This window comes from Lotus japonicus, chromosome 1, assembly GCF_012489685.1.
Source record: "Lotus japonicus ecotype B-129 chromosome 1, LjGifu_v1.2".
Classification (NCBI taxonomy): domain Eukaryota; kingdom Viridiplantae; phylum Streptophyta; class Magnoliopsida; order Fabales; family Fabaceae; genus Lotus; species Lotus japonicus.
In genome coordinates, this window is record NC_080041.1 from 56,204,269 (window position 1) to 56,276,357 (window position 72,089).

At 40.4% G+C, this 72,089-nt stretch overlaps 3 protein-coding genes, 1 long non-coding RNA gene, 1 other non-coding gene and 1 pseudogene across 7 annotated transcripts; 1 reads left to right on the forward strand and 5 right to left on the reverse strand.

Moving 5' to 3' along the window:
• Nucleotides 1–6,477: 6,477 nt before the first annotated feature.
• Nucleotides 6,478–6,584, reverse strand: LOC130734771 (small nucleolar RNA R71). Its single transcript, XR_009018116.1, has one exon. It is a non-coding gene; the product is annotated as a small nucleolar RNA R71 (small nucleolar RNA).
• An 11,896-nt stretch (nucleotides 6,585–18,480) lies between these two features.
• LOC130739434 (glucan endo-1,3-beta-glucosidase-like) lies at nucleotides 18,481–20,029 on the forward strand. The gene is made up of 2 exons (XM_057591725.1): nucleotides 18,481–18,535; nucleotides 19,072–20,029. Exons 1-2 carry the CDS (start codon nucleotides 18,481–18,483, stop codon nucleotides 20,013–20,015), a joined length of 999 nt encoding a protein of 332 aa, XP_057447708.1. The 3' UTR covers nucleotides 20,016–20,029.
• Nucleotides 20,030–21,337: 1,308 nt separating this feature from the next.
• Nucleotides 21,338–31,900, reverse strand: LOC130730519 (4-coumarate--CoA ligase-like 9). Of its 3 annotated transcripts, XM_057582559.1 has the most exons (7): nucleotides 30,783–30,917; nucleotides 24,679–25,325; nucleotides 23,591–23,780; nucleotides 22,983–23,128; nucleotides 22,839–22,906; nucleotides 22,375–22,477; nucleotides 21,338–21,791 (listed from the first exon to the last, which is right to left on the reverse strand). In XM_057582559.1, exons 2-7 carry the CDS (start codon nucleotides 25,174–25,176, stop codon nucleotides 21,666–21,668), a joined length of 1,131 nt encoding a protein of 376 aa, XP_057438542.1. In that variant the 5' UTR covers nucleotides 25,177–25,325; nucleotides 30,783–30,917; the 3' UTR covers nucleotides 21,338–21,665. The 3 variants fall into 3 exon arrangements, with proteins under 3 accessions (XP_057438542.1, XP_057438534.1, XP_057438550.1); XM_057582551.1 differs by lacking the exon at nucleotides 24,679–25,325 and having other exon boundaries at nucleotides 30,783–31,900; XM_057582567.1 differs by lacking the exon at nucleotides 30,783–30,917 and having other exon boundaries at nucleotides 24,679–25,338.
• A 14,784-nt stretch (nucleotides 31,901–46,684) lies between these two features.
• LOC130739459 (uncharacterized) lies at nucleotides 46,685–49,327 on the reverse strand. The gene has a single exon (XM_057591752.1). It carries the CDS (start codon nucleotides 49,325–49,327, stop codon nucleotides 46,685–46,687), a length of 2,643 nt encoding a protein of 880 aa, XP_057447735.1.
• Nucleotides 49,289–49,843, reverse strand: LOC130731923 (uncharacterized; annotated as a pseudogene).
• A 378-nt stretch (nucleotides 49,844–50,221) lies between these two features.
• Nucleotides 50,222–53,707, reverse strand: LOC130731924 (uncharacterized). The gene is made up of 5 exons (XR_009016890.1): nucleotides 53,348–53,707; nucleotides 52,175–52,256; nucleotides 51,940–51,972; nucleotides 51,286–51,353; nucleotides 50,222–50,387 (listed from the first exon to the last, which is right to left on the reverse strand). It is a non-coding gene; the product is annotated as an uncharacterized LOC130731924 (long non-coding RNA).
• Nucleotides 53,708–72,089: the final 18,382 nt, after the last annotated feature.

Here is a 72,089-nt window from a genome sequence, read left to right on the forward strand (position 1 = left end):
CAACTCTTCAACTATCTCTTTACCTTTGCCTTTGTCCCCTTGAGTGATCTTAGCTACCTCCGGCGTTGCTGTGTCTTTAACAAAGTTTGCCAAATGGCCAGCTTTAATCAAACGATCAATTTCCCGTCTTAAATTCCAACAATTATCTGTCGTATGCCCCAACGCCCTGTGGTACTCGCACCACCTATTGGTGTCCACGTTAGCTGGCGGCCGCCGTGGGGGTGGTGGGTACTGCACAACGTTGGTCTGCCCAACTGCCCTTAAAATGGTACTTAAGGGTGCATTCAACTTAGTAAGTGGGACTGGCGTTGGCGAAGCACCAGGCTGACCAGCTGTGGCAGCAGTGGGACCTTGTGAAGTTCTGTGCCATGTATTTTGAAAGCCAAGTTTAGAGTTTTGGTAGGGTCCCGGTCTTGGTACACGGGGGGTTTGCGCTACCCTGGTTTCCTTCCCCGCCTTGGATTTGTCCTGTGAAACACCGCTAGATTGAGACTGCTTGCGTCCTTCCTCTCTTTCTTGTTTCTTCTGATCATCTTGCTCGATCAATATGAACTCTTGAACACGAGCGCGAAGATCCATCATATCCTTCGCCGGTCGCCTTGTTAAGTCTCTATTCAAATCTCCCGCCCGAAGGCCATTTTTGAATGACGCCAAACAGACATCTGGATTTTCCTCCTCCAACTGCACCGCCATCTTGCTGAAGCGTGCCATGTAGGTTTTTAATTTCTCGCCTGGCTGCTGATGTATGCTGATAAGATCAAACATTGTTGCTTTTGTGGTTTTATTGGCGGAAAATTGAGTCAGAAACTTAGTGGACAGATCAGTGAAATTATCAATGGAGAAGGGCGGTTGTCGAATGAACCACTGCATCGCCATGCCTTTGAACGTGGAAGGCAATAATCGACATTTTACAGCATCCGTCGCCCCGCCGATCACCATTTTGGTATTGAAATATCTAAGGTGCTCCATAGGATCAGATTCGCCCGAAAAGGCGTCTAATGCCATGGTTTGCAGGTGCTTTGGAATGTCCACCCTAGTGATGGCTGGAACAAAAGGTTGAAATTCAACTACATCCTCCGCCTCCAGGCGTTGTTCTTGCTTAAAATCCTGCCGCTGAGTGAGATACTCAACTTGGGCTTGCAACTGCTCGTTTTGGGACTGCACCTTCTGTAAGGTATCTAACATTTGTTGCAAAGCCGCAGGCGTGATACCTGTCACTGCCTCTTGCGCTCTCCGTGGAGCAGTGGTTTTAAGATCTTCCAAGTTCACATATTCAGGCGGCGTTGAACGCCGCCGAACACCTGGATCTGATTTAGCGATCAGATCTGAAGGTCTTCCCGGAGCTGCATTCACCAATGACGCTGGCGACGACGCCACTGAGTGGACCCCCTCCGAGGAAGCTTCCTGCTCTTGCTCGTCCAGTACGGGACGGTTGTTGTTTCGTCCGCCACCGCGACCGCCGTGTCGACCACCACCGCGCCGGCGATGATCGCGTCGACCCACGCCGCATGAACGAGTCTCCATGGCTCGCAATTCCTCCTTCTGTCACCGGAAGAGCTAAGTCAGAGCCACAGACGGCGCCAATGTTCTGTACTAGGGCAAGCTTACGTAAGAGAAAGACAAAAAGTAAACCCTAGCAGAGCACTAAAATAGCAAAACTACCATAAAAGGAATATTCTCATTAATGCTGAAAAAGTTGTTTTCGTACAAGTGGATGACCTCCCCTTTTATAGAGGGGGTGGTCATGATATGGATCTTTCCTATATTTGGGCCTGACAATCAGGGCCCAAATCCCTGTACATATAAGACAAATCCAAAGGAATCTTCCAGCTGGCTTGTGGGTCCATCATCTAAGGGAGGGCAATGAAGCTCGTTGTGTCGCACTTCCCGCCGTGGCTATCTTCAATGGTTTATTGTTCATTTTGGGCGGGACAAGTATCATATGAGAAAACCTTTTGAGAAAGATAGGAATAATTTGCAGCCATTACATTAAAATAAGTGGCTAGGATTAAAACACTCAATTAAAATATCACGTGTCACACTTACACTCTTCTTCCCCCACTAAGTTTTCTCTCTGCCGCTATCCATTGTCTATGACTCATTCCTCAATCCCCCAATCAATATCCCAACTGCAGCACAATGCAATATTTCAAAAGCCAATTCCCAATTGTAGCGGCACACAAATTTTTATTGTTTTATTCCCTCTTGTATTGTATTAATCATATTCATATACCCTTGAAGTTTTGATCTTTCTTCTTTGGCGATGGTGCTTCTGCGTTAATTAAGTAATAGACTAATAGAATAGATTTAATTGGAGAAACCCATAAAAATGTAAAGATTGGGACATCTAATTTCGAACCCCACAATTGAAAAGGAAAACCCAATGGGGCAAATGTCAAGTCTTCATCTCAACAAATGGACAATGACAAAAAATAGAGAAACCCACCTGGGTCATGCCATTAGCAGCGACAATATGAACAACAAAGTGATGGTCATAAACAATGGTTCGATACATGAGACCTGGGTTCGAAGCAGCAGCGTCGACGAGGATGATTTCAGCGACAACACGACACAACTCCTTGAACAAGGGAAAAATTATAGTGACGTGGTTAGTAAAGTTGATCAGAGTAGCACAAGAAAAGGGGTTTGAATTGTGTCATCCAAAAACTTGGATTTCCAAACGATTGAAAGAGATATCATCTTTGTTGAAATCGTTTGAAGCAGACCAGCAATTTTATCCTGGTTCACCCCCAGAATGATAGGCCTACATTTTGTCCTCGGCATTGTCAAGATTTCACTAACAAGTATCAAGGGCTTCTCCATACAAGTATTATTTGGACCCTGCCTCCTCAGGAAACTTGAGTATTCTTTGTCCCTGCCTCTTCATGCAGTTGAGTATTCTTTGGTCACTGCCTCTCCAGACATTGCTGAGTATTCTTTTGCCTCTGCCTCTCCAGGCACAAGTATTTGAAGGACTCCTCCTTACAAGTATTATTAGGACTCCTCCTTTACAACAAGTATTATACAAGACTTTTCCCAAAACAATCTTTCTCAAGATTTCTTTCTTCTATAGAGATCTCTTCTTCTAAGAGTGATTGTAGATCAATTAAACTTAGGAACTATAATGTATTGTTTGCCAGATTTGACTCTTATGCATATACTTTATGTTCAATTACATGATAGAGGTAGAGAGGATTTGACTCTAAAAAATAACTACTTTACATGTAGAAGTAGACGATATTGATGATCATCTTTGAGTGATGAACACTAAGACTTCTTTTCACGCTGAATTGATTTGAGCATAGAAGCTCAATCATTGTGAGCATAAGCGCTTCATTTTCAAGTCTTTACTTCTTCCCTTTATACTTATGAATTTTTTGTGAGATAGATTAGAGCCGTTGGAGCTTGGTCTTCATGAAGATTCTAGCCGTTGGATCAAACGGTACAAAATGTTCTTGCGTCAAAGCATGGTACTGTTTGATGGAGACCATTTGCCGTAAAGATGTAATCTGTCATCTAGCAGGTAGCATAGGTCTTAACTTTTAACAGTTGGTGTACAAATATGACAATGTGATAGTGACATCACAACTACTTTATCTTCATCATAGCATTGTGTCAGTTCTTGGGATTTCATCTTGAAACTTCTACACAAAGCTTTCTTGGATTTTTCTTCAACGGGAAGTGTACTTGATTTGACTTTGTATCTTGCGTGAGTGAGAGCTTGGTTCTTCAGATGATCTTTTGCTTCTGTCGTCTTCACATTTATTTAGACGATCTTTATTCATCGTTCTTCAATTTTTTAGATGATGAATCAGGCTACAATCATTCTAGTTTCTTTCAGATGATTTGACTGTTAAGCTTGTTCTTCTTCAAGTTCTTCCGAAGCTGCAGACTTCTTCTCATGGTAGACGTTGTCCTTCTCATAAGTTCTACTTTCATTTTTCTACTAAGCTTTGCAAATGATGCTCCTTGCTTTGGCCGCTTTTCTCTTTAGATGATCTATCAATTCAGCACAGCTTCATTCTTTTCTTCCATTGGTCATTTAGAATGTACTTAATGGTGTTTGACAAAATCTTCTTCTTCTTCAGAAATGGATTGTCTTGTGTTGCGTAAATAAGATTGATGCTTGTAGGCGTAGACAATAAGATTTTCTCCATTTCTTCATTTCTTGGTGGAGAGAGAGGGAGGAAACTTTTGATGTTGACATGTTGTACTAGTTTACTTGGTAAAAGTGCATTGTAGAGTATCACTTGAATTCCTAGCACTTGACTTTGTCCTCAACAATGTTTGAGATATTTCCATTTGAATATGATGCTCTTTTCTCTAGACATTGCTTTCCTTTTGATCATCCTTGAGACAGACGAAGAATTTAGACGTTGAGTGCAGTCTTCTCAAACGATCAGATAGCTTAAACTGTTCTTGCATAGTTTGTCCTTGAAGCTTTGATTCTTGTTGTGTAGATGCTTGATGGTTGTGTTGTTCTTCTCATGAGGACGATCTTGATAATTTGACACTTCTTGTCTCTTGATCTTCTTAAGCTTGAGTGTACTAGCAAATTTGACATTTCCTTGCTAGTGTTGTGATGACCCCAGTTTAGTAGTGTTTTTATAGAGTCTCATGTAGTGTTTCATGCATTCTCATGCATTTTTATCTTTATTAGTCCTTTTGCATTGCTTTGGTAATTTCATAGTTTTATAAGGTCTTTAATGGTATTTTAGTAGAGTTTAGGGGTCTAGTTTAATTCATAGTTCATTTTATACTTTTGTGCAATTTAACCTTTGAGTTTCTTGGTTTTGTTCCTAGTCTTTCTATGCAAGCAATCAGGTTGTAACAGCTGAAGGAAGAAGGCCAAGGGGTTTAAAGGCTTGATGGAGGCATTAAAGTGTGTTAAATTTGAAGTTTAAGAGGTTTTCAGGCGAGCTGGGGTGCTCAAGCGCTCCACATGGGCGCCTGAGCGCCAGGATGGCAGATACTTTTTGTGCCAGGATTTGGTGCTGGCGCTTGAGCGCCCGGCACACAGAAAACTCGCCCATTTTGCCTATAAATAGGATTTTTGTCATTTCTCTTGGAATCTTTTGTCATTTTCTCATATTTCAATAAGTTAGAAGAGAGGATTTGGGTTCTAGAGCTTGAGGAGCTTCCTCCAAGTCCTATGATCCAGGTTTTATCTTTCTTTTCTTGTATGGATTTCATAGCCATGTTTGGCTAAATCCCTTTTGCTTTGGGTTCTTTGTAAGACTTATGATGTTTTAATCTTAATTCCTATTTCTATTCATGAATCCTCTGAGTAAACCCTTGAATCCCATATCCATGCTTTATGTTTCAAGTTAGAACATGTGCTAGCTTTATACTTTTCTATAATAGAACGGAAGTTTGTTATAGATTAGGGACTTGTTGTGGGATTACCTCTTCTATGCTTGCTACTAGGAATAGAGGAAGGGTTGGGGTTTGTTGGCCTGAATTGCATGCTTAATGCCTTTAGCAAATGTTTAGATTATCAAGGAATTGTGCTTATCTTTTGGCTTGAGAGGATTGTCTATGCGAGGCATCGATAGATGATTGATTAGGCTAGAACATCAAGGAGAGACTCGGAGTTTTGTTGATAGAATAGGTTGATTAGAACTAAATTAGTCAAGCAAGAACCCAAGGCATTCTCACCATTGATTATCACACACTTATCTTTGCTAGCTTTCTAATTAAGTATCACAACAATCAATCAACCTTTAAAACTGAATTTTACTCGCTTTCCTACCGTGAACTCGAGGCTTAAACTGAATTGCCGCACCAATTTCTTGTGGTTCGATAAATTAAAACCGGGTGAATTCCGTACACTTGCGGATTGACCAACAAGTTTTTGGCGCCGTTGCCGGGGAATTGTTTGTGGTTTTTGGTTTAAGTTTTTAGTTTGTGGTTTTAATTTTTGTTTTTATCTTTGTCTAGAATTGGTGCTACTAATCTTTCTATGTTTGAGTGTCACACTTTCAGGTTGCTCTCGAGAGAGACACCGTCATGGGTGGCCATATGACGGAGGAGGAGATGCAAGCCCATATCGAGGCAAGAATCCAAGAGGGGATCACCCTCCGATTATGTGAACAAGAAGTTGAGAATGTCAACCGGTCTCTTCGGGAACTCACTTCGGCTACCAAGAGTTATGACTATCCCGGGAGCATTGCCTTTCCCGAGGGAGTGGGAAACTTTAAGTTGAGACCGGCATTCATCAACTTGGTTAGCCAAAACCAATATGGTGGAGGTACTTTGGAAGATCCACATGCTCACATGGAGAGGTTCATCCGGAATTGCAACACTTACCGGGTGAACAATGTTCCGGCGGATGCAATTCGGTTGAGCTCGTTTCCATTTTCTTTGAAGGACACCGCTGAGGAATGGCTGAATTCTCAACCTCAAGGAAGCTTCACTACTTGGGAAGACTTAGCGGAAAAGTTCACAACAAGGTTCTTCCCAAGAGCTCTTTTGAGGAAATTGAAAAAAGACATCATGAATTTTGTGCAACCCACTTAAGAAAATCTCTATGAAGCTTGGGAGCGCTTCAAGAAGCTCTTGAGGAAATGTCCTCAACACAATCTCACCCAAGCTGAATTGGTTGCAACATTTTATGATGGTCTACAATACTCTTGGAGGTTTGGCCTAGATGCGGCTTCAAATGGCGAGTTTGATGCTCTTCCCCCACAAGCGGGGTATGACTTAATAGAAAAGATGGCAGCGAGAGCCATGAACTCTGAAAATGATCGCCAAACCCGAAGGAGTAAGCTTGAAGTGGAAGCTTACGACAAGCTTTTGGCCTCCAACAAGCAACTCTCCGAACGAATTGTGGAGATTCAAAATCACATAAAGGCGACCAATTTGGTCGGTGCTACAGCAGCCAAAGTGGAGTGTGTGGCTATTGGAGGGCCCAATGTTAGTGAATTTTGCACCATTACTAGTCAGAGTTTCCGAGGTCAAAGCTCTGGACTTTCTCAACAAGTCCAAGAGCAAGTTCGTGAAAATGATGGTGGCAAGAAGAGCTTAGAGGAGCTAATGGAGAGTTGCATCAACCACATGAACAACAACCATAAGAACCAAGAGGCGGCTATCAAGAACTTGGAGAACCAACTTGGCCAGCTAGCCAAGCAAATGGCCGAGATACCTCAAGGTAAGTCTTCTCCCGATTCTTTAATTTTGTCTAAACAAGAGAATTTTGTTGTTGTTACCACTAGGAGTGGGAGAGTGATACACGAGTCAAAGAAACAAGATGAGGGAGAGAAAAAGGAGAAAGTACAGAAAGAATATGAGGGTGCTACGGAGAAGAGAGTGAGTGAACATGTGAAAGCTAGAGTTGTGAGCACTCCATCTCCTGAACTTAGTAAGATTCCATTCCCCAAGGCTTTGGTTAAGAAAAATCTGGATAAACAGTTTTCTAAGTTTTTGGAAGTTTTTAAGAAACTCCACATCAATATTCCTTTTTCTGAAGCCTTGGAGCAAATGCCTATCTATGCTAAGTTCATGAAGGACATTTTAAATAAGAGAAGGAAGTTGAGTGAGGTTGATGAAACTATCATGATGATCGAGGAGTGTAGTGTCATTTTGCAAAGAAAAATGCCTAAGAAGAGAAGGGATCCTGGGAGTTTTACTATCCCAGTGGAAATTGAGGGGTTGACTGTTGTTGAAGCCTTGTGTGATTTGGGAGCGAGCATCAACTTGATGCCGCTTAGCATGTTTAGAAGGCTGAACTTAGGAGAGGTCACCCCGACCATGCTCTCCTTACAAATGGCGGACCAATCCCTAAAAACACCTTATGGGATCATTGAAGATGTGATGGTTAAGGTTGATAAGTACGTGTTCCCAGTTGATTTTGTGGTGCTGGACATGGAGGAGGATGCGAAGATTCCTCTCATTCTTGGCCGACCCTTCTTAGCCACTGGCAGGGCTAAGATCGATGTTGATAAGGGTCAACTCATTCTCAGAGTAGGTGAGGACAAGGTAAGATTTTCGGTTTTCAATCCTAATTTGCAAACTAACCTTAATGATGGTTCTGTTTGTGATATGATCAAAAGCTTGTCCAGGTCTTCAAAGGAGACCCCCAAGTTAAGTGAAAAAGATGTTGAGCTTAATCAAGCTCTCATCAAGCTTGTTAGTGAAAACAAGTATGGGGGGTCTCAAGAGGAGAATTTCCAAGACCACATGGCCCGATTCACTCAAGCTAGTCACCTTGTAAATATGGAAGGTGTGACTAGTGATGAGTTCATGATTAAGCTCTTCCCTCACTCCTTGAAGGGGGGAGCAAGGATTTGGTACGATGGTTTAGATGATACCCTCTCTTGGGAGGAGTTGTTCCAAAAGTTTTGTGCAAGGTTCCTACCTTGTACATGTGGAGAAAAGATTGATGGTAAGGAATTCCCTTCCTAACACCAAAGGAAGGAGAGTCCACCTAGGACTATAACTTAGGGCTGCTTGGGAGACAACCCAAGTCATTTTTTACTTTGCTTGTTTGTTTGTTGCATTTTGCAGGGAATGAGAGCCTGAATTTTGGAGTAGGAGGTGTATCTAAGGCCTCCATGGTAATTGGTAAAGGAGGTCGACTCTTTCCCTTAGTTTAGCTCATGAATTTTTTGCATATTTTTCCTTTGTAGCCTTCATTTTCTTTTTGGTCATGCATTGTTTAGTTAGAGTCGTTTTTTGGGTCTTTACTTCCCTATACTCACATGTTTTTGCCCTTAGTTATGCTCTCTAGCTTGTGCTGGTTTTGGAAAATGTTTTTGTGAATACTTGGGTTTTCTTTTGGGGATGAGTGATTGCATGCTTTGGGGAAGAGAGGAGGAGATTTCGGTCTTCCGAATGTTTCTTAAGGATAGAGTGGGTGTGAGTCCAATAAGGGTCTGTCTTTGACCCTTCACCATAAAATTTCCCTAGAAGATCCTGACTCACTCGTACTTCTTGGTTCTGTATTGATTTCACTCTTTGTATGCTTTGTGATACTTGCACAATTCTTGAGACCTGTAGGTTTTTGAGCTTCAGAGTTTGTTGGCTTGAACATTTGTCCCTAGTTGTCCCTTTTGAGCCTTTTGAGGATTTATTTGTTAGCTAAATGATTGGGATGGATGATAGGTTGGATTTTGGGGAGTGATGGTCCTTAAATTGTTTTGGAGCTAAATAAAGTTTGAAATTGTCTCTTGTCCCATGTGAAAAAAAAGAAAAAAAAAAGACTCCTAATCAAGTTGGAGTTGCAAAAAGAAAAAAAATAGAAGAAAAGAAAGTTGAAAAAGGGGCCAAGAGACTTGTGCTTAAAAGTTTGTTGTTGAAAGCTCCGGGGTTACTAATAGGACCACACTCAAGATGCATGAAGCTTTAGACTTCCTTAGGGACCAACCACCTTGTACTTCACCAAGCCACACATTTCACCCCTTGTGAAGTCTCTTTGAATTTGTGCATGTTTGATCTTTGTTGCTTTTGAGTGACTGAAATCCAGAACCTATGAACTGCTTGTGTGCTCAGTGCACTAAATGTATATCTCATCCTAGGAATTTTAGATCTATATGTTTCTCGTAACGGACTCTACACTCTTCTTTGTCTGAAAGCGGCATGAAGTGGATTGTTGTGTCTTTCTTTTGGAACCAGTTGTAGTTTCAATATCCCCCGGTTTTTGTGATAAGTATTCTGTTGAGAGCATTTGTTTTGGGAGCATTTCTTGCGCTTGAGGGCAAGCGAGTTGTTCTTTACGCTCGAGGGCGAGCTGTCGTTGAGTATAGTGGTGTGATGACCCCAGTTTAGTAGTGTTTTTAGGGTCATTTCGTTGTGGGTTTTGAGTCTTTTTAGAGTCTCATGTAGTGTTTCATGCATTCTCATGCATTTTTTTCTTTATTAGTCCTTTTGCATTGCTTTGGTAATTTCACAGTTTTATAAGGTCTTTAATGGTATTTTAGTAGAGTTTAGGGGTCTAGTTTAATTCCTAGTTCATTTTATACTTTTGTGCAATTTAACCTTTGAGTTTCTTGGTTTTGTTCCTAGTCTTTCTATGCAAGCAATCAGGTTGTAACAGTTGAAGGAAGAAGGCCAAGGGGTTTAAAGGCTTGATGGAGGCATTAAGGTGTGTTAAAGTTGAAGTTTAAGAGGTTTTCAGGCGAGCTGGGGCGCTCAAGCGCTCCACATGGGCGCCTGAGCGCCAGGATGGCAGATACTTTTTGTGCCAGGATTTGGTGCTGGCGCTTGAGCGCCCGGCACTGGCGTTTGAGCGCCCGGCACACAGAAAACTCGCTCATTTTTCCTATAAATAGGATTTTTGTCATTTTCTCATATTTCAATAAGTTAGAAGAGAGGGTTTGGGTTCTAGAGCTTGAGGAGCTTCCTCCAAGTCCTATGATCCAGGTTTTGTCTTTCTTTTCTTGTATGGATTTCATAGCCATGTTTAGCTAAATCCCTTTTGCTTTGGGTTCTTTGTAAGACTTATGATGTTTTAATCTTAATTCCTATTTCTATTCATGAATCCTCTGAGTAAACCCTTGAATCCCATATCCATGCTTTATGTTTCAAGTTAGAACATGTGCTAGCTTTATACTTTTCTATAATAGAACGGAAGTTTGTTATAGATTAGGGACTTGTTGTGGGATTACCTCTTCTATGCTTGCTACTAGGAATAGAGGAAGGGTTGGGGTTTGTTGGCCTGAATTGCATGCTTAATGCCTTTAGCAAATGTTTAGATTATCAAGGAATTGTGCTTATCTTTTGGCTTGAGAGGATTGTCTATGCGAGGCATCGATAGATGATTGATTAGGCTAGAACATCAAGGAGAGACTCGGAGTTTTGTGGATAGAATAGGTTGATTAGAACTGAATTAGTCAAGCAAGAACCCAAGGCATTCTCACCATTGATTATCACACACTTATCTTTGCTAGCTTTCTAATTAAGTATCACAACAATCAATCAACCTTTAAAACTGAATTTTACTCGCTTTCCTACCTTGAACTCGAGGCTTAAACTGAATTGCCACACCAATTTCCTGTGGTTCGATAAATTAAAACCGGGTGAATTCTGTACACTTGCGGATTGACCAACATGTTGCTACCTTGTTGTTCTGACTCTTCTTTGCTCTTCTTCTTGCTTAGACGAAGTATTATGTTTGAACTTTTGCTTCATTCGTCTTCCTTTGATGCTTTTGACCTTTCTCTTCTTTGCTTAGACGATCTGGTAGAGTTGACATTCTTTTGCTTGTAATTTGTCCTTGTAGCTTTGACAACTTCTTTCTTCATCTAATTCTACCATTTAGCATATTCATCATTCCTTTTCTTGTCCAGCTTGTCTTGCTGCTTTGACCGATTTCTTCCATGTAGAAGTTGTCTTCATGTCATCATCATGTATTGCTTCTTTAGACGTTAGAGCGTGAGGGGTATAAGTGTGATTTCCTGAAATATAATTCACATGATATATTTAATCACAACACTTACACTCTTAAAAATTGTTATCATTCAAAACCTGATAGTCGATATAAATAGAATTTGAACTTAACAGTTAGGTTTGCAGCGAGGGAGAACTTCATTTCACCGTGAGGCACGAGAACGAGGATTCATAACGCACAACGCGATGGAGAACTTGGTTTCACCGTGAAGTAGAACGCACAAGGAGAATAGAATCCCTTTCAGATAGATGAACGCACAAGTGAGTATGGAAAGAGAGCACGTGACTCACTTAAAATATGTTTTAATCTAGTCCGTCTATTTTAATATAATGATTGCAAATTATTCCTATCTTTCTCACATAAGAAAGACTTTCTCATATGCTACTCTCCCTTTTAATATAATCTTAAATTTGTAGTTACTAACTTACTTATTTTTAACATACTTATTTTAAAAATAAGTAAGCCTATATTAGCAATATAATATATAATAATTAAGACATTACTTTCTACTTTTAAAAAAATTGAATTTGAAGTTTTAACTTTAATTTGTTAATATATATAATAAAAATATTTAATTTTATGTGTTTGGGTATGGATGAGTTGAGTATTATAGTACTCATACCTGCACTTATACTCACAATATTTTACAGATATATACTCATATTCAACCTCATATCATCTGGTGGGCTTTTACTGTATTCACAGTGGGTGTTTTGTAGGTATAGTGAGACTCATTATAATCCTTGAATGGTACTACCGTGAAATTCATTTATGTTATCATAAGGTTTATTTTGTTGTAATAATTAGTTCCCACCGCCAGCAGCCATGAGACTAATCCTCTCAAGACTCTTAGATCACATTAAGTTGATAGACTTCTCCCAAGAAATTCTTCTCTATAAACCACCTAGAGATCGATCCATCAACTAAATGGTTAAGGAGCTCAACTACCTACTCTTTCCTTATGAAGAAAAGGAGCAGTGCAGTGCTAATGGTTAAGGAGCTCGACAATATACTATTTTTCACCTGATTTTTGTCTAGATCATTTAGACAAGGCTTAATCCTCAAATTGATCTTGTCTTTGTCTCGCTGTCTGAACTAGATCTCTCCCTGAATTTCTTTTTGCAAATGGTCCTCTCAAATGTAAAACGTCTGGAGCGAGTCCTCCCCGAAGCTCCAGCGAGTGATGGCAAGCTGACTAGGTTAATGAAGCTGACGTGAAATTTAAAAAATAAAAATAAAATTACACATCAGAAAATTAAATTAATTAACAAAAATAATAAAACCAATTAACCCAATTTAATTATTAAAAACAAATTCCCCCCAAAATTAGCCCAAATTCCCAATCAACCCATAACAAAACCTTTCTTAATCATCTTCATCATCCATCATTTTTCAATTATCTTCATCTTCATGAAGATCTTCAAGTTTTTTAACCTAAATCTTTCATCTTCATGTCTGATTCAATTCCTATTTTTTAACCAACCAGTGATTCCAGGATTAAGATGGATGGAGATGAAGAAGATGAGAAGAAAAATACAAAAGCACAAAAGAAAAGAACCCATAAGTGATAAACCCAAATCTGTTCCCTAGAACCACAAACAAACCCAAATCGACACAACCAACACTGTCACCGCTGACATCAAACGCAGCACCAGCTTCAGCTCTGAAACAAAGGACTGAAAAAACCACTCTAACAGGCTCTTCCTCTGTCCACCTCGCTCCACCCGCCTCCAACAAAACCCACCCGCCCTCCTCCGACTTCTGATGGGTCGCCATCCACTAGATCCCGTCGGAGTCCCCCAGTGCCACATCATCCCCTCCGATTTACGATTCTCCCGCCACCTCAACTTCGGCGACATCCACTCTGTCTACCTCGCCGAGCTCAACGAGGGCGTGCTACCTGTGATGTTCGCGGCCAAGGTCATGGACAAGAAGGAGCTCACGAGCCAGAGCAAGGAAAGTAGAGCCAAGACCGAGAGAGAAACCCCTTGTCCAGAGCAGGCAACGAAAGCATATGAAAGGGAGTTTGTTGGTGGTGGTGGCTATTGGGGTTGTCGGGTTGGGGTGGTGAAGAAGAAGAGTGGATGGAGGAAATTGGGGAAGAAAGGTAAAGAGAAGAAAAAGAGAGGTGGGTGGATGGAACCCTATTTTTGGGTTGATTTCAGATTCTGGATTAGTTTTAGGATTTAGGATTTTTTAAAATCAATAATTTTAATTTAATTTTTAATTAATAAGTTTAATTGATTAATTTGGAGGTAATTTAAGTTTTTTATTTAATTTAATTTTTTAATTTAAATTTAATTTTCTAATGTGTAATTTTAATTTTTTAATTCCACATCAGCTTTATTAACCTAGTCAGCGTGTCATTTCATCACTCACCGGAGTTCCGGGCTCTGGCAAGGACTCGCTCCAGACATTTTACATTTGAGAGGACCATTTGCTAAAAAAAAATTAGCGAGGGACCTAGTTCAGATGGTGAGACAAAGACATGGACCAATTTGAGGATTAAACTTTTAGACAACTGTAGTATCTTTTGTTTTTTGTTTTTTAATTCATAATATTTAGAATTAGGTGGATATGATTTTAATTCTTTAGAAAAAAAAAATTGTGTAATAATATAGTTACGCGCGTAGTTAAATAAAACGATTTTCTTGAAATCATTTAAATTAAGTATATAAAGAAATAAGTTTAAAAAAAATATATATGGAAAGCCTTAATTGTGACTAAATCCCGAATCTGGTAGCATTTAAAGGGTGATCGAATACCAGATATTTATACAAACAAATAGCACCACAAATTTTAAATATGTGAAAATAATAAAATAAACAAAACTTTTTAGATTTTTTTTTACAGCATAAAAATCTTATTTATTGAAAATGCTGTTTTTAAAACTTTCTACGCTAGAGATGTTCTCCAGCGAATCTGAGAGATAATACCTAGGTTATTGCGTTTGCAATTCTTACATGTTCAGTGTGAGAGAAATAATACAGCGGATCGTTTGGCGGGTCAGACTAGTTTTTCTGGAGCTCCAAAGAAAATTTGGAGGCGCCCCCGTCGTTCGTTTATGCATCACTATATTTGGATGTTGTTAGCTAGTTTTTATTTTTAGTTTAGATGCCCACTAGGGTGGGCAATTAACATTTTGGACCACCGGTGCACCAAGAGATATTTTAGACTTTTCCCTTTCCTTTCCTTTCCTTTCCTTCTCCTTTCCTTCTCCTTTCCACTCTACCCTGAGTACCCTCCCTCATTGCCTCCCAGAACACCACATACTGTCAGAAAGAGGCATGGCGGGTCCATAAACTTTTCCATGAAGATTGTGTTTCGAATCTGGGTGAAAAACCTTGATTCCCTACTTAATCTGCTAGGAGCTCCGGTGAAACGAATCAGGACGAAATACATTATGATTGGATGTATATCTCCCACTTGAAATACATAATTTAATATCTTAAATACTCATCTTCCGTCTTTCAAACAAGATTTCATCTTTTGCATATATATAATGTAAGACCCCGAAATAAATAGCTAGCTTAATTATTTATTTTTGTTGTATTAACTAATTGAGTGTTTATGTTCTATTATTTTATGTTATTTTTGTGACTCGAATTTAATTGCGAATCATGGAAATGATTTAAATGATAATTAATTTCATAATATGTTTGATTATGACATTATAGTCAATTTGAATGTTAGCACGAATCGTTTTCATACCCGACTATGGTTCGGAGTGTCCGGAAAAGGCTATTTCCGCTCCTACAGCGCTGTTTAAGTTTTAGTTCGATAGTGACAAGAGAATTAGACCCTTGGGGTATTTTTTCCTTGACCTGTGTTCCATTACGAAACTTTGGACTTTACACTCGATAGTTTTCATTTTCCAGAAACTCGATTAAGTTAGACTTTATCTCCGCAGGGGAATCGAGCGAGACTTGATTTGACCCTTGCTATGTTGTATGCTTGTTGGATGTTTGAAGAATATTGTTGGTTTAATATCGATTTGATGAATTCTTAAGCATAACTGATTTCACTTATGCTTGTTGAAATTTGTAATATCTTGACTTGATTATTGAATTTGAAATTGTTGATTGAATGACTAGTAAGGCCATGAAATGTTGTTGAATAACTTGGCATATAAGGCTTCAACCTTAAGCGGCGATCCGGTGGTGTTGTCCACCTGATTGTTGCGTCTTGTGTGACGTTATAAGGGGCGATCAGGTGGTCTTGCCCACCTGATTGTCCCATCTTGTGTGATGCTATAAGCGGCGATCCGGTGGTGTTGTCCACTTGGTTGTCTCGTCTTGTGTGACGCTATAAACGACGATCCGGTGGTGTTGTCCACCTGATTGTCATGTCTTGTGTGACACTATATGTGGTGATGAGGTGGTGTTTTCCACCTTATTGTCTCGTCTTTATCTGATTTAATTATATGTTAACGATTTTGTTGATATCTGATTAACTCTATGTTGCTGATCTTGTTGATATCTGATTTAATTCTATGTCGTCGATTATGTTGATATTTAATTAATTCCATGTTGTTGATTGTGTTAATATCAATTTTGGATTATATTGTTAGTTTATCTATAGGAATGTTTTGACTTTCTTGAAGTGTCAGATCAATGGTTTTTGTTCGACATGACTGTCTCGTCCCTTGAAAAGTCAAAGTGGCAGATCAGTGGTTTTCGTTCCACGTGACTGTCCCGTCTTGCGAGACATTATTGATTGACTCATCTTGGTAGTAGCGCATAGTCACACTACATGGCATTTATATTGGACTTTGTTGATAGTTGATTTGATTTGATGTTGTTGGATATATGTTGTCATTTATCTTAAATTAAATTGGTAGCTTACTTACCAGGGCATGTATTGAATTCCATAACATGTTTTTCTCTTTTATGTGAAGTGATTGAGTGAAGTTAACTATTTTTGTTTGCTAATTGTTGTTTGAGCGCTTAACGCTATTAGACGATGGAGATTCTTCGATGGAGCTTAACCATTGTACGAGTCGAAAATGAGAACTTGAAGATCAGTGGAAGACTCGAAGAGTAGAGTCGGGTGTAAGGCAAAGCCTTGGGTTAGAGAGCTTACCATTATTGGTTTAAGTTTGCATAATGATTTAATGAATTTTCGGGTATGTTTCAGTACATTGCTTTCCTGCGGTTTCTCGATGTGGAAATCGCGAGGAGTATATCGGATTTATGGTGACATTGCGTAATAGATTCTTTGTTGAATCTAACTTCTCTTTGTTAGATTTTGTATGTTGTATTCTTTCGCCCTTACCTTCGAGTGATTGTCTTGTTCAAGGCTGGACTTAAATCTATCTGTAGTTGGGAGTATGAATGAGATGTTTTGAAAATACTTTGAAAAGAAAAAATATATACTCGCTTTTATGAATCATTTTGGAAATCATTGCGTATTTACTTTAGCAGGTTACTAATTGTGACCCCTGAAGTCAGGGCGTTACATATAACACCCCATTTATTGTTGCTGTAAAAATGGATGCAAAACCAGCTAAATTATGGGAAAAGAAATGAAACCCCATAAAGTTGCGGGTGTAGTTACATGAGCCCTGGATGAACCAAATTAACAAATAGATGAAAAGGTGGTTAGGACTGAATGAATGAAGACACAATAAGCTTCACAATCAACAATGAAGAAAAACAGTGAGTGAATCGAGGTCCTCATAATCATTGTACTTTCTTGCCCATGGTGGAGAAAGAGAACGAGGGAAGATAGGCTAGATCTTGTCCATCGTGGAGAAGGAGAAAGAGGGTCTTGAAGATTCAATCTTTCTTCTCTCTTGTTTCTATTTATGGGTTTCTAAATTTCACGTGGTTGAGAGATCGAAGGTGGGAGGGAAGTAGGGGGAATGGAAAAGGGTGGGAAGGTGGAATCGTGGAGGGTTGATAATCGCCGGCGAGCAAGAGACACACCGGGAGCACCGGAGAAGGGAGAAAGAAGAGGGATTGTCAATTTCCATTTTTACCCTTTTAATCATCATTGAATCATAATCGTTCAATTAAAGAATATTCCAAGATTCTTAAATCTAATGGTGATTAAGCCCAGTGCACCGGTGGACCAAAAAGAAAGTTGCCCCCCTTTAGTTTACTACTTTTTCTTTGTAACCAAAAAATTGAGTATGGGAATAGTTTTTTTTTTACGGAATACTTTGAATTCTTTACCTTCTATATTTCACTCCTATTTATACATTAATAATTTAGCATTGAATATTGATTAATTAAAATCAAATTTTTTGAATACAATTAAAATTATCTTAAATCTAACCCAAATTTAGGAATTATGTTTTTTTTTTAAATAGGAAAATTATGTAAATATTAGCAAATTTTACAAAAAAAAGAGAAGATGTTATCAATTAATTTTTACTTCATATTTGAATTTTGAATTAAAAAAATACAGGATTTAAAAAGATTCGAAAGACACTTTCTGTGTATGACACAGGTCAATTACACTAGTAATTAAGGAATATTTGATTTGCTAGATGATACAAATAAATAATGGAAAAGCATCAAACGTGATTTAGTTTTTCTGTAAATAAAAAAACGTGATTTAGTTTTAGTTAAAAAAAACACTACCTTTATTACTTTTTTGGAATCAACAATAAATTTATATATAAAATTACCTTTTTTTTAACAGTATATATAAAATTACCTTAATTGCTTATAATCAATATATTATATTGTACAGTTCTTTAAAAAAAAAAATATATATATATATATATATATTAATATATTGTACAGTGATTCAAATTTTAATTTAGCCGGAAAGTTTTTTTTTTAATAATATTAAGCCGGAAAGATGAATGAGCCTAAATATATATTTATATAATCGATGTGTATATATAATTTTATATCTTTGTGAGATTTCATTGTTAGTAATTAAAATCCGACTTTTACGCTTCCTAGATATAATATATATATATATATATGTCGCGATTTTTTTCTTAATTACTCTCACTAATGCATATATAAGCACGAACAACTCACTTAAGCATATACACCCAAATAGTTGAATTACCTAGGTCATCGTTGAATTCTGTGTGTTTTTCACCCAAAAAGTTCTTCAAAAGTAACACTGCAGTAATGTCTACCATATTGCTGCTTCTGGGAATACTATCCATTGGACTAGGATTTACAGGTTCAATGCTCTCTCCCTATCTTATAGCACCTCTTGTTCTGTTCCTTTTCTTTATTGTTTCCACTTATTGAACTTATATTCAGTTCATTCTTTTTAGCGTGAATGCTCAATTTAATCCCTATAAGTGTAATACGGTAATTTTTGCAATTTTTAATTGTGTTAAAAGTTGGTCAGTTCCTTAATTTGAAAAACGTGACCGACATTCAACATAATCAAAAAATGTAAATATTTTCTTTTTCTATGGACTAATTTTTTATCTGACCTTTACACTTTCAAGAGAAAAATTTAGCTTTCAAGAGTAATTGTTATTGTTAATCTAGGTGCAATGGGCTAAGGGATCCTTTGATTATTATTTTTGGAAAATTTATTTGTCAACATGTTTTACGCTTTTTCATTAAATATTTTATTGTACTCTGTATTTGCATTGCATGCATTTAATACAAATCAAACTGAACAAATCGTAATGTCAATTTCCCATTAAAACAATTTGTGAAATCAAAAATTTACTTATATACATTTGGTTCAATATTATGTAGCTGTACAATCCGTCGGAGTTTGCTATGGAGTGAATGGTGACAATCTACCATCAAAGCAAGAAGTTGTGGATTTATACAAAGCAAATGGCATTGGTGGAATGCGCATATACTCCCCAAATGAAGAAGTCCTCGAAGCCCTTCGAGGTTCCGACATAAACTTGATCCTTGATGTGGCAGGGGAAACACTTGCATCTCTAGCTGATGTAAGTGCGGCCGCAGAATGGGTCAGCAAATTTGTGACGCCGTACTCATCAGATGTCAAGTTCAAGTATATTGCTGTCGGGAACGAAGTTCACCCTAGTGACAATGCTGCTCAGTTCATTCTCCCCGTCATGCAGAACATTCAGAGAGTGATTTGGCAAGTCGGCTTACAGGACCAAATCAAGGTTACGACAGTAATGGACTCGAGTATGATCACAAACTCCTACCCACCGAGTGCAAGTGTTTTCACCGAAGACGCAAAGCCATACATAGAGCCAATTATCAACTTCCTAGTGCAAAATGGGTCACCACTTCTTGCCAATGTGTACCCTTACTTTGCTTATGCTAATGATCAACAAAACATTCCTCTCGCTTATGCACTTTTCACTCAAAATGAAAACAATGACATTGGGTACGGAAATCTCTTTGATGCTATGGTGGATTCTATTTATTCTGCTTTGGAGAAATCAGGAGCACCCAATTTGGCGGTGGTTGTGGCGGAGAGTGGGTGGCCATCAGAAGGTGGAGATGGGGCTACAATGGAGATTGCAGCCACATATTATGCTAATTTGATTGGTCATATCAAGAGTGGGGGAGGGACTCCAAAGAGGCCTAATGGGGCTATTGAGACTTACTTGTTTGCTATGTTTGATGAAAACATGAAGCCTGGTGCAGAATCTGAGCGTCATTTTGGTCTCTTCCATCCTGACAAATCATCTAAATATGAAGTCGGTTTCAATTGAAACTAATAACTAAGATTGATATCATTTGTCCCAAAATGGGTTTAGGGTATTAGATTTGTTATTTTTTTTTTGTTGGTATTTCTTAGTTACATGACTATTGATCTATGTTTCCATTGAGAATGTCTATTTTTCAATTCTTATTTTCATATCAAATAAAGTTTTTTTTTGCTTTTGAAAAAATCCGTTCCGTGTCTCATAATTTTCCCTAATCAATGAAATAATGAAATGTCAATTCAAAAAAGGCATGAATATAATAATTATAATCTTACTAAAGTGATTTTTAAATTTAAGTACATGTACACTTTCATTAGTGACCGAAATGAGACACTAAATACTAAATAGAGACAACTGACTTCAACTAGTGGTAGATTTTTTTTTTGATAGGCTCAACTAGTGGTAGATGTTGTTATTTACATGAATATACATTTGGACTATTTTTATTGAATATACATTCTTGCTACAGTTTTGGTTGGTTATGGCATGAACTGATTTTGGCTGTGAGTGATGGAGTCATGGATTTCTGGGGTTTTGTGTGATTTAGGAGAGGATGGGGTCATGCAGGAATGAGATAACGGTAGGTTGATTTTAGGAAAGAAGATGGAGGAATAGGAAGAAGGAGGGAGAAGAAGTTCAACGTTGACAACAAAGTTTGGAGGTCAGGGAGGAGGGGGAGGGATGATGGTGAGTTAATTTTATGGAAGGAGATGAAGGTGATCTACATTTTTTATTAGGGATTTTTCTATCAGAGAAGAAGAGTGAAGAAGAATATGGAAGAAGAGGATTAGATGGTGATTAAAATAATTTAGAAGGACTTAAAATGATTCTTAAAATTCCACATGTCCACTCTCAGCTGACTAAACACACATGTTATCTATTGACGCTTATAAAAGAATGTAAACTATTGACTGGTCAAAATTTGATGACTTGTAGGCAATTTGATGATTTGAAATTCAGGGTCCAATTTAATTCCTCTTAAAAATTCAAGGACCGAAAACATATTAAAGGAATAAATATACTAACATAAGGTATTGCGCCATTATTGCTATGATATTGCTTAAGACACTCATAGCATTCGGTGTGGCGTTCTTATTGAGGTTTAATTAAGTAACCATTAACTCTTAATGTGGAGCATGTGATAAACTTAAAATATGATGTTCATTAGTTTGAGGTAATCATCATCCTACCCACATATCAGTCTCCACGCATTATTGTTGTCCTTATCCCCAATAATACTTGACTAGAGACATTTTAATAACATGTTTCTGCTACAATCAATAAAACCTCATTTCCAAGCCAAACCTGACGCCTAATGACATCAAATATTTAATTTCAAAGACCTTTATTATATTAATCCAATAAATAAATAATATAATAATGCATACATACACCAACATTAGGTTGCTGGTAAATCTACTCCTGCATTAGCTGGAAAAATGGCTACCCTTGGAGAGGAGGAGGTACATAACTCCAGAGTTTCTCTCTATAAAGGCACCAGTCCTTGGCTGGATGAATTCCATGAGGATAGTTAACTAAGATAGACTAGTATGGGGGTTCTCACTAGCACTGTGCTCATACTGAGTGAAGGCAATAATAGCAATATAATCTCGGTAAAGAAAGAGTTCCAGCTCTATATTAATGCACTGCGATCCTTCACAATTTGGACGCGCCACTCGATAGAGCTTGATCAACTAATTCTCTTCTCAAAATTTTTCCAGCTGGAGATTTTGGTATAGAATTGATAAAAGAAACGCGTCTTATTTTCTTGTACGGTGCAACCTGCAACCATAAGCAATATCCTTAAAGCAACAAGGCAAGAGGAAAAATACAAACTGTGACAGTGACAGTGTGTCTTATACAAAGGTTGACAAGGTCAACATTATACAAAAAAGAGGTGATCACTTTGGTTCTTCAAAGATAAAATTTATTATTTTTATGTTTTAGGAACTAAATTGAATGTTTATGATCTTTTAGGGATAAAAATGATAGTTTTTATCTTCCAGGAACTAAATGACTGCTAACCTATGAGAAACATTTATTAACAAAAAGAAAAAAAAAAGTATACATCATGGTCTCAAGGAGGGTGAATAAGCTTATGGTTGTTATTTTATATCATATTAAAGCATCTGATTGATGCCATTTGATAGTTTAAATGACAAACCACCCTTGCTGCACAATGCAAAAATAAGAGTCCATAATGCATGTTTGGAAATCGCAAATGTATTTTGACGAGGAGCTTATTTGAGCAGCTTTTGGGTATTAGAATTGATTCTAAGGAAAGAGAAGCTGATCTATACATGCTAATAGTTTATTCACCCAATATCTGCATTTTAGAACACATTAAAAGAGTTGAGAAGCAAACCTGCTTTGCAACAAACTCCATGACCTGAGCTGCAGTGATGTTGCTTCCAGGCTTTCTCACAACAAAGGCCAATGGAATCTGCCCTGCATCTTCATCAGGATACCTGTCTCCAAAAGATTGGCAATAGCATACGAATTAAACATTTCAATAATAGGGGATAACAATCCGAAGCACAATATCCCCATAAGCCACACTTCGTGACTTTTCTCTAGAAATGATTATGGATATCTCAACCACAAAACCAGACAGGGTAAGACAAAGTAACATATACTAAATAGATTAAGTAACTTTTTTAGGCCAAGACACAATAAGTCAATAGCTACCAGTTTAACATAAGAAAACTTTGTGACTTCTACTTGTTGGAGTATTAGATAATTCAAAATATTCTAATCATGTTGGAGTCATTAGAAACAACTTCAGATTGACTTTCAACACAAAAGAAGATTAAAGCTCCAGATACGTACGGAATTACTGCAGCATCAGCAATTTCAGGATTGGTGTGAAGTATGTGTTCTAATTCAGCTGGGGGAACCTGGATTTTGTTTCAAAAATAATAAGAAAAATGGAAAATAAGTAAAATGATACCCGCAAAAATGTGTTTTTCATACCTGATAAGCTTTATATTTGATCAATTCCTTCAGCCTATCTACAATGAATAGGTAACCATCAGAGTCAAAATAACAAAGATCACCAGTCTTTAGCCATCCCTCTGGATCCAATGTTTCAGCGGTCGCCTTGTCATCTCCCACATAACCTGCACACACCATCCATAACCATCAAACCATTTATGAAACACAACAGAGATGCAATACATACAGGGATAATTTGGTATTTCTAGCAATATGAACTGCATTTGGAAGAAAACATCATCCAGCTTGTATGGCTTAACCAAAAGTTGGTATCATTTATTCGTAATCATAACAATAGTAAATCATGGGTTTTTATCTGCCTAATAATAGTGTGCAATGACACCCATAAATGAAGAAGCCTTCCAACATACTCATTTTATTTGAATTATGAAATAGAGTAGTGTTGCTAGGCTGCTAGTGAATTCTCAAGAAAATCAAACGGAACAAGCTGATAGATAGTGGTACATGTCTGATTCTTCTAAAGAAAGATAAGAGTTCGAGTCTTGTGTTGTGAATGAAAAAAGTCAACAAGATTGCCCTCGATCGATAATACCTGTGATCAGAAAAAAAAGGAAACAGGTAATGACCTTTCATGATTGTTGGGCCTCGTAACCACAGCTCCCCTTTCTGGCCAGGAGATAATGCCTCTCCAGTTACAGGGTCTACTATCTTGGCCTCCATTTTTTCCGCTAGTCTGCCCACAGAACCATGGCGCTTAGCCTCATCAGGCCCTATCATTCTTGCTGCCCCTCCTCCACTCTCAGTCAGACCATAGCCCTAGGAAAATAATTTAGATAATAATAAATAATGTATCAAAATCAAAATCCAAAATAATGGAAATAAGGAAAAAGCTGTAAGAAAGTAGAATGATTTCAATGGGTGCCTTTTTCATTGATAGCAATCAGGTATAAATACAAAACTGAATATACAAAAGTCAAACTATTTCCTATTTTGACTAGCTTAATTACAGGAATACAATCAATATAATTTCAGGAATAAATCATATTCTATCACACCCCCGCAGTCGAAGCGGGAGGTTCACAGACGCTGAGACTGGTCCGAAAATCATCAAAAAGAACCCGAGGAAGGCCTTTGGTGAAGATATCAGCAATCTGATGGCGGGAAGGGACATGAAGAACTCGAGCCTGGCCGCGTGCAACCTTTTCCCGAACAAAGTGGATATCCATCTCAATATGTTTGGTACGCTGATGCTGCACAGGTTTTTCAGATAGATATATAGCACTAACATTATCGCAGTACACCAAAGTAGCCTGGGAAAGAGGGAAATGAAGCTCCAGCAGGAGATTGCGGAGCCAACAAGATTCCGAAACAACATTAGCAACACCTCTGTACTCAGCCTCTGCACTGGAACGAGAGAGAGTAGACTGGCGGTTGGACGACCAGGAGATGAGGTTATCACCAAGAAAAACACAATAACCAGAAGTGGAGCGTCTGGTGTCAGGACATCCACCCCAATCAGCATCAGTATAAGAAAGAAGCTTCTCAATAGGGGTCATATATAGGTGCAAGCCAAAGTGCAAGGTACCCTGAACATAGCGCAAAATGCGCTTTAGTGCCAACATGTGCTCAGTGCAAGGAGCATGCATGTGAAGACAAACCTGCTGAACAGCATATGAAATGTCAGGGCGAGTGAAGGTGAGATACTGGAGAGCACCTGCAAGACTGCGGTATCCTCATATGGAGTGCCAGAGGATGTACTGAGCTTCTGCTTGGTGTCAACCGGAGTAGTAGAAGGGTTGCACGAAGTCATGCCGGCACGTGCAATAATATCTCGAGCATAGGTGCTCTGACTGAGGAATAAGCCACCTGCATGTCTAGTCACGGCAATCCCGAGAAAATAACTCAATGGGCCAAGATCCTTCATAGCAAATTCAGAGGCAAGGAGTGCCATAATGGATTTGCGAAGGTCATGGGATGAGGTGGTGAGGATGATGTCATCAACATAAAGGAGGATGTATGCCATGTCAGAGCCACGCCGGTTGATGAAAAGAGAGTGATCTGAAGCACTATGCTGGAACCCAATGGTAGAAACATAGTCGGCAAAGCGCTGGTACCAAGCACGAGGCGCCTGCTTCAGACCATAAAGAGATTTCCTCAGTCGACAAACATGATCAGGATGATGAGGATCACGGAAACCCAACGGTTGGTGCATGTAGACAGTCTCGTGCAAATCACCATGGAGGAATGCATTCTGAACATCCAACTGATGAATGGGCCAAGATTTGGAGAGAGCAATGGTGAGAACAGTGCGAATAGTCGCTGGCTTCACCACGGGGCTGAATGTCTCATCACAATCTACACCTGCAATTTGAGATCTGCCATCACCTACAAGACGAGCTTTGTAACGCTCAAAACAACCATTAGATTTCTTTTTATGCCTAAAAATCCACATGCAGCGAATAACATTAACATCACAAGGTCGGGGAACCAAATCCCACGTATTATTTCTAATTAGAGCATTAAATTCAGACTGCATTGCGGATTTCCAATTAGGGTCGGACAAGGCAAGTTTAGGGTTTTTAGGTAGAGGGGAGATGGTCGGATCATCAATGGAAACGGAAAGGTTGAAAAGATTTCGGGGTTTGTAAATACCTGTCATGCTACGGGTGGCCATGGTCCGAGTAGGAAGAGCAGGTTGGGCCAGTGGTGTAGGTTGTTCAGAGGTATCAGGATGATCCGGAGAGGAAGAGAAAGAGGGTGAGGTCGTAGCTGGCGAAGAGCCAGTCAAAGGAGGATGCATAGTGGCAGGTGGTATGGTGTGGGGATCAGGGGGAGTTGGAGTAGGAGGTGGAGTGGTCACTGATGAATAATAGAGAGATGGATGTCATCAGTGAAGTAGTCATAGGCCGAGGTGGATGAGGGAGGCATGTGTTTGAAGGGAAACTGAGTTTCATCAAAGAGGACATGCGGAGAGATAATAACCTTTCTGTGCGACAAATCAAAATACTTATAACCTCTGTGATTAAGGGGATATCCTAAGAAGACACACGGAGTTGAGCGCGGTTGAAGTTTGTTAGTACTAGTAGATGGATGCAAGGGATAACAAAGACAACCGAAGACACGAAGGTGTGTGTAGGTAGGATCTCGATGATACAGAAGTTGAGTGGGAGATTGATTTGCCAACGCCTTCCGGGGAAGGATATTAAGGAGATAAGTAGCAATTTGAAGCGCATGATGCCAAAAGGAGGGAGGAACAGAGGAATGCGCGAGAAGGGTGCGAATCATGTTGTTAATAGTGCGTATTTTGCGTCCGGCCTTGCCATTTTGAGAAGATGTGAGGGCAAGAGAAACGGAAAATAAGACCATTAGCAGCACAATAGCGATGAAACAACGCATTATCATATTCACGCCCATTATCACATTTAACTTTTTGCGAAAATTGTGTTTGAATTTGATTAGTGAGAGAGGTGAACATTTCAAAAACCTGAGATTTGTTACCTAAGGGAAACGTCCACAGAAAATCAGAGTAATCATCCAGGAATAAAACATAATAGCGATGACCAGAATAACTTAAAATAGGCGATGTCCAAATATCACTATGTAAAATATCAAAAGGCATCAAAGTAGAATTCGTGGATGAAACAAAAGACAACTTAATATGATTGCCAAAAACACAAGAATCACAAATAGTTTTAGAATTCAAATGTTCACATGCAATGAACTTATTCCTATGAAGAGACTGCAAAGCAGAAGAGCTGGGATGACCAAGACGATCGTGCCAGACACCGGAAGCAAGACCAGCAAAATGAGTGGGATTGGTGACTGGATAGAGATCGCCGACACTAATGCCAGACACCGGAAGCAAGACCAGCAAAATGAGTGGGATTGGTGACTGGATAGAGATCGCCGACACTATCACATCTCAGAAGAGGGATCCCCGTCTTAAAATCAGCGACCGAGAAACCAAAAGGATCAAAGGAAACAGAAACATTATTGTCAGTAGTGAGTTGTCGCACAGAAATTAAATTTTTAATAATATCAGGTGTGTGCAAGACATGGTTAAGGTGTAGAGATTTGTGGTGGTTTGAAGTGGGAATGGATGTGTGACCGGAGCCCTGAATTGGAATACCCTGACCACTACCAACAATCAGTTTCTGATTTAAGTGACTCAAATGAGAATAAGACGAGAGATTACCTTGTGATGCCGCTGAGTGAGATGACGCGCCGGTGTCCATGTACCAAGTGCTGTCGGGAGGAGTGAGAGTCATGGTGTGCATGGCAGCCGCAATGTCAGTGGGTGTTGGGGAAGCGGTGGCAATGTATGCCTGAGGACGAGCACCGAGGATGCCTGGCTGGCGCGGAGGACCAGTGGGGCGAGTCCATTGAGAGGTGGGATAAGGACAAGGGGGCATAGCCCAAGGAGGAGGAGCCCAACTCCAGGGATTCCAAGATGGATACTGAGGTGGCTGCCATGGTGGGGAGGGAGCTGCAGCAGAAGAAGCAGAGGAGCCAGATGAGCCATTGGATCGGAATCCACCGCGCTGATCACGTCCACCAGATCGACCCTGATTGTCGCGATTGCGACTAGATCCATAACGATTGTTCGAGCGACCAGACCTAGAACGGTTGGAGCGCTGCTGGGAGGAGTCATCAGAGCCCCTCGTAGACGAAGTATGCATAGCAGTGTGAGTGGTAGTGTGCTGCATTTTCGCCAGACCAGCTTCCTCAAGAGTCAGCATGGAGCGAGCATGGGCGAATGTGGGTAGGGGGTTGCTCTGACGAATCAGTGTGGCAACACCGCGAAAAGGCTCAGTCAAACCAGAAACCAATTGGAGAACCAAGCGATGATTGGAGACAGGAGCACCAACATTCCTCAACTGATCAGATAGGTGTTTCAAGCGCTGACAGTAGGCAGAAACATTTGGAAAATCGTCCATGCGAGTGGAGGGAAATCTTGCTCGAGAGCAACAGCGCGAGAGTTCTGATTATCCTAAAAAATAGCAGCCAAACGGTTCCATGTTTCCATAGCAGTGGAGCCCTTCTCCATGATGGTAGCAAGGAGGTCAAAGGAAATGGTGGAGTAGATCCACTGAAGGACAGTAGAGTCAAGTGTTTGCCACTGTTCATGAGCCGGATCAGTCGGAGCAGGACAGTCCTTCCCAGGTTGGGGAATGATGTGGTGGATAACCCGAGTGGCCCTAGCATGAGTAGCAAACAATTCAGCCCACATAGCATAATGGTCCTTTTCTAACTCCAGGACAAAAGGGATGTTGTTTTTAATATTGGTGACAGCAAGGGCAGGATGGAACTCCGGTTTGCCCGAGGACGGAGTTGGGGCAGCAACAATCGTGGCGGTGGGAGTCTCAGCATCCGAGCCGGTGGAAGACATGGCTGCTAAATGTCGGAAAAGCAAAGAGGAGGAACAAATCTGGGTGAACCGGAAATAGGTGGCCGGTTCGGTTGAACCAGAATGTGGTTGCTGAACCGGGAGGGTGTATTTCACGTGAGTAGGCTATCACGTGTTTGAAGTTTGGGCAGGAGGGAAGACCCGATTGATAGAGACGCGGGGTCTGGCTTGGCGAGCAGCTCCGGGGGAAGTGGGTGGTGGCCGTTGGAGGAGGCGACGGTGCTAGTGCTTGCTGGAGACAGAGACGCACCTGTAGGGCAGAGAAATTGATAGTTGCGGCTCCAAAGGTGGCTGGGCACAGAGGAGCGGCAGCTGGTCCAAAAACAGGGGCGAGCACAAACGGTGGTGCAGAGTCGGTGTGAAGGCACACGCTGGGTGAGGACCACGAGCGTGGGGAGAGGGACAGCAGCGTGCAGGCGGCGCACAGGAACGGCGCGGCGCGGCACGGCAAGGGGCGGTGCAGCGCGAAGAGAAAAAGAAGCACGGATGTGCTTGGCCGGCGGCGGTATGACCCAAGGGAGGAAAATGAATGCCGACAGAGAAAGAGAGATGCGGAAGCAGTAGGGATCAGTTAGGTCTGGATACCATGTAAGAAAGTAGAATGATTTCAATGGGTGCCTTTCTCATTGATAGCAATCAGGTATAAATACAAAACTGAATATACAAAAGTCAAACTATTTCCTATTTTGCCTAGCTTAATTACAAGAATACAATCAATATAATTTCAGGAATAAATCATATTCTATCAAAAGCAAATTAGACTTTAGGACTTTAAGGGCATGTTTGTGAATTGAGTTTTGGCGGGGCTGAGAAGACTTACAAGAAGCCCTCCCCTAAGTTGGGAGATTTTAAAAAGGGAGAGAAAAGGCTTAAACCCTCCAAGACCCCTCCAAAACCGTCATGTAGTTATATTTTTTAATACTGCCCAATTGGGGTTGCAACTCTCAAACAGGAGAAGGGCTAACCCCTTTCAATTCCCTTGGCCTCCCCTCCCCTCCCTTAAAAGCTCAAAAACACACCTCGAAAATGTTTCATGTACACCGTAGATACCTAGAGTGAGATAGAAAGAGAAGATAAATAAGTGATAGATGTGATATGTGATGGGACACGAATGGAGATATAGGGACAAAATTGGACTTCATATGGGTGTTGTTGGCTTGTTGCTTGTGAAAGAAAGTTGTTGAGAGCAAGCCATCAAGTTCAGCAATATGCATTATACAGAAATAAAGTAGCACAAAAAGAGCCTTCATAATGTTACAAAAGTCAATATAAGGCCAAGAAAGTGTGAAAGGCAACAATGGCATTGACACCCACCCATCTTCAGTTTCACTCCTATTCTTAAATATATTAGAGTTTTTTTTTAAGAGTGTAAACCCATTCAGGAAATTTGTGCCAAATGATATTTTTTCAGGCATTCAAATTTATGTCATCACCCTTATAGGAATCTAGTTTATCTACATCAAACAAACACCTTGTTGGTATTTTAGAATTTAATTTATATACATGGTAAATTATGAAGTTTCTTGTAAAGATATGTTTCTGGTAAAGAAAATATTTTCCAATATAATTTATGTTGGGGAATCATAGGGACGGCCCAGAGTACCAATAGGCCAACACCGAATACTACCACAATAGATTTGGACACTCCATCTTAACATAAAACCATAAGACATTTATAGGTCACAACTACTGTCTTCACCTAACTCAGACCTGAATTGTCAACATTCGCTCACTCAAATGTGAGTCATCACCACATTACACCATGCTCCCCCTCAACAAAAGCGGTTAACACTTGCACCGCAGTTCGCTTTTATCACCACGTCGGCGGGACACATTCTATGGCCACCACATTTCCATGAAGACTTTCAATATAGTTAGTTGCTACTATGACCACATCAACCATCGCTTCGATACCCTTGTTGGGAAATCAAGGAGAGGCTAAAGCACCCATGAGCCAACATCGAAGACCTTCAAGAGATTTGGACACCACATTTTTACCCAAAACCTTAAAAGCATAGAGACACCCATTCTCCAACTCATATTTGAGTTCTCAACCATTTAATATCTTTATAAGTATATATTAGAATATAATTTATAAGTCCTAGCCGATTCATTAGCTATGTTTCTAAGAAACATCATAATATCTTCACACCTCACTTTCTCTTATATCTCATTTTCATTCATTCTTCTTCCTATCTCTCTCTACATTTTCTGTCACATCACACATCATATCACTTATACCTATGAATTCCCTCCTTGTCTATTAGGGTGGAGGTGAAAAAGGGGTGGGTAAGTACCATTATTAGTTTCCAATATATAGTTAATTATAATATATGTTGTTGACCATGTGTATAGATTAGAAAATGAATTTATGCTGGGCCCATACCCCATCAGCAAGTTTGTCACCTCACCTGCAAAATTTCCACGTTAGGAAATCTGGCTTGGAAGTTCTCCGCCACCTCCTTACCAAGCGGCGCGCCACCGCTCCCCAGCAACCGCAGCGAGCTGAGATCGTACCTCTTCACCACCGGTGACTTAGCCAGCGCCACCACAAGCGGCGGCGACACCGGCATGTACGTGATCCTGTACTTCTCCACCGCTCTCAGCATCCCTTCGAGATCGAACCTCCGCATCAGCACCAGCGTTTCCCCCACAGCCAAAGCCCTCACCAGCATGAAGAACCCGAACACGTGAAACAGCGGCAGCGTGAACAGCGACACCGGGTGCGAGTCATCTTCCATCTCCTGCCTCAGGTGCCAGAACCCTCCAATTAACGCGATCATGTTCGCGTGGGTCAGCAACACGCCCTTCACGCGCCCCGTCGTGCCGGAGGAGAACAGAATCGCCGCCAACTCGGACTGACTCACCTCGACTCGGCGGGGCTCCGAGTCGGACTCGAGCATGGAGAGGAATTGCGGGGAGTCAAGGAGGATGGTGCCGAACGGGATTTCATGGGCGGGGATTTTGGCGGCGGTGGCGGAGGTAGCGAAGGCGATGGCGGGTTTGGTGAGTTGAACCTGGTGAGTCACCTCGGAGGGGGAACCGATCGGGTTAGCGGGTGAGATTGTGACACCGAGGGAGAGGAGTGAGAGATAGAGTACGGGGACGTGTAGGGAAGTTGGGGTGAGGATGAGTGCCACGTGTCCCTTGGAGAGAGGGGTGAGGGATTGGAGGGAGGAAGCGAGGGATTTTATCTGGCGGAGGAGGACGGAATACGAGAGGTGGCAGTCGGTTTCGGAGTCTATGAGTGCGGCGGTGGAGGTGGCGGTTGCGGCGGCGGGGAGGAGGGAGAGGAAGTAGTTGGTGAGGGAGAGAGGCTGAGACGGCGGAGGGAGAGGGACGTTTGGACGGAGGCTGTGGAAGGTTCTGGATTGAGAGCAGAAGCCGCTGTTTGGATCGATGGCCATTGAAGGAATGTTTGGCAATGGAAAGGAGGTTGAAGTTGAATGGCTGAGTGGTGTTTGCCTTCACAACCAGACACTGACACGGAGACAAAACTCACAAAACACAGTGTTGTCTGAGGTTCAAACATTACAGATTTTTAAATAGTAGATTAAAATTTTAATGGTCGTCATATTAACAGTTAAAAATTGATTGTTGTATTCAATAATGATGCTGACAGTAAAGTATTATAATTTTCAAGAGCTTATAAAAAAAAAATTATAATTTTCAAATATGTGTTGTTGGAGATATTTAATTCATTACCCAAAAGAAAAAACCAATTCTAGCATTAATAAGGGTAGAGGGATAAAGCTGAACAATAATCCCCGTGGTACTGGTTCCAATGGGATAGTATCCCCAAGGAAATGGCTATGGGCGGTGCCAGCTCCTTCAAAGGTTAGACCCCATTCTTATAGTTATCGGGGTGGCCCTCAATGCTATTCCATGCAGGGAGAACCTGGCTCGGAGGGGTATCCATACCACTAGCTAGGGAATGTGATTTATGTCAACCGGTTGTGGAGTCTATGAACCTTTTTTTTCGAGTACCCTTGGTCTCGAGTGGCGTGGTTTGTGAAGCCGTTGGGTATGCGGATATTGGAAATTCAATGTGATGGAGAGGTATCCTGGTTAGCAGCAAATTTGGCTTCAATGGATTCAGAACATAGTGCACTCGTGCTGCAAGGTCTCTACTCGATCAAGAAAGCTCGAAATGAGGCTTGTTTTAACAATAACATCATGGATCTTGCGAAGGTAATGGAGCAGGCAACAACGGTACATAATGATTGGAAGGAGGCTAACAGTAGATGTGAATCGGTGCTGATAGCAAATGACAACAACAAGCGGTGGTGAGCTCCTCCGGAAAGGGCAACTGTAAATGAACATGGATGCTGGGTGAACGGGGCCTTCTTCAATCGGATATGAACTTGTAATTTGTGATTCCAAGTCGGATTTGGTCCTCGCAACGACACAGTTGAGATGAATAGGTTGTCACCTTTGTTAGCCGAAGCTTCAACTTTCAGGTGGAGTCTTCTTGTGGCACTAAACTTGGATATCACAAGCATTTTGGTTGAAAGTGATTCAACAAGTGTGCTTCAAGCGATTAGACATGGATTAGGGCCTCCTGATAGATGTGGTGATTCAGGAATGTAGGAGCTTCGTGAATAGGTTTCATAATGTGTTTTTCTCTCATGTTAAGAGGCAAGCTAATAATGTTGCCCATGTTTTGGCTTCCATCGCCTTTTCTTTTCCTTCGCATGAATGGTGGGATGCGCGACCAAACTTTGTAGCTCATGCGCTCTTTGTGGACGCTTGCTTTTCTGATTAATATAGTACAAGCTTTGCATTAAAAAATGGTAGAGAGAATTTAAACGAAAATTAAAAAAGATGTATTTAATAAATTAAATAATAGTTGTTACAAATAGATGGGCTATTTGTGAGGTGGATTGTTGTGGATGCCTTAGCTTATAACAGGTTTTCCTTCCATGAGTTAGCTTCTGAACTCTTTGACTTTCGGTTTCTCTTGGACCGTGACTAGAGCATTAGTCTCGTGCACACCTCTAGAGATGCGAATGAAGTGGTTGATGTTGTTCTGTACTAGGGAAAGCTTACGTAAGAGAATGACGGAAAGTAAACCCTAGCAGAGCACTCAAAATGGTTAAAATATCATAAAAGGAATATTCTCATTAATGCTGAAAAAGTTGTTTCGTACAAGCTGATGACCTTCCCTTTTATAGAGAGTGAAATCATGACATGGACTTTTCCTATATTTGGGCCTGACAATCAGGGCCCAAATCCTTGTACATATAAGACAAATCCAAAGGAATCTTCCAGCTGGCTCGTGGGTCCACCTAAGGAAGGGCAAAGAAGCTCGTTGCGTCATTGTTCCCGCCTTGGCTGGCTTCGATCAGTTATTGTCATTTTGGGCGGGCATAAACATCCTTTATGTCCCGCCCAGTCCACATGCCCCCAAGACATGAGGCTCGGGTAACTTGAGTCGAAATGTCTTTAATATGCTATTTCATAGCCCGCCTTTATTGTTTACTCATTCATTGATATGACGCCACTTTTATGTTTCGCCATCTTCATTTCCGTTTTCGTAGATATATCGCCATTGCCATAACCGTCAATCACGTCTTTTCAACTGACGCACGTAATCCTTGTTTTCCGGGATTTCGTCATCATTTGCCATAAATGCGGTTGTGCGTCTCGAGGAGTTACATCTTTTCAGTTCATGCCTTTTCAAATTTCGAATCCCACGTCTCTTCACGATCTTCCCCCACTCATTCTCTCTCCTCATTTTCCCTCTATAAAAACCCTTTTTTACTTTTCACTTTCACTTTTCCTGAAAACTTTCTCTGCAATTCTTTACTTTTCTCTCTTCAAACTCCGGCGAACCTCCCTTGCTCCGGCTGTCGTCATTGCGCGGTGTTCCCCCATAGCCGACGTCCTCCTTACTCAATCTTGCAGTTCTTCCTCCGGTTAGTTCTTCCTCTTTCTTGAAACTCTTCGTTTACTTCTGTTTTCTTCTTGAATCTGTTCCTCTTCTTTTTTATTCTTGAGTCTGTTCGTCTTCTTTTTTTTTTCTTTTTATGAAACTGCCCCGTATGTCGTTGCCAAACACCAGCATTTCTTCCCTGGAACTTTCTTCACCCTCTACGGAGGAGGAAGTTGTTGCCCCCACTGTTATTGAGAATCACTCCTCGCCTTCCACTCACGAGGATTCCGGACCCGCCGGCTCGGTAGATTCCATTCTGTCTTCCAATGGAGACTTGTCCTCGCCCGAATGGCGTTCGAACGCGCATTTGGTTGAAGATAAGTGTCTTTGGCGGTCCATCTGGGGCAGCATAGGGAGCATCAACTGGCTTCGAATATCTGCCCAGGGGTTTACCAAGATAAATCCCGCTACCTCTAATAACGAAGACCTTCAGTTGAATGTTCTTCCATGTGGCGAGGATGATTGTGTTCTTTTACGCAAAGAGCCGTCCGATGAATCGCCCGATTTCTTTTTTGTTTATGGTTATTTTTTCTTAGACTTGAATATCAAACTCCCGTTCTCGCCTTTTATATGTCACGTTTTATCCTTTCTGAACGTGGCGCCTTGTCAACTTCAACCCAACGCCTGGGGTTTTATCCGCTGCTTTGAAATTCTCTGCGAACACTTGAGCTTCACTCCCACCTACCCCTTGTTTTTCCTTTTCTATAAGTCAGTCACCACAAAACCTACATCCGTTAAGTGGGTTCCCCTTTTAGCCCGCAAGAACATGAGCCGATTCACCGCCCTAAAAAGCCACTACAAAGTGTGGCAGAAAAAAATACTTCAAAGTTATGGAGTCGCCCGAAATAAAGAACTTGTTCCGGGATTCCGACAATAATCCTCTCTTCCCCTTTTACTGGACAAAAAACCCTCGCCGAAAAATATCCGTTTCATATGACGCCTTGGATGATTCTGAGCAAGGCATCGCCGATTATCTTCGCACACTACCAGTAATCCCTGGTCATGACTTGATTGAGGCGTCGAAATCTGGCACTTTAAATCAATTTTTTAGTAAGTTTATAATCTTTGCACATAACTTGTTTTTCTTTTTGTTCATGTATCTCGTCTAATTGATGCTTTCCATGCAGCTACGATGGGAAAAAGCAAAGTTGACGCAAACCCAATTAAGATGAAGGAATACCTCGCCCAGTCTGCTGCGGCGGCGAAGAAAAGGGCCGCCGAAACTGAGCAAAAGAAGAAAAATGAAGGTGCTTCGGGCTCTGATAACGTCAGGGACCCTAAGCGCCAAAGAACTTCAGGCGCTACTGGTGGCAAACCTCTTCACCAGTCCACTCTCGATCCAGCCGGTTTGGCTTCCAAACGTCATCCTGCGGAGAAAAAGAAGGGAAATGACAATATCCCGCCACCCCACCAGGACTCAAGCATGCTGATCAACCGCCCGCCAACTCCCTTTAACCAAGCTGGCCCTAGCTCAGCCATTGGTGGCGAGGCTCCTCCCCCTTTGCTGAGCTTGTCTGATCCTCACTTCAACGGGTTGGACTTCATGACCCGCACTTTTGACAACCGGATTCACAAGGATATTTCCGGTCAAGGCCCCCCCAACATTGCTTCTCTGGCAATCTTTCACGCACTCTCTGCCGCCAGTTCTGTGGCGGGAATGGCTCAGTGTGTAAAGGAATTGATATCAGCCAAGAATCGTTTCGAGAAGAAGGCAGCCGATTATAAGACTGCGTATGAGCGAGCCAAGGTTGATGCTGAGACCGCCAACAAAAATCTGAAATCTGTTGAGGAGAAGTGCGCTAAGTTAACTGATGACTTGGCGGCCTCTAACCTGCTTCTTCAGAAGACCAAGTCTCTGAAAGAAGCCATCAACGACAAACACACTGCTGTTCAGGCCAAGTGCCAAAAATTGGAGAAGAAGTATGAATGCATGAACGCTTCCATTTTAGGGCGTGCCTCTCTCCAATTTGCTCAAGGCTTTCTGGCGGCCAAAGAGCAAATAAGTGTGGTTGAACCGGGCTTTGATCTTTCCCGCATAGGATATCTGAAGGAGATCAAGGATGGTCAAGTAGTTGGCGAGGATGACATTGGCCTCGACCTTCTTCCTCAGTTTGATTCGGATAGTGAGCTCGAGGAAGGGAATGGCGAGGATGGGAATGACCAGAACAAGGATGAGGATCAAGGGAAGGAAGACCCTCAAGCTGTTGCAAGCCAGGCCAACAACGCCAACAATGAGAACCTGGCTTGAATTTAGATTGTTTTTATTTTGTTAGTCCAAATTTCATCTTTGGGCCTTGCCCTTTTTGCTCTTTTTGTTCTTTGTTGTTTTAAGTCATGTATGGGCTTCGCCCCTTTCTCCTTTTCAATATAACTTGTTTAATTTCAATCGTTGTTACCTTTAAGCTGTTGTTTTCTGAATTTTCTTTTTATTTGGCTTTATATACCTTAACCGATTTTTCAACGAGGCTTGGTTCCTAGTGGCCACTAGAATTGCTAAGGCTTTTAATATTTGATGGCGATACTTTCTTATTCCGAAAGGTTTACTCGCGGTATTGTATACCTTGATACGATTTGCACTGCATAAAACTCGTAATATAAATCAAAAAATAAGCAATTCTGTTGAAATGATCTTTTCATTACTTCTTCATATATGGGAACAATTGTTCCTTTATTCTTACATATGCCGCCTCATTAAAAACCTCTACAAAGAAAGGGAAAAAGAGTGCGGCTTCATTCACCTTTGTTGTTTCTTTTAACTAAAATACTGCTTCAGATGAGAGGCGTTCCATGTGCGTGGAACCTTTTGACCGTTAAGTTGTTCCAATTTATACGCTCCTCCTCCCACGTCGCCTATAATCCTGTAAGGCCCGCCCCAGTTGGGCGACAGTTTGTTGTGTTTGTCAGGTATGGTATTTTTTCGGAGCACTAAGTCTCCTACCCTCATTTTTCTTGGCACCACTTTTGTTGAAAACTTTCTTGCAACCTTCACTTTTCCTGCCTCATTTCTTATGTGCGCCTCCCGTTGTTCCTCAGGCAGCATGACTAGACTCGCTATCAGATTTTCCCCATTGTCATTCTCATTAAACCGAGCCACTCGCCAGCTTTGGTTGGCAATCTCCACAGGGAGCATGGCATCAGTTCCATAAGTCAAACGATATGGGGTTTCCCTCGTGCTTCACTGTTCAGTGGTGTTGTACGCCCATAGGACGCCTGGCAATTCTTCCGCCCAAAGCCCTTTCGCTTCATCCAGCTTCTTCTTTAAGCCTTTCAAAATAACCTTGTTAGCTGACTCAGCCTGTCCATTGGTTTGTGGATGCTCTACCGAGGCAAACCGCATTTCAATTCCCATTTCTGCGCAAAATTCCCGGGTAGCACTACTTGTAAATTGGGTTCCATTGTCCATTACTAACGCCATGGGAACCCCAAATCTGCAAACAATCCTTCGCCACAGAAAGTTCCTGACCTTGGCGGCTGTGATAGTCGCCACTGCCTTAGCTTCTATCCACTTGGTGAAGTAAACAACCGCCACGATGATATACTTCATTTGTGCCTTTGCTACTGGGAATGGTCCTAAAATGTCAGCCCCCCACATAGCGAATGGCCAAGGCGCCATCATGGTTGTTAATTCTTCCGGTGGAGCCTTATGCAGGTCAGAAAAGACTTGACATTTTTCACACTTCTTAACATATTCCAGACAATCCTTCTTCATTGTTGGCCAATAAAATCCTGCTCTTAAAACCTTTACTGCCAAGGATCGCCCACCGATATGACTGGAGCACACTCCTTCGTGGAATTCCGCCATTATTCCCGGGGCATCCTTAGTATCAACACATTTGAGCATAGGGGAAGGGGACATAATTCCCCGCCGATACAACTCACCATCCACCAGCGTGTAAAAACTGGCCTCCCTACGTTTTGCTCTCGTGTTCAGATCGTCATCCTTTGGAGGGTTCTCTAGGAAGGTCTTGACTGACTCCATCCAGGAAGTCTCGCCTTCAATTACCGACTTTACTGCTTTAAACTTTATTTCTACCAAATCAATACTTGGGCGAGGCAGGGTTTCTTGAATGACTGTTTGATAATTGCCCAATCGCCCTATACTTGCCAATTTCGCTAGCACATCAGCCCTCTCATTTTGGCTTCTTGGGACATGCTCTATCCTAATGTCTTTGACCTCCATCATTAATCTGCGCACTACTTCCAAGTATTTGGAAAGTTGCGGGTCTTTCACCTGATACTCGCCCTTCACCTGCTTAACAACCAACTGTGAATCTCCTTTGATGAATAACTTTTGAACGCCCAACTCAGTGGCCAACCTCAATCCGGCGATCAAAGCCTCATATTCGGATTGATTGTTGCTCGCCTTGAACTCAAACTTTAAAGATTGTTCAATGACCATTTTGTCTAGACTTTCAATAGTTATCCCCGCCCCACTTCCAGTGTCATTGGAGGATCCATCCACAGACAGGACCCATTCTCCTTGAGTTTTCTCGCCTTCTGTAGGTGTTAATTCTGCTACAAAGTCGATCAAACTTTGGATTATAACCTGACCCCTGGGCTCGTATTGTATATCATACTCTGATAACTCAACCGACCAGCTAACCAATCGTCCTGATAAATCAGGCTTTTGGAGTACCTGCCTTAGGGGAACATCAGTTTTAACTTTGACTTGGAAACTTTGGAAATAAGGCCTGAGGCGCCTTGCTGTTTTCAGAATTGCCAAAGCCGCTTTTTCAATTTTTTGGTACCGCAATTCCGCCCCCTGCAAAGTATGGCTCACGAAATATACAACCTTCTGTTTATTTCCTTCTTCCTGAAGCAACACCGTACTCACCGCCTTGGTAGTGACTGCTAAATAGAGTATTAAGGGAACGCCTGGTGTTGGCTTGGACAGTACTGGTAGCGTTGCTAATGTTTCTTTTAACTTGGTAAAAGCTTGTTCACATTCCTCTGTCCACTGAAACTTTGAATTCTTTTTTAGACAGGTGAAGAATGGGGCCGCTTTGTCACCCGCCATTGGCAAAAAACGTGATAAGGCGGCCATTCGTCCTGTTAAACGTTGAACCTCCTTTACACTTGTTGGGCTTTTCATTTCCAAGATCGCCCTCCCCTTATCAGGATTCACTTCTATTCCTCTTGACGTTAACATAAATCCCAAGAACTTCCCTCCCTGGATCCCAAAAGAACGCTTTTCAGGATTTAACTTCATTTGATATGTTCTTAATTGAGTAAATGCTTCCTTAAGATCGCCGCCATGATCACCAGCCCTGGCGGACTTTACAATCATGTCATCCACATATACCTCCATATTCCTGCCTACTTGTCTTGAAAAAATTTTATCCATGAGCCGTTGGTACGTAGCTCCTGCGTTCTTCAAACCAAAAGGCATTGTCTTGTAACAATAATTCGCCCGATTGGTCATAAATGCTGTATTTTCCTTGTCAGAAGGATGCATCATAATTTGATTGTAACCTGAGTAAGAATCCATGAGACTTAGAAGCTCATTCCCGGAAGCTCCATCCACAAGCTTATCAACATTGGGAAGTGAATACGAATCTTTGGGACACACTTTGTTCAAGCTTGTGTAGTCCGTGCACATTCGCCATTTCCCATTGGCCTTTTTGACCATCACAACATTGGCGAGCCAAGTTGGGTACTGCACCTCACGGATGAAACGAGCCTTGATTAGTTTCTCAGTCTCTAATTGTACGGCCTTATTCTTTTCATCACTCATTCTTCGCCTTGGCTGGATGACTGGTGTCGCCCCTGGTCGTATGGCCAGTTTGTGAGTGATCACATTGGGTTAAATCCCTGGTACATCATTAATGGTCCATGCAAAGAGATCCAGATTATCACCCAGGAAGGTGATCAATCTTTCCTCTTGCTCCTTTGTTAAACTGCTGCCAATCTTTAAAAACTTATCCTTGACTTGCACCTGCTTGGTTTCTTCCAGAGGTTGTGGGCGGAAATCATCAGCATCGTCTCTTGGGTCTAAACTAAATCCCTCTTGTGGAAAGATTTCTGTAATTTGGTGGCTTTCCATGGCGGCCTTTCGCCCATAGAGCGCCACACTTCTTAGATAACACTCTCTTGCTGCATTCTGGTCTACGCGTAGTATCCCGACCTTTCCATTGCAGGCTGGATATTTGACAGTTAAGTGAGCAGTTGAAATGACCGCACATAATTTGTTGAGGGTGTCTCGCCCCAAGAGTACATTGTAATTGGCTCTACACGCCAAGACTAAGTACTTTACTTGAAACTTCTTAACGAACTCTCCTTCTCCAAAGGCAGTTGGTATTTCCACGTATCCACGTACATTGACACGGTCCCCTGTAAATCCCACCAAGGTTCCTTTATATGGCTTCAAGTCTGATTCCTTTAAGCCCAGGCGATCAAAGGCATCTCCATAAATGATGTCCGCCGAAGATCCCTGGTCTAGAAATACTTTTTTCGTCATGTAATTGTTAACCCTGATTGTTACTACAATTGGGTCGTTGTAATGAGGAATAACATGCGCAAAATCCTGGGGGGTAAATATAATAGGAGAGTGGTTCAGCCAACACTCGCCTTCATACGCCTCATGTACTGAATGTACTGCCGCCACATAACGCTTTCTAGCCTTGCTTGAAATTGCACCCCCTCCGAAGCCTCCTGCAATAGATGAGCATTCCCCAACAGGATCGCCCAACTCTTCAACTATCTCCTTTCCTTTGCCTTTGTTCCCTTGTGCTATCTTAGGGGCCTCTGGTGCTGTTGTGTCTTTTACAAAATTTGCTAAATGTCCAGCCTTAATCAAGCGATCAATTTCCCGCCTCAAGTTCCAACAATTATCTGTGGTATGCCCCAACGCTTTGTGGTACTCGCACCATCTATTTGTATCCACATTAGCTGGCGGCCGCTGGGGAGGCGATGGGTATTGCACAACATTTGTCTGCCCAACTGCTTTTAAAATAGTACTTAAGCATTCAACTTAGTAAGTGGAACTGGAGCTGGCGAAGCACCATGCTGACCAGTTGAGGCTGTAGTGGGACCTTGGGAATTTCTATGCCATGTATTTTGAAATCCGGGTTTGGAGTTTTGATATGGTCCCGGTCTTGGTACACGGGGAGTTTGTGCTACCCTGGTTTCCTTCCCCGCCTTGAGTTTTTCCTGTGGAACACCGCCAGATTGGGCCTGTTTGCGCCCCTCCTCCCTCTCTTGTTTTTTCTGATCATCTTGTTCAATTAATATGAATTCTTGAACACGAGCTCGAAGATCCATCATGTCTCTCGCGGGTCGCCTTGTTAAGTCCCGATTCAAGTCCCCCGCCCGAAGACCATTTTTGAAAAACGCCAAGCATACATCCGGGTTATCCTCCTCCAGCTGAACCGCCATCTTGCTGAAGCGTGCCATGTAGGTTTTTAACTTCTCCCCTGGCTGCTGATGTATGCTGATAAGATCAAACATCGTTGCTTTTGTGGTTTTATTGGCGGAGAACTGAGTCAGGAACTTGGTAGACAGGTCAGTGAAATTGTCAATGGAGAAGGGCGGTTGTCGGATGAACCACTGCATCGCCATGCCTTTGAACGTTGAAGGCAATAATCTGCACTTCACCGCGTCCGTTGCCCCACCGATCACCATTTTGGTGTTGAAATACCTCAGGTGTTCCATAGGATCAGAATCGCCCGAGAAGGCGTCTAATGCCATGGTTTGCAGGTGCTTTGGTATGTCCACCTTGGTGATGGCTGGAACGAAAGACTGAAATTCGACTACGTCCTCTGCCTCCAGACGTTGTCCTTGCTTAAAATCTTGCCTCTGAGTAAGATACTCAACTTGGGCTTGTAACTGCTCGTTTTGTGACTGCACCTTCTGCAAAGTATCTAACATTTCACTACTAGAAAAACTAGTTTTCACATCGGGTATTTTTGAGTTTTAACATCGGTTTTTATTCGATGTAAACAATGTTGATGTGGTATCTCATAACCTTTTCACATCGGGTTTATAACCGATGTGAAAGGTATACCTTTCACATCGGTTAAGTCAGCCAACCGATATGAAATGTATACTTTTCCCATCGGTTAGACAAAAAACCGATGTGAAATGTGTATACTTTTCACATCGGTTAGACTGAAAACCGATGTGAATGCTCAACAATTTTTTTTTCTTTTTTTTTTCCACACGAATTTGACCTGAATATACATATTTTTTTAATGAAAATTTATTAACATAAAAAGAGATCTTGAGAACACACTCTCTCAAGTGAGTTAAACATCCAAGGTCCCAGCAAAAAAGAAAACATAATAGCCTAAAAGAACTAGAACAATTCAGCAATTCTAGTTCTTTAAATGTACTTAAACAACAACTGCTCATGAAATTAGGACAAAATAGTTAAACAGCAACAATTCAGCAAAACAGCAACAGTTCAGCAAATTAATGCCCCAAGCAGGAAATCCACCAATACCATAAGCATAAATTAGGAGAGCAGCGGAGGTGAGCAACTTTGAACCCTATAAACAGATGCAATAAATACAGAGATCAACAATCCATGTTATAATGTAAAAAACAAGTTGCCCAAACTTTAATTCAGATTGTTTGGTCACAAACTTTAAATACATACCAAATAAATTCTAAGGTTTATACAAGTCAAGAAAGCAAGTTGCCCAACTGTTTCGCAAATCATACAACTCTTGTTCTGTTAATGCCGTTGGATCATTGAATACCTACAATTTGTAGAATAGGTTAAAATACCTATTTTGTGACATTTTGATTAAAACTCAAACAATGAGACAAATAGGGAGACAAACATTTGTAATACCTCCATCCAACACTTAGTAATACTAGCAGAGACAATGTCAACCATATTCTTCATCACATAATATTCACAATCATTCCCATTAGGCTGCAACCTTGCCTACAAATGAATAGATTTTTATACACTAAATATATATATCAAAACAATACATATTACAGCCAGTGTTAAGTAGTATAAACAGCAACATCAAGACACAACCATAATCTACACTACACTTACTTTGGGACGAAGCCATTGAGTCCTTTTTTTATTACCCTCAGCCAATTGATAAACCGCCATAGCTCTATATAAAAAACAATCATCGAAGTAAGTTATACATTTTAGTGTAAAAGGACATAATAATTTTTCAAAACCGTGTAGGCTGAGTAAAACCCCTGAAATATTTTAGCTCTTGGGAGATTCTAATCACCGTGGACATTTATCTGTCACTTTCTGACTAGGCATGTAAATCAAAACATGCAACTTTGCAGGACTAAATGAGAAAATTACAAGAAACAAGCTAAAAGTCAAGCAAATATATGTTTTTCAAGCCATGTATCAGCTCAGTCTGATTGCAAGAAACAAATAAAGAATATCCGAGGTTTGATCCCCACAAATATCCACCACGCAACCCAAACCCAAATCCATTGTTGTATTATCAGCATTGCAAGTGCCATGCCAGACATAGATGGAATTTAACAATGACATGAAATAATATATAACAAAAGCGACATAAAATATACACTTACTGTGTAACAATATTCTTCATTTGTGAATGAAGATCATTGTGTAATGAACAAAGTAGAACTAAAGTATTGTCTTTAGGACAAATGATTATTAATTGCCAATGCCCTATGTACACATAACAATTAGTGTGTTAATTAGTAAGATGGAGTTATGGATAAAAATAAATAAGAGAAAATACAAATTTACATATACTTACGATACAAGATATGGTGCTAAGTAACACACTTTGTCCAAATCACGCAACTTTTCTTGTATGTATGTAAGAACTTTCTTTTTAGACTTTGTGGAATCTGGATAACTGAAGATTACTGGGTCCAGAAATCCAAACACATCTGATTTGTTACTTTCCTCACATAGACGATGGATATACCTGATTAAATTTGAAATTAATATTGAATATGACAAACATGAAAAATAATAGTAAAAATGGAAGTCTACTTACGTGCACCAAACTTGTAGAATAGAGATGTCAAGCCAAGCATCACCCACCAACAACTCTCTGATACACTTTGGTGAAATCCAAAAGTTTTTTACAGCAAGATCATGTTGTAATGGTAAACATATATGTTGTTGCTGTTTCAAAAACATGAATAACACTCTCTGAACATTGTCAGTGGTCGAGTCCTCCTTGTGATTTTCTTGTGCGGCGGTGCAAGAATCTTTTGTGCTTCCATGCAGAAGAACATTTTGTTCTCCTTGTTCGTTTGTTGGGGAGATTTCAGATAAACCCATAGTCTTAAGCGTCTCCATAAAAGATTGTTGCATCTTCTCACTCGCCATGATCAACTGTTGTTCAAACTCTTCTTTACATTCTGCTTTAATCTTTGCTGCAAGTTTTTGTTCAAGTTTCGCCTCAAGTTGTGCTTCAATCTCCTTAATATCTATGGACCGTGTTGGACGTGAAGACCTTCCGAAGTAGTTGCTTAGATTAGCAAATCGTCCAACACCACGAACACGACCACCATGCTCGGATGTTCCAATTGCCTTTGTCAAGATATCGTCACGTCCTTGTGAAACAAAGGTTCCTTGTTCAGTCTCTTCAGCCAGTGAATCCTACATTTGCACATAAATTTAATATTTCATTAGTGCTAAAGAAGGATGTCGCATACAAGAAACACATACAACCATAATGAGAAAGTAATCATGGAAAAAGTATTTCACTTACAATTTTCTCAGCAACAACTCGGGTAGCCTCTGATGTGTATTCCCCTCCTCTCCTTTGTCTTGCTCTCTTCCATTTGTCATGACGTGACGGTGGAGATGGAATACGATCTAATTCTCCTGATGCGTCTAGTTCTTGTCTCTTTTCATTAATCATTTTCTTCTCAAGCAATTCATATCCTCCACGAGATAATGTATGTGGGTAAAGATTCTTAGCGACATTATCCTTACCTTTTTTACTTTTTTCCTATTATAAATCAAGCTAAAGAAGTAAGCATAAAAATAAGCATAGATAAACGACCAAAGTTTGCTGGTTTGGCTGTGATATTTGCTGGTTTTTTCTGTGCCACATGCTAGTTTTGATTTACCAAATTTTAATGGAATACAGTAATGGGCAAACTGTAGTAGACTACTTACATGGTAAACATTTCAATTAAGAAAATTGAAGAAATGAAATGAAAAGAAAGCAAATCAATTTTAGGACATGAATATTGATAAGTGCCAAATTTACCATTTTTTCTGCTTAGCTAAGGGCACTTATCTGTTGTATCAATGAAAAATCTCTAGTAAATTGACCCCATTTTGATTAGAATTTATAGAAATGAGAGTTTTAATTTAGAAGATGTTTTATATATGATTCCAATCTCAATTGTTGGTGTAGGAAGGTGATTAGGAAGAAATACAAGAGTTGATAGAGAAGTGGATAGTTTTGAAGGCTTCTGTCAAAAAGGCGCTCAGCACCCTTGAAGAGCGCTCAACACCATTGCCACAGAAGAGGAAAATGGAAGTTCTGTCAAAAGGGCGCCCAGCACACTTTGGAGGCGCTCAGCACCTTTTCAACAGATAGGGTATTAATGCAAGAAAAGAAAAATATTATTAATGCAAGAATCAATGCAAGAAAAGAAAAATATTATTAATACTAACCTTAAATGCAGGGGTATTTCGATGCTCCAAAAACTTCTCTCACACATCTTCTTTAATATAAGGATACACTTCATACGGAGGAAGGCGATTGGGGTTGGGGTTAGTGATATAATCGGAAGTGAGTTGTGTCTTAAAAGCTCTCCATCGGTCCCCCATATACTTCAGCCATTTTTTCTTCAAATCACAGTTATTGGAATCATCACTTTCTGTGATATCAAAATGAAGCTATACACATAAAAAAAGTTGGTGTTAGTACCAAAGAATGGGTAAACAGTAGTGAATTAAGAATACAACAATAATACCTTAAGATCATCCCAAATTGAATTTTTTGAGTCTACATCTACCAACCGCCACTCATCTATTAAAATACTACAAGTACTTCGAGCAAGATATGCTGCATAACTCCTAAACTCATTTGAATTTTCACCAATACAATCCCCAGTTTGTGGATCAAACTCAATCTTCAATTTCACACCTGTTTTCCGAACTTTGGCAATTTTAAGCATCTTAGTGCAACCTCTAACCATTCTCTTTTTATCTTCACTAGACGAATGATTAGGTCCACTAGATGAAAGAGGGGTGTTGGTTGAATCAGCCATTTATCTGTTAACAGAAAACAAAAAGATTTCAGAATCAAAGCACAAATAAATGCAATAATATAAGCATCATAAGCATATAAACGAATGACATATAAACTAATTAATCAAATAGATATAACATGTGGCATACATGGGTACTGAATTTACTAACTTATTTCAACAAAGAATAGAAACTCACTAGCTCTCCCATATCCCTTCTTCATGATCCAAACGAGTAACTTGCACATCGTCTACTTCATTTTCTTCATTTGAGGTAAGCAAATTTGTTGCAGAAGACGGAATCTCAGAAATATGAAGGGATTCTTCACTACCATGTGTGGTTTTTGGTTGTAGAGCCACCGACCACCTTTTGTTAGAAGGATCTGTGACATAAAACACTTGTTTTGCTTGGGATGCCATAATGAAAGGTTCGTCCCTATAAGCCACCTTGGAAAGATCAACCAGTGTATATCCAAATTCATCAATTCTTACACCATTGAAAATATCAATCCACTTGCATTTAAATACAGGCACTGTAAATGTAACATAATCAACCTCCCAAATCTCTTCAATCACCCCAAAGTACGGTGTAGATGCCATTATAGGTCTTTTATCTTTTGAACTAGAGAAGTGCATGGACTCGGCCACAACCATAACCCCACTATTTTGCATAGTACTTCTATCATCTTTTGATTTTGTATAAAAGGTAGTTCTATTAATATCATAAGCACTCCAAGTCATAACATTACATTTAGGCTCAAATGAGAGTCGTTTTATTGTATCAGAAGCACTTTCATCATTAGCAATTCTTTCTTTAAACCATTCAGAGAAACTCTTATTGTGCTCTTTTAACAACCCTATTTCATTCATCTTGGGGTATTTTTCCTTTATAAAGCTTTTGTGGGCAGATAAGTAAGGTTGAACTTCATCAGTGTTATTCAATATATACAAATGCGCTGGATGACATACCTTCCAAGTCATGCACTTGACATTTAAACCTTGTGTACCCTTACCTTCACATCTTCCATCATGACGAGACTTTGGAACCCCTATAGCATCCGCTTCTGACAAATAGTTTGAACAGTACTCAATAGCTTCTTCTGCAATGTACCTTTCAACGATCGAAGCTTCCGGACGGTGTGGATTCATAGTATACCCTTTTAGTATCTTCATGTACCGTTCTACCGGATACATCCACCTTAAACAAACAGGACCGCACAATCTAATCTCCCTTACCAAATGAACAATCAAGTGTTCCATAATGTCAAAAAATGAAGGAGGAAAATGCATCTCCAACTGACACAAGATGACTGCAGCCTCATTTTCCAACTCGTCTAACTTCAATGGATCAATGACTTTACTACATATTGCATTGAAGAATAAGCACAGCCTAGTTATAGTTTTCCTAACTTTAATAGGCAATATTCCACGAATAGCCACTGGTGGTAGTTGCTGCATCAGAACATGAAAGTCATGAGATTTTAAGCCAATTAACTTGAGATCTTTCATTGAAACAAGTCTCTTGATATTTGATGAGTAACCTTGCGGTACTTTGATACCTTGTAAACACTCACAAAAACTTGTTTTCTCTTTCTTAGACAAAGTGTGACATGCTGGAGGCAAATATGTCTTGTTACCTATCTGTTGTGGAGTTAACTGTTGTCGTATACCCATTTCAGCCAAATCTAAACGAGCACTTAACCCATCTTTTGTCTTGCCATTAATGTGAAGAAGTGTGCCAATTAGACTTTCACAAACATTTTTCTCTACATGCATCAAATCAATACAATGTCTTACATCAACACTTGACCAATATGGAAGATCAAAGAACACCGACCTCTTTTTCCATACATTTTTTTCAGCAGGCTTCTTTTGTTTCTTTCCAAAGATAACCTTCACATGTTGTTGTCGTTGATAAACTTCCTCTCCAGTCAAGGGTTTTGGCGCAACACCATACTCTGATTTTCCGTTGAAAGCTTTCTTCAATTTACGATATGGATGATGACGGTCTAAAAATTTCCGATGCCCAAGATAAACGGTCTTCCTTCCATGATTAAGCTGATGGTAACTTGTATCGTTCTCACATATAGGACACGCTTTATGCCCTTTAACGCTGTAACCAGACAAATTACCGTATGCCGGAAAGTCGTTGATGGTGCAAAACAACATTGCACGCATATTGAAATGTTCACCAGAATACGCATCAAGAACATCAACTCCTTGCTCCCACAACAATCTTAAATCATCAATCAATGGACTTAGATAAACATCTATGTCGTTTCCTGGTTGTTTTGGGCCCGGAATCATCATAGATAACATCATATATTTACGCTTCATGCACAACAAAGGAGATAGGTTGTAAATTATCAAGAGAACAGGCCATGAACTATGGTTACAACTTAGACTACCATACGGATTCATTCCATCGGTAGCAAGTCCAAGTCTAAGGTTTCTCGACTCTTTGCCAAAACTTTGAAACTTCAAATCAATTTTCTTCCATTGCAAAGAATCAGCTACATGGCGAATTTTTCCATCTTCATTTCTCTCTTCTGCATGCCATCTAAGGTTCTTTGCGTCATTTACATTAGAGAACAATCTCTTGAACCTTGAAATTATTGGTAGGTACCATAACACTTTTGCAGGAGGACCCTTTGTGCTCACATCATCACTGGAATCACCATCTTTCTTTTTGTAGGGTGACGCCTTGCACTTCGGACAATGATCATAGTTTTCAAACTCTTTTCTGTATAAGATGCAATCATTAGGGCATGCATGTATTTTTTCATACTCCATCCCCATCGGACACAATACTTTCTTGGCTTCATAATGACGATTCGGCATTGTGTTACCTTCTGGAAGCATTTCTTTCAACAATCCAAGCAAATCAGTGAAACTTTTATCACTCCATCCATTTTTCGCCTTCAAATTAAACAATCTTAACACAGCTGACAACCGTGTAAAGTTTGTGCATCCCGGGTACAAAGGTTCTTCCTTGTCTTTACATAAAGTATCATACACATGCGCTCTCTTAAATGATTCTTCTCCAATATCATGTATCATGTCTTCCAGCCGATCATCCATATCTACACATACTTTCTCTCTTTGTGATACACTTGGCATTACTACTTCACCATGCCATATCCATTGTGTATAATTTTGACAAATCCCTCTCCAAGCTAGATGGTCCCTTATTTCATCCTTAGTAAGTTTTGGGTCCCGGTTCCCACAAGAAACACAAGGACATGGAAAAACTCCCTTATTGTTCGGAAGATTCTTTTCAGCAAATTCTAGAAATTCAACCACTCCATTATCAAACTCATCACTTAATCGATTAGCTCTCATCCAACTACGATCCATAACTACGTTCTGCAAATTATCACATACTAAATTAAAGAATTGTGACCCTAGAACCAAACTCATCAACATTTTTCAAATGATAAGCTAAAGACAACCTAAAAATTAATTGTAAAAAATCGAACATGAACAAGCATTCCAATTAAATAAGCCAAAAAACAAATCACGAATTCAGAGCCAATTTTAGAAAATAGTTTTAAAGTGAAAACAAACTTACAGCAAGATGGAAGAGTTTTGCAATGGCCGGAATAGTTTGCCGGATCTAGAGTGGCTGGAAGAGTTCGCCGAATTCGTGAAGAGGAAGGTGTAAATCTGAGACGTCTGATAAATAACAAAAACATGGAAAGGAAATAAATAAATGGACAGATTAGCATTTTTGAAATGAATGATGGAACATGAAAGTGGTAACCAAGTAAACTCACCAATAGCAAAGTCAACTAGGCCAGCAGCAACCGCTAGAGCTGAACCACTTGAAGAACCTCCAGGAATGCAAGACGACAACAGAGGATTGGTTGGTATGACATAATGCTTGTTCTCACCAGAAATCCTGTCATGCCACCCACAATAAGTGAAATTAAATCACTCCTGAATCAGAAATCTAATTGATTCTTATATAGAAAGCATCATAATCACTTCTAAGAATCACTTTAAGAAGATGCTTGAATGAAGAGGCAAGGTTCATGAAAATGAGAAGAAAAGGTTAGCACAAGAGCCAACTAATATCTGGAAAACTAACACAGTGACACAATAACCCAACAAAGAAACAAAGATAGAACCTAGCAATTACACAACACACTCTAATTGCATAATCTACTGCCCACCGCTATCAGATAAGAAAATGACCCAACACTAGTCAGCAAGGCTTAAACAAACCTGTGTCATGTTTGTGGCAAAAACCATAGCAACAGTGTGTGCTTTACATGTTATATAAAATAGCAAGTACCAATCAGTTTCTTGTACAGGGGCACAAGTACCAATCAGTTTCTTTTGTCAATAATCACTATCACATAAATATCATCTTATGCAGTTATGGCTTATCACTAACATCACTTCGCAGATGGATAGCAAAAGTTGGAACTACTTGGATTTAATGTAAATAAGATCGCCAGATTAAATAGCAGCTACCATTAGACATTTGCTTCCAACGATGCAACATAGCTACAGGGGTACCCTCACCATCGGATATATGGGCTATACAACTTACATCTTAATTGAGATTGTCATATCAGGAATGTTACAGGCTAAGACAATCTAGAGACACGCAACATCCACATCAAAACAATACATATTAGCACATACTAAATTAAAGAATTGTGATAAGCTAGATCCAAACTTATCATTATTGACCCTAGAACCAAACTCATCAACATATTCAAATGATAAGCTAAAGACAACCTAAAATAGTTTTAAAGTGAATATTAGATAGGTAAGCTTCTGCAAAGTACCTTTCAACTCAGCTGCTACTGTTTTTTCAACTCAAGCTAAGTACCTTTCCACAACAGGTGCCAAGCTTCTGCAAAGTATCAAAAGAAAGGTAAGATAAAAACAAAAGCAAAGGGAGTCACTATAAGAAGGCATCACAAAGCCAAAAGAAAAAGACTATCTAAACTAGAAAACAAATGACACAACTCTGCCAGCGAAAGAAAAGTAAGATAAAAACAAAAGCAAAGAAAGAAGACTATCAATACTATGATGGCTTTAACTTATTCTCAATTTAAAGCCAAAAGAAAAAGACTATCAATACTCTTGAGCTCTCACAAACAGCAACAATAATTGGAGACAACAGAATTTTCAGCAGAAAAAGACTATCAATACCCTTTGTTCTTTATGTTCCTTTAGTCTTTACAATGAGAGACTATCAACATGTTCACTCGCGGATTTACCTTGAGGCCTCGACCTCATGATCATAATGAGAGATATGGACATTCATTCTGCAAATTATGCCAAACAGGATGTCAAAAAAGCTAGAAGACTAGCTTTTCCTGTGTTTATTTATCCCCATTTAGCATCAAATGCACAAACGAAACAATACTAGCAGCAAGCACAACTATTATAGTTGATCAGCATGAAAACAAATTGCTACAAAAAAAGGAACCAACCTCAAGAACTTGGCGCCACTCTTTCCCCGATAACTGCAATTTCCATAAACAAAATGCACTAATAAGTCAAAGTTGAACAGAACCAATCAATCATTTAAACATGAGATATTAAACTTCAAATGTTAAGCACAAGACATTGAACTATTTTCAGTGTGAACAAGAAGCTATAGACTAATGTTTATACTAGAAGAAAAATGAAAAAAATTCAGGGCAGGTAAAACTATAACCTTATTACCTTATTCAACACTATATCAAAAAGACCTTGGTCTGAAAGAGGCCTATTATGGTCAATAGCTACAAACAGTATCCCCTTGTTCCTGCAGCAAAATTTGTAGCAACCATAATCAGTAACCAAGTCAGACCAGTATCAGTGAAATCATCAATTTCATGGCTAACCCAATTGCTTGAAATTTTTCCTTTTCAGCTAGAACAGTTATTTTTCTAGATTCCTAATAAAAACAAGAAAAATTGGCAAAAATATCTTGTAATTATTAACTTTCCTCATGTGCATAATTGAATTGGGTACAAGTAACCAAGGAAGTTTCTTAGTTATTCCAAGGTGCAATATAGAATTTAGACAACAAAAGTTTACTGCGCATGAGAATATACAGACTAAATTCTCACATATTTCTGTCTTTGTTGATTCATCTAGGAGCTTGACTTGTGTGTTATCAAAATCTAAAGCATTTGATAGAAACCAATGCTTTTGATTGATTCTCAAATCCATACTTTCTCTCTTAAAGTACACCACGCACCAAGATGAAATGAATGGTTTATTTGGCAATCATTAATGGTGAAAACAATTGCTAAGCTAGTTGCACAACCAAAGTGCTCCCAAACACAATCCATGAAGCAAACTTAAGTAGCAGATTTGTTATTCCATTATGTCATGAAGCAAGTTTAAAAGTTTCACCAATGATATCACATCTACTTGGGCTAAAAAGCAGGATGAATATGGATACAATACAATGAACCAGAACCATGTCCACTACACATTACACAGCCTTTCACATACAGAGAAAAACAGAAAGATGTATCTAGAAAATAGAGCAGTAACTAAAATTCATGAATTGAATGTATCTACAAAAGAAAGAAAGAAAGAATTCAAACAAACTTGTGCTTTATTTCAACTTCACAGCAGTAGTAGCACACTTCTACAAATTACAATTTTAGGGTCAATGAAACATGGAAGGAGAAAAATGGACTCAATTTAGACCAAAACAACCAAAGTGCCAATCATCATGATGTGAAACGAAACGAAAACGATGGATGCCGGAAGAAAATACCAACCAAACATTGTTATTATTGTTCTTTTGCCCAATTTCGTAACGAAGCTACCTTTTCGAACGAGAAAATAACCGATTCCTAAACCCTAAAAAAGAAGCTCAATGCAAAAACACCATTGTACCTGAGGAGGGCGTAGAGGGTAACTGAGGTGACGTGAGGGAAGGCGCGACGGAGTCAGAGGGCGAGGCGGTGGGGCTGGGAGTCGGAGGAGTCGGTGGAGAAGAGCGTGTAGCTCCACGGGGAGAGGAATGAGAGATCGAGGTGAGTGACATGGTGGAAGGAGGTCGGGAGACGGTGGAGGGCACCTGCGTTGCTGCGGTTCTGCCGAGGAATGAGAGGTCGGGAGACGGTGGAAGGAGGTCGGGAGATGGTGGGGGAAGCTCCGGCACACAAAAGAGAGGTGATGGTACAGTGCGTTGTGAGCGAGTTCTCGAAGAAAAGAGGGACTTAGGTTTTTTCGTGAATGTATGAAGTATTTTTCACATCGGTTATAATATAACTGATGTGAAAACTAAAGAAAGAGAGACCTTTCCCAACGGTTATTTTATAACTGATGTGAAAACTAAAGAAAACAAAGACTTTTCCCAACGGTTATATTATAACCGATGTGAAAAGTACTTCATTAAAATTTCAAAAATGCCACCGCATATAGTTTTCACATCGCTTATTGTATCAACCGTTGTAAAAAATGCTTACTAATTACTTTTCACATCAGACAAATTCTCGACTGATGTGAAAACTCTCATAAAAGTTTACTATAATTTCAATATTGCCACCGCGTTACCTTTCACATCAGGTATTTCATCCACCGATGTGAAAACCCTGATGTGAAAAATACTTTTTCTAGTAGTGTTTGTTGCAAAGCCGCAGGCGTGATACCCGTCACTGCCTCCTGCGTTCTCAGTGGAGCATTGGTTTTAAGTTCTTCTAAGTTCACATAGTCAGGCGGCGTTGATCGCCGCCTAACGCCTGGATCTGATTTAGCGATCAGATCTGAAGGTCTTCCCGGAGCTGCATTCACCAGCGACGCTGGCGACGGCGCCACTGAGTGGACCCCCTCCGAGGAAGCTTCCTGCTCTTGCTCGTCCAGTATAGGACGATTGTTGTCCCGTCCGCCGCCGCGGCCGCCGTGACGACCACCACCGCGCCGGCGATGATCACGGCGGCCCACGCCGCATGAACGAGTCTCCATGGCTCGTAACTTCTACCTTCTACGTTACAGGAAGATCTAGGTCAGAGCCACAGACGACGCCAATGTTCTGTACTAGGGAAAGCTTACGTAAGAGAATGACGGAAAGTAAACCCTAGCAGAGCACTCAAAATGGTAAAAATATCATAAAAGGAATATTCTCATTAATGCTGAAAAAGTTGTTTCGTACAAGCTGATGACCTTCCCTTTTATAGAGAGTGAAATCATGACATGGACTTTTCCTATATTTGGGCCTGACAATCAGGGCCCAAATCCCTGTACATATAAGACAAATCCAAAGGAATCTTCCAGCTGGCTCGTGGGTCCACCTAAGGAAGGGCAAAGAAGCTCGTTGCGTCATTGTTCCCGCCATGGCTGGCTTCGATCAGTTATTGTCATTTTGGGCGGGCATAAACATCCTTTATGTCCCGCCCAGTCCAGATGTTAAGTTCAAACGCTGAATACATCGTTTATCATATTTTGAATGATAACAATTTTCAAGAGCATAAGAGAACTGGTTACATATTTCATGTAAATTGTATTTCAGGAAAAAACACATATGCTTCACATCCTCATCGTCTGATGATAAAGTACAAGACAGTGCTAGTAATGTACTAGAAAGATCAAAGCAAGAAGACATTCAAGGAAGATGATACAAGCAAAGAAAGTCAAATCAAACAGATCGTCTGAACAAGAAAAGAGTAAATTGATCGAGATAGAAGACAGTCCATACAAGATAAGAGAAGATCAAGCATCAAGGATCATCTACAAAAGTACAGTCAATTTTTTTTTTCGAAATCAAAAGATATATATATATATATATATATATATATATATATATATAGTTGAGAAACATCCCCTCTCAACATGGGTACAGTAACCATGCCAACGACAAAAGCTCAACCACCGAAGCCAAAAACCTCCCAAAGACCTCAAAAACACCCTACAAGAACAAAACCCCTACGTCTGGGCATCAAGGAAAGACCCCCATTTGAAGTTGAAAAAACAGCGACAAGAACAAATCCCATCAAACTACACGACATGCAAAACAAAGATCTAGCCTAGCCAAGCAAACCAAAAGACCGAACAACTAAAACTCACAAAAGCGCCAAAGAGCTATAGAGCTGAGACAACGAACCTAAAAAGAAAAAGAGTACAAAAAACATAATAGTAAAATAAATAAACCTAGAAACACTTATGAAAGAACCATCCAAGTGATTTAATCGTCTGTTAGAAGAGATGACCACACTTATGAAGACATTCATCGTCTATCTCCAAGTCTGACTAGTGGAAATAATGTCTAGAAAAAGAGCGGCATATTCAAATTGAAATTTCTCTGTCATTAATGAGAAAGTCAAGTGAAAAGAATCACGTGATATCTCACAAAAAACATTGGACAAGGAAACAAGTACAACGTTGTCACTATCAGAGTATCCTCTTTCTCTCACTAACACTGTGTTTGGTTGTGAAGAGATAGAGAAGAGATTGAGGGAAGAGAGAGATAGGGTGGAGAAACCCACAACACCCTCGTTTGGTTGGTGAAGAGAGGGAAGAGAGATGATTAAATACCGTGGGCCCTACCACTTTTTGTGGTTTCCCCAATTTGTGAAGAGAGATTCTACAATAACCACGTGAATCAACTTCAACACTTTTCTGGATATATTCCATCATTTCTGGCGGTTATAAGGTACCAGAAACATCTATTAGACCGCCAGAAAAAGTAAGCAATTGGATTAGATTATTATTTTTAATAAATATATTTTTTTCTCTTTTCTCCACCTCATTCTCTCCCCCTCCGTCTTTCTTCTCTTTTTATCATACCAAACAATATCTAAATCTACTCTATTTATCACCTATTTCTCTCCACTCAACTTCTCTCTTCTCTATCTCTCTCTTCTCTACCAAACGAAGCCTAAAGGACTGGAACATTGCTGCTTATGCTATCAACCAACTGAGAATATACACTTAGTAGAATTTTGCCTCAGCAAAGGACACAGTGCATTTAATGCACCTGACAAGAAGAGCGTTTGATCCAACGGCTAGTACTCAAGAGGCTCTACACGCTCTAACGACTCTCAACAAAACCTGGATACTCTTGAAGTATAAACGGAGGACTTGAAGATTTTCAGAAGTAAGAAACCAAGCTAGAACTTTCATCTAAGTCGAAAATTTTCTTCAAGCAAGCAAGAAGCGACATTCAAAGAAAGGCTTAAGAGTCAAACCTTTCAGCCATCGTTTGCTTCAAATAGAGAAATACCCAAGAGGCAAATTCTTATAATCAACTGTCTCTAGATCAAGAACACAAAGTATTCCTTAGAGTCAAATTCACTCAAACACTTTGTAGTTCCCGAGCTTTGTAATTTATACTATCCCTCTTGTGAGAAGAGAACCCTGTAAAGCCAAACGATCTTGAGAAGTCCTGAACAATACTTATTGTGGGAGAAGTCCTGTCTATTACTTGTTAGGATAAGTCCTGTCTAATACTTGGTTGGGAGGAGTCTTGTCTAATACTTGGTGTAGGAGAAGTCCTTGATACTTGTTTAGTGGAAATCTTGGTTAAGTCAAGGTTGGACGTAGCCAAATCGTTTGTGGGTAAACTAAGATATATTGTTGTGTGCTCGTCTACTCTCTTACTTATATATCCACTGCATCAAACAATTGCGAAAATATTTCATAAACTTATAATCGTTTGAAAAAATCAAGTTTAATTGAACACAATTCAAACCCCTCTTTCTTGTGTTACTTTTTACGATATCAGTTGATTGCCTTACTAGGATTGGACCTAGCTCTTAGGCTTCGTTTGATAGAGAAGAGAGAGATTGAGAAAAGAGAGTAGAGAATAGATAAGTTGAGTAGAGAGAAGTAAGTGAGAAATATAATAGATTTAGAGATTGTTGGATATAATAAAAAGAGAAGATAGATAGAAGAGAAAGATAGTGGACAGAAATATAGTAGATTCGGTGATGTCCTTGACCACAAATATAGTATTGATTAATTTAATCATTAAAAATACATTTTTTTTATTAAGTTCCTTTTTTTGAAAATATTATTTAACTAAATTCTTAAAATTTAGAATACACAACTTTTTTTTATCTTTCACTCATTTAATATTTTTAGTTACAAATAGATGGAATTTGACTAAAAATTTGAGCATTTCAAATTTCAAGAATATAATTAAAAATAAGAAAAAGTTTGATGCACCGACGGTGTAAAGTTTTTGTACACTGTCAACTAATTAGATTTTTTAAATATAATTAATTATCTATTTTCATAAGATTAAATTAATAATGACCGTCCAAAACAACTTTATATTAATTTGAAGCAAAAGACGGTACATCAACCAAAAACAAATGTATTTATTAGAGAATAAGATGGGAGTATATGATTTTCTACGGTACTTTTTTCAACTCCCTTATTTTTTTCATTTTATTAAAGAACCCAAAATTTTTAATAGAACAGAATTGATTCTTCAGATAATTTTTTATGTTTGTTGACTTGGTAATGACGTGATTAATTAACTCGATCAAATGCCACATCAGTAATGACATGAAAAGATTAACATCATCTCAATCACTCGTTTTCTTCCCCCACTCTTCTATGCGCCTCCACTTCTAATGCTCATTGCCATGGCCCAAACCACCTCAAAACTCTCAAGGGCATTAAATTTTCTACCCCTATCAACTAATTTAACACCCCAATTTAAAGTGGAGATTGTCCATAATGTCCCTGAAAATAATGCCTTCCGGAATTTCATATCTTAGAAACCATATCTAGCTCCATTTCGGGAGTTTTTATCCCAAAAACCACACATGGATTCTCCTAGGTTTTTAATTCCAGAAACTTCAGGAAATTGTAAACTCGGAAACTCAACCTACGTTGAAAAATATAGTTTTTCCAAAAACAAGAAAAATCCCAAAAAATTGAAATAAACGTTGGAAAATTAATATAAATACTTTATAAAATTATAAAAGCATACATGTCAATCCAAAGTCTAAAAATACCAATACAAAATCTAAACATGTCAATCCTAATCAAGAACTAGGTCCCGTGGAGGAGGTAGATCCCTCTTCCCTATGCCTCCTACGGTACACGAATGAAGAGATGCTGCGTTGCCTAACATAATCTAAGGCCCTCTGGATGGTCCCTTGGCAAGGATACCCCCAACCGGAGGTGCGTCCTCTGCAGCCAACACCTCTGTGAGTCAGTCATCCATCTGTCGCATGCCATCCTGAAAAAGAACACAATTTGGATCTTAGAGAAATAAGAAATAAAACGAAGTGGAAAAAATTAAATTCTGGACATTTAAACTTACCATGCCACCATGTTATGCACGCACATAGTCGGGGATGATGAACGAGTGCGATACCAGGCCATACCAACCCATGTAACCATCGACCGAATCTGCACGAAAAGCTGGCCGAATACGAGGAGAGATGGCATGAGCGCCAAATGCAGCAAACGCCTCATCTATCTCCTCAATGGTGGGGCCTTGGGCTCAGACTGGGCGTATCCGAACTGGCGATAAAACCCGGAAAACCTCAAAACTTTAACATTACTAGTTTCCGGGATCTAAATCCCGGAACTTATTTGATGCCTTCCGGGTTTTAAAACCCGGGAATTTCAAAATTACAACATAAAAGTTTCCGAGATCTAATTCTCAGAAACTATTTGATGCCTTTCGGGTTCTAAAAACCGAAAAATTCAAAATTACAACATTAAATATTCCGGGATCTAATTCTCGGAAATTATTTTTGGGCTTCTGGGTTTTAAAACCCGGAAAACACTAAATTACAACATTAAATATTTTGGCATCTAATTCCCGGAAACTATTTTGGTAGATTAACGAAAAAAGAGAAAATGAAGATTAACGAAAAAAGAGAAAATGGAGAAGAGGATGAACCCATACTTGGACAAGAGGATGAAGTTGAGTTGAGGGAGAGTGAGAGCGAGAAGAGGAGAGGGGAGAGTGAAGAAGATGAAAGGTTTAGTGTGAGAGAGAGGGAGAGGGAGACTGAAGGAATGATGCAAAGAAAGAAGAACGATTCCAATGGAGGAGAGAAGAGTGTCTAACGGTGAAAATTTAGAATTACTTAATCACTAACAAGGGCTAAAATTGTAAATCTGTAAATTTTAAAAGAATAGAATTCTGGTTCCATCCCATACCTCCGAAATTGGAGGGGAACAAAAATGGGGGGATTCAATGGAATTGGATGATATCTATCCCACTCTTTTCCATCTCATCCCACCCTTCATTCAGGGCTGTCTCAACCCTTAGGCCAGTAAAGCCCTTGTTTTAGGCCCCAATTTTTTTTTAAAACAAACTAGTTTATATTTCAAAGGAAATAATCCAAGAATAGACCAATTAAATAACATATTGAGTGCCTAAAAGAATGAATCTATTAAGTGCAACATTTATTTTTAATTAAATTCAATTTATTGAGTATTTTGAATTGATAAAAAACAGAAGAGGAGTGTGACCTTTCATTTGATCTCTTTGAATTCATCTTAATCTTGAACGTTCATTAAAACCTAATGAAAACTCAAATATTGATAGACTGGATTAATTTACAGAACTAAATATCTTAAAATAAATTATACATGTAGAAAATGATACACCAATGACATACTTAATTATGTAAAAAGAATTGATTCTTTCCCAAATGCATATATTGCTTATAGAATAATGTTAATAATTCTTGTAAGTGTTACTTATGCGGAACATAATTTTTCAAAATTAAAATTAATAAAATCATATCTAAGATCAACAATATCTCAGCAAAGTTTAAATGGGTTGATGACTTTATTATCTATTGGAAAAGAAACTTTAAAAGAATCGATTATGATAATTTAATAAACGATTTTGAATCTCAAAAAGCCCGAAAAATAAATTTTATTTAAATTATTTATATAAAAAAATTAATTTTATTAAGGCTTAATTCTTAGAGTTCGCTTTAGGTCTCAATATTGATAGAGACGGCCCTGCCTTCATTAAACTACCCAAACAACGGAACATAAAAATATTTCATCGCATCTCATTCCATCCCATCTCATACCATCAGTCCAAACATAGCCTTAGAGCGTGAGTGAGGTTGAGAGGGAAAGTTAGGAGGAAGAGGGAGGGTGGGATGTTTAGAATGTAAAAAGGTGAAGACGGGGTATTTTGGGGTTTTTTCTTTTTGGGTGGGGTGCCATTTTTAGTGGTTGGGGTGGGAAATTTAATCCCCAATCCTCAACTGGTTCAGGTAAGGCCCGATACAGTTTTAAAGTTTCAAATCCGACATCACGCACAAGGATTGCATCATCACAGTTGAACCATGGTTGGGCCATTAAACTATGAACCACTTAATCGTGAATCAATATCTATACTAGTTCAATGACTGGCTTGGTTTTCAAACATTGGAGGTAATCGTCGAGTTGTTGAGTGTTGACTGTTAACTGGCTGGTTGTGGGTTCCATATTCACTTGGGCAGATTTGATTCATTATGAATTAATGGTTCTCTTTGACGATTAAGAGTAGGTAACATGTTCCGCCATCTTATGTTTTGCTATTGCTTTCTATCTCACCGGAGTTACTTTCCTTGTGACTCCTTGTAGACAAACATTTATTATATATTAGTGTAATTAAATGGAGGTTGTAGCAGCTAACAAACACTCTGTCACAATCGCAACGTCGCAGTAAACTTTATATGCGAGGCCGCATGGTTGCGGAAATAGCGGACCATGTGTTGTTCTAAGGTTTTTTAAATTGGAAAAACATCATAAGCAATGAATTCAGTACCACACTACCACCTCTTTAGTTACACATAACTACAAAACCTCATGTCTTCTCAAGTCTTTCTTCCTCCTTCGACATCGACCACAAGACTTCTTCTGCTTCTACCCATCATCTCCAACGACTCTGAGTAGCTTCTAAGACGAGTTTCTGCCACATAGTTTCTTTATTATGTCGCTTTATTTTGTTTTTCATCTTTTTCACTGTTCTTCCTTCACATTACTCTTTATTGACATGTTTCTGTTTATTTCCCATGTCTTTTATTCACGTTTTCACACTCCACTATTTGCGTGCGACATTATCCCCTATATGAAATGACAAATTCCATGATTAATAACACTGTTATATATCAAACCAAGAAGAACCTGTCATATGTTCTCATCAAAGCCAACAAGCCAAGTGTTTAGGGTGATTTTTGGTAAACAAATATCCTCTTAGTTCGACTAAAGGAAGTTTAGATTCGGGGTCCTTTAAAGAAAACGTCTTGCCAAAGTGTTGTGTGTGAGTTAGTATTTTTCGACGGTGATGATCGGTTCAAAAGAAAACTGGATTTCATTAAGCAAGGATCAACTACATGAAGTCACATAAATCAAAATAACATGAAAACTACAAGAAACGTAGAATTCGACAAGAAGTTGCACGAAGGAACTGGAAATTAACAAGCTTAATGCAAGAAAACTAAAAGGCTGGTTCTGTAACGTACTCCTCCATCATCACGCCTTGCTCCTTGAGTCTCATTGAGGCGGACATTAGAGCTTTCTGGTGAATTTTTCAGAGTTTGAGTTGGGAACCCCTTTCCTGACGCTGCTTCTTCTATTTATAACGTTGTTTCCTCCCCCACGTTCTTGGCGGTTTTTCTTCAATGTGTATGGGCTTAGTGGGTTTGAATTTTGGCGCCTTACCCCACGTTCAACCGGAGATTCTGAGCACGTGATTTTAATTGCCACGTGGGTGGTCTTGGGTCGTGGGTAACCGTTGCCATTCGTGGCATCGTGGGTACATGCACGTGCTTGTAATTGCCCATCACTCGGTAACTGCTTCTTCCGTTGAGTTTATCGAAGTTTCTTCATCTGCTGAGTTTGTCGAGATGTGGCCTTCACTAACTTGCCCTTGGGGGTCGCCACGTGCTGAGCCACCAGTTTTACCATAATCCTTTCTGTCGAGCAACCGCCGTCGAGATTCGTGGTGTTAATGATTTTAGCTTAACAGTTGCCCCCCAAAAATGTTGGTTGTCGATTGCCTTAGCTGGAAGACACCAAGCGTTTTTGATCGCGTCCGTTCAATCCCATTAATTCAAATGTTTTGCACCCTCGACCGACCGATCCTCAAGTCCAATCAGTGGCCATAACGTATGATGACTTTCCACTAGCTGACAGTTATAGCCTTTTTAGGGCCATGATTTCATCTATGTCAAAAAGCTGGGCAATGACATGATTTAACTAATAAAATATCACTTGGACTCCAAATTTTATCAATTGGGGCATAATGCGGCTTGGGTTCCGTTTGCATTTCTGCTTATAAATACTCCATTGATATTCCTTTTCAAGCTTTACTTGCTTCTCACAACATAGAGCTTGCAGCTTTCTTCTTCCTGAGTTCTCCCTTCGTCTTCCTCAACTTTCTTCAGAACAACCATCATTTTCTTCAATGGCTTCCAACCCTGAGCAGACCACCCCTGAGCAGACCCTTCCGTTGGCCACCGAGCTCAAGCTGGATGAATCCAAGCGTGTGGCAATCCCAGAACCCCCCAACGAAGCAGAGAAGAGAGCTATCTGGAAATCCCAGGTACTCATTCCTTTCTCTGTTAATGGTACTTTACGCACCATTTTGGGTCCTTTAAAAGTAGTAAAGCATGATAGGCCCAATAGTCTTCCTGAGGAACATGAGTCATTTCATCCTAGTGTTAGGGGAGAGGAGCTTATTTTGGCTTTCTAACCTTCTTACCGCATGCCATTCCTTAATGACCCAAAACGGGCTTTTCGTTCAGCTCCTCCTAACCCTTCTGCCAATGACAAAGCCTATCTCAAATGGTTAGATAGGGTTGAGAAGCACAAGAGACAACACTGGAAAAATGTTGGGATTCTCGATTTGATTCAGCTGTCGAGATCCCAAATTTCGTATAACCCTGCCATGATATTGAGCGCGCTTTACTTTTGGGAGAGGTCTACTAATTGCCTCCACGTTCCCTTTGGCATGATTACCCCAACCCTCCTGGATGTTGCTGCCATCACTGGATTATGGCCCATTGGTGATGATTATCACTCCATGTCTGCGGCTGTTAAACCCATCTCGATTCCCACTGATAACATTTCATTTAGCCGATTTATCAAGGACCATTATGTCGAGAGTGATGAGGTATCTGATGCTGAACATGTCGCATTCTTGCTGTATTGGCTTTCAGCCTACGTTTTTTGTACCAAGTCTTTGCGTATACCTGCCAAACTTTTACCTCTAGCCAATTTACTCCACGAGGGTCGACAACTTGCCATGGCTAGGCTTGTTCTTGGTAACCTTTATCAGATGCTGAATGAAGCTGTCGAAGATATTCGGAATACCAAGACCGTTTCTCTGAATGCGGCTGGACCTCTTTGGCTATTTCAACTTTGGTTGAATGCGGTATTCGAATCTCTCCTGCCGGTACAAGATGATCCCCCAGCTGTTTCTAACACCAGGATTGATGCCCACAGGCTCGAGACCCTGACCCCGACTTATGATGCGTCGAGCTTTGAGGCTGATTTCAGAAAGTATTTTACCATGTTTCTCGAGTTGAAGCATTATTGTTCCAGTTTTTCCCCTTACAGCAAGGCTGTTCGTGGCCCTTTCTGGCTGAGAAATTCTTATCCCAACGTGTGTGATCCTGCGTTGCCCAAGGAACATCGCGTTATGCTCTGGAGGACCATCCTTTCGCCTAGGGTTTTGACTGTAGGCTTCGCTAGTAGTGATTATACTTTGTGTGGTTACAATCCTCAATTGGTTTCTCGACAGTTTGGGCTTAGCCAGGCTCTGCCCAACACCCTGTTCGACCAGAGCCTTGTCCTATACCCTAGGACTGTCAAAAAGGCTCTTGCTTTCGACACGACAGTTCATTTCTACAACAAGAGGCTTCTCAACTTGAGCCCTTTCAACTATGTTCCTTCGTATTATGCCACTAACGCTTTCAAAACCTGGTGGTCTGGGTATTGGACCCAAATTTCGAAGCCCCTCGTCGATTGTCTTCAATGCATGACAGATGCTTTTCTTTTGCAGAAGCAGGATATCAAAGAAGACCAAAGGTATGCACCTGGCAGAAATCCGATCCTTTCAAGAGTTCTTTGGTGTGGTATATTATCCAACTCTTCGTCTTCGAGATACAGTTGCGAAAGCAGCTCAAGTATTAAGGCAAAAATGGGAATCTAAAGCAAAAAAATCCAAGTTAGTTATTCCTCCTGGTGAGGAAGGTCTATCTTTTGTTATTCGAAAAACTAGCTTTAGGTTCCCATCTTTGCCTACGAGTAGGTTTGCATTGGCCTTTCCACCGGTCTTGCCCAAATGGGTTGACCATGTAAATATAAATGTGTTGGCCAATCAAGCTCTTCCTCCTCGAAAGCGAGTGACTTGGACTAAATACCATTTATGGAACTTTCCGTATCATGTGCCCGTCGAAATCTTCAACCACATATCGCTGAACATGCGTGTTAGTCAAGGTAATATTTCGACTTGGCCTTGTATTTGCTATTTTACTTCTTAACTTTTCTTTCCATTTGCAGCTGAAGTCATTACTAAGCCGGCTCCTCAAGTTATTTCTCCGATGGCCCATTCCTCTAAAGACACGCCAGTTGTGATTGAGGATGATGATGATGATGATGAGGATGATAATGTCAGCCTTGCTGACAAGCTTAAGGTAGTTTCCTTTTGGCTTTTCCTTTTCCTCCTGGCCTTTCAGAATATTGACTAATATTTTGCTTCGACAGGGTCGAAAAAGGAAGGCTAAACCTGCTGCTTCGGCCAGTCAGAAGAGGGCCAAGGGGGCTGGTGCTTCCACAACCAGCAAGGCTTCTGAGTTGGTGTCTGATGCTCAGCCTGAACTCGATGGCAAAGAAAGTGGTGGCGATGCCGCTGCTCAGGTATGTTTCTTATTCAATAGTACCTTGCGACATTTTACTTTGTGATTTCTCAGTCAGATCGCGTTTTGCTTTTTTTTCTCAGGCTGTTGCCCATGAGCATTTTATTTCCAATCCTCCGTCCCGTGAAAATTCTCCAGCTCCCCACCCTGCAAAATCCAAAACTGGGGACGTCGAGAAGCCTCCTAAAGCTGCATCTTCAGCTAAAAAGACCTCGACATCTGAGGGAAGGAGGAAGATTAGGAGCGAATCTGGTCACAAATCTCCTCATCGTTCCAAGAGCTCCACCAATTCGAGCCCTTCCAAAGGGTCTGCCCACCAGGTAATCGTCCATCTTTATAACTTTTTCGTGTTCTGGTGGTTTCTTGGATGTGCACCCTATTTTACCCAAGGGGCCACTAAAGAGGCTTGCGCTGACTTTTCTGGTTTTCTTCTATAGGAAACTCAAAGTGAAACCTCTCCCGTACGTGAAACAGAAATTCTTCCTGACAAGGGTGCTGGCCCCATGCCTCCTCCAAAGTCGACTGCTGTTGTGCAACTTTCGTCTCAAGCCAAGGGTGGCTCTTCATCTCATGTGTCTAGTGAGAAGCTGGACACCTTATTTGAGGAAGACCCGCTGGCGGCTTTGGATGGCTTTCTCGATGGCACCTTGGAATGGGATTCCCCACCCCATCAAGCTGATGTTACTGCTGAGACTGCTCAGTCTAGTGGAGTTGCCAACCTTCAGCAAATTGAAGAGAGCATGGGTCGGCTGAAGGCTATCGTTTTCGACAGTGGCTTCCTCGACCAGATTCGAGCTGACTCTCAAACGAGTCGTGCTGCTAAGGAATTGCTTGTCTTCCTGCTTGGTCAAAAGCTTGATTCTCATCGGGCTGCTGCTCTGGCCAACCTTCAATCTTTCTTGATGGATGCTTTAGCCGCTTTTCATCAAGCCAAGGACGTTGGCCAAGCTGTTAGCCTTAAGGAAGCAAAAGTCTCTTCTGGTAAAGCTCAGGTTGCAGCGATGAAAGAAGACTTCAAGAAATTTACTGCTAGGAAGGTTTTAATTGCAGATGAAATTTCTGATGTCGACACTAAACTTGAGGAGCTGCATCGAGAGATTGCCAAGTTGGAGAAGAAACGAGCTGATTTGGTCGAAGAAGGCCCTGCTGTGAAGACTCAGTTGGAATCCAAAGCTCTGATCATCTCGACAAAAGAGGTTATCAAGGATTTGGAGGTTGACCAGGCTGTGAAGAAGGATCTCGACGCTAAGATTGCTACCTTTGCTGACCGCTTGAACTCTTTTAAATTTCTGCTTTAAGATTTCCTTTTGTCAATGTGTAATAATGGCACTATTTCGATCATGGCCTTTGATGCCAAGTTTCATGTACTTTTTCGACAATGTTTCTGGCACTTAGGCCATATAATTTGACATTTAATTTGCCAAGTCCTTTTAGTTTCCACTATGCATTTATTCTGACGGCTATTTACTATTGTTGCGCCGTTCAAACTCCATCGCACCCTTTACGCAGTCGTTGCTTGGTTTATGGCAAATAGGCCAATTTATTGCAATCCTATACCACGTTTTCTTGATTCAATGAAAGTCTTTGTCCATTAAAGGCCAAAGCTATTTACGATGGTAGTGGTAATTTACGTGGCCTGTAACCATAAGATGAAGAGTTGGCAACTGATTGCCATTAATTAATGCACTCCTTTGTTGTTATACTATAAATAGAGCGTTTTTGGTTACTTCTCTTCAGTAACTTCTTCAAACTCTTTCTTACTTCTTTTCCAGAATTCCCTTCCTGTTTTTGACAAACTCCTTCAGCCATGGCTAGCCGTCGTATTCTTAATCAAATCCGGAGTTTGGCCTTTGATCAAGACCTGTTTTGGGAGTTACATTCCTTCCTTTCTTTGGCTGAAGAGCTTACTGGGCTCATCAACCAACTTCTGCAGCGGAATATTATTGCCTCTGTGAGAACTCCTCTCCTGGAGTTTCTGGGCATTCTGCATGAAGCAGTGCCTCTGTATGAAGAACACTGGGAATTCACTGCTCGAGTGTTCTTTGCTGAACACCAAATTGATGAGAAGGTGGAGGAATTTGACGAGCTGAGGGCTGCTTTGAATCAAGTGAACCCTGAGGGGAGTGTGAGAGCTCTGAAAGCCTTGGTTGACAGGCTTTCCATTACCGCTCGCGAGGAGCTGGATCTTCGACAGGAGAAATCGCGACTGGAATCTCAACAAGAAGATGTTCTGAGGCGCATGGAGCCTCTAAGGGCTAGATACAATAGTTATAGGGCTAACCCTCCCTTTTAGAATTTCTCGCCATATTTGTAATGCTTCATTTCAATTAATAAAACATTCAATTTTGGCAACTTAATTCTTATTCTTTATTCGATGTTTATTTCATGTAACATTGGCTTATACGCTTTTAAGTATTTGCCATTTATTGTCATTTGTCGATTCCGGCTTCCTAATTCCGTGATCGAATAAGCGTTATTTAAAAGCACTTTCTCGACTGTGAAAGGGCCTTCCTAGTTTGGAGCCCATTTTCCGTAACGTTTGTCTTTTTTATCGACTGGTAAAATAACCTTCCATACGTAATCACCAGGCATAAAAGATTTAACTCTAACCTTTTTATTGTAAGCTCTAGCAATGCGATCCTTTTGCCTGGTTAGGGTATCCAATGACAATAACCTTTCCTCGTCGAGATTGACTAACTCATCAAGCATCATGTTCCAATAATCTTCACTTGGAATTTCTTCTTGCCTTTGGATTCTACATGACTGTAAATACACTTCTGCTGGTAGCACTGCTTCTTGGCCGTACGCTAGTCGAAATGGTGTTGCCCCGGTAGCTTCCTTAGGCGAATTCCTGTAAGCCCAAAGCACTTGGCCCAATGTTTGATGCTAGTTTTTAGGTTTTCGACCAACATGTTTCCTAATCAAGGAGATTAATGTTTTGTTGGCCGCTTCTACTTGGCCATTCGCTTGAGCATAATAAGGAGTTGAGGTTAGGAGTTTTATACCCCAAGATTCTGCGAATGATGCCACTTTTTGACCTACAAATACAGTGCCTTGGTCTGTAGTGAGTGACTCAGGTAACCCGAAACGGTACACTATGTGATTCTGAATGAAATCGATCACCGTGTCCTGGGTAACACTTTGTAGAGGAATTGCCTCGACCCACTTGGTAAAGTAATTTATGGCCACTATTATGTACTTATGTTGCCTAGAAGATGATGGGTTAATCTCGCCAATTAGGTCTAAAGCCCACCCCCTGAATGGCCACGGTTTAATGATTGAGTGCAATTCACTTGCTGGTACATGTTGTATCCCTGCATGTTTCTGGCAATCTTGGCATCCCTTAGCATATTCCATGCAATCCTTCATGATAGTAGGCCAATACATCCCTTGTCGAAATAGGATCCACTTCATCTTGATTCCTGCCTGATGGGAACCACATAACCCATCGTGAACGGCCGAGATTGCTATGAACGCGTCGTCTTTACTTAAACACTTCAGTAGTGTTCCGTCGACATGTTTCTTGAATAACTCGTTTCCCATGACGACATAGTTCATCGCCCTGTACTTTGTTTTTCTATCTGTGGTGCCCACGGGATTTTGCAAGTAATCGACAATTGGCTTTCTCCAATCATTAGGTGCCATATTGTTAATGACCAGGATGTCGAGGTCAGAGGGGTTTAGTTTTTCTTTGACCTCGATGAGCTCTTTCAGCTTAAATTTATCAACCATGTATCCTGACGTGATTTGTGCCAATTCATTGGCCTCTTGATTGTCTATCCTGGAAACGTGGCCTATTCCGGCCTCGTCAAATTTGGCCAACAAATTATTCGCTTTCGTGTAGTATCTGGCTAGATTTTCACTAACGCATTTGTATTCCTTGGTAAGTTGCTTTATCACCAACTCAGAATCTCCTTTTATGACAACGTTCTTTGCCCCAAGGGCTATCAAGATTTCGAGGCCTGATATTAACGCCTCATACTCAGCCTCATTGTTCGAGCAGTTACTCTTAATCCTAAACTTGAATTTCGTAGGGATGCCCCCTGGGGATACTACGAACATCCCGATTCCGGTTCCATTTTTATGGCTGGAACCGTCGAAAAATAGCTTCCAAGGTTGGATGCCCACATAGGTTATGATTTCTTTAGGCAAGGTATGATTTGCCAAGAAATCGGCAATTGCCTGCCCCTTAATTGCTTTTAGTGGGGCATAAGTTAGTGAATATTCGGTTAGGGCCAAAGCCCATTTACCAATTCGACTGTGCAAGATAGGTTTGGATAACATGTGCTTTATTATATCATAATGAGAAAAAACCATTACATCAATTGGCTTTATATAATATTTCAGCTTTATACAAGAGAAGTACAAGCATAAACACAATTTCTCAATTATGGTGTATCGAGTTTCTGCGTCATTCAACACCCTACTTAAGTAAAATATGGCTCTTTCTTTGTCGTCCTCATCTTCTTGGGCTAACATACTTCCAATGGTTTCATCTGTGGCAGAGATATACAGCTTCATTGGCCTCCCTCCTATGGGTGGTGCCATCACAGGTGGGTTGGACAAGTACTCTTTGAGCTCATCAAATGCTTTTTGATGTTCTGCTTCCCAGCGGAATACATCTTCTTTCTTAAGTCGAAGGAGTGAGGAAAATGATTTTGTCTTCTCGCTGAGGTTGGCAATGAACCTCCTCAGGAAGTTGATCTTTCCTAATAACGACTGCAGTTGTTTCTTGCTGGTTGGTGGACTTGTGTCGAGAATGGCTTTAGCTTTGTTCTTGTTGATCTCGATGCCCTTTTTATGCACCACAAAACCCAAAAAATACCTGCAATAACACCAAAGGCACATTTAAGGGGGTTCATCTTTAAGCCATATTTCCTCATCCTCTCAAAGGATTTCCTTAGATGGGATAAATGGTCATCCCTTGATGGGGATTTCACCACAATATCATCAATGTAAACCTGCAAGAAAGTTTCAATAAAATCATGAAAAATGGTATTCATTACCCTTTGGTAGGTCGCGCCAGCGTTTTTCAACCCAAATGGCATGACCACCCACTCATATGTCCCCAAGGCACCAGGACATCGAAAAGCTGTCTTCGACACATCTTCTTCTGCTATGAAGATTTGGTTGTAGCCTGAATAACCATCTAACAAGCTTAAGTATTCGTGGCCAGCAGCTGAATCCACCATCATCTCGGCAATGGGCATGTGATACTCGTCTTTGGGAGTGGCAGCATTAAGATCTCGAAAGTCAATGCAAACCCTCATCTTTCCATTCTTCTTGATTACTGGGACCACGTTGGCTAACCAATCCACATATCGAGCTGTCCTGATAAATTTGCACCTGAGGAGCCTTTCGATTTCTTCTTTGATTTTTACCAACACATCTAGATGGAACCTCCTAGGTAATTGCTTGACTGGTTTCTTATCTTCTTTGATGGGTAACTGCAATTCTACCAGTTCTCGACTAAGTCCTGGCATTTCATCATAATCCCAAGCGAAACAGTCTTTGAATTCTTTGAGTAATTTCACCATCCTATCCTTTAACTCTGGGTCAATAAGAGCACTAATGTATGTTGGCTTCTTTTCTGAGCCATCACCCAAGTCCACTTCTTCCAAAGGGTCCTGTGCTTCCATTTTCTTGGAAATGTCGATCGTTGGCTTCTCGAAACCCAATGGGCTATCATCATAGATGCAATCCAGCCTTAAATTACGGAGATCTTCAAATGCTTCGACACTCTGCTCTTCTGTTGGGTCCAGGTGGGCCAGCATCCTGCCTGCAGGTAGCATTCGAAACGGGGCGCTGTCTGCTACGCTATAAGAAATAACGTTGCGCCCTCACTAACACCAATTGGTTTTGGCGTAGTGGTAAGCGCGTGATCCTACAAGTGGTATCAGAGCCAGGTCCCGTGTTCGAATCCCACGGAAGGCATGCTGTGCAGCTAGTTTGGCTGGCAGGTGCTGGGGGGGGGGATTGTTGGGTCCAGGTGGGCCAGCATCCTGCCTGCAGGTAGCATTCGAAACGGGGCGCTGTCTGCTACGCTATAAGAAATAACGTTGCGCCCTCACTAACACCAATTGGTTTTGGCGTAGTGGTAAGCGCGTGATCCTACATCGTCTTCTTCCAAGCGCGTGTTATCCTTATTCGTTGTTGCCTCCTCCCGAGATGTCATCTCGACAGGCAGAATTGAGACATTAGCTTCTTCAATAGCCATTTCTTTGGCCATTCTTTCGGCCTCTAAGGCCGTTCTTATTTTGTTTTCGACTGCGTAAGCCGAAATTCGAGCTATGCTCGAATTAGTCATCTTTACCACTGGTTTGCCACTCAGTAGTGGCATCTTTTTCTTCATCGCTGTGCCATCCACTCATGGCATCAGGTTTGCATGCTTCATTGAGGTTTAGCCCCCGGATGGGTGTAAGATCAAGTTTTGATCTAGTAGTACAACTCTATGTTTTGATGATTACAAGTTAACCTTTTGATATGAACAATTGTGGTACTCTAACGTGTTTTTCTGAGTGTGCTATTTGCAGGTTCTGACCTCAACTCAATCTCACACAAATCAGAAGCACTGTGTATAAAGAGTGACCCAAGCAACGCTTTCGCATTCACCATGTTCAGTATGAACAGTGGAAAAGCTTCAGAAGTTCTGAAGTTATACAAACTCTGATGTGGACTCAGTCACTAGAAGCTCTGAAGATCCAGAAGTTCTGATAACCAAGAAACACTGAAGGTTCAGATGTTCTGATGGTGTAGAAGACTCTGAAGATCCAGAAGCTGAATAGTGGAAACTCTGAAGT

Bases quoted from the DNA above. Each gene is read 5' to 3' on its own strand.
- LOC130739434 (XM_057591725.1), top strand. From the start codon at position 18,481: ATGTCTACCATATTGCTGCTTCTGGGAATACTATCCATTGGACTAGGA. The intron at 18,536-19,071 runs GTTCAATGCTCT...AATATTATGTAG, and splicing joins CATTGGACTAGGATTTACAG to CTGTACAATCCGTCGGAGTT.
- LOC130730519 (XM_057582551.1), bottom strand. From the start codon at position 31,778: ATGGCCATCGATCCAAACAGCGGCTTCTGCTCTCAATCCAGAACCTTC. The intron at 23,781-30,782 runs GTGAGGTGACAA...TTATTTTCCTAG, and splicing joins CTAACGTGGAAATTTTGCAG to GGCTATGGTCTGACTGAGAG. The intron at 21,792-22,374 runs GTTTGCTTCTCA...TTATGGTTGCAG, and splicing joins TGGAGTTTGTTGCAAAGCAG to GTTGCACCGTACAAGAAAAT.
- LOC130739459 (XM_057591752.1), bottom strand. From the start codon at position 49,327: ATGCCGAATCGTCATTATGAAGCCAAGAAAGTATTGTGTCCGATGGGG.